The sequence below is a fragment of the Musca vetustissima genome, unplaced genomic scaffold (genome assembly GCF_032173495.1).
Source record: "Musca vetustissima isolate MV318-11 ecotype Yass unplaced genomic scaffold, APGP_CSIRO_Mvet_v1 utg15531, whole genome shotgun sequence".
Lineage (NCBI taxonomy): Eukaryota > Metazoa > Arthropoda > Insecta > Diptera > Muscidae > Musca > Musca vetustissima.
The window spans coordinates 151944-224032 of NW_026882214.1; the positions used below are offsets into that span (position 1 = coordinate 151944).

The following is a 72089-nucleotide window of genomic DNA, read 5'->3' on the forward strand; positions in this document are numbered from 1 at the left end:
TTGGAAAAAAATATTAAATAAATCCTCTAAATAACGATTATCTTATAAAAAACTAGTTTTGAGTGTTTTATATATTAGAAGACACGATTTTAATCTCAAATACTTTTAACCTCTGAAATGCCTTATTTAGCCATGCCGAGAATTGGATAACAGGTTCCCAATGTCGGCACCATGTTTTATAATTCTAATATTTTAATAAATAATATTATTTTATATAACTCTTTCAATACAACACTAATGGAAGCGTCCCATAGTAATAATTTATTATTGCAAATAGCAGAAAAATCAATTAAATATATAATTTTTATATAATAAAACAATATATTTTTTCGAGCTTGAGGTCTTTTTTATTTTTCACGATCAATATTTCGCAATTCTTTTAAATTGCATCTTCAGGATAATAAATAAACTAGTGTCAAGTTTACTTAAAACTATGATAGACTTCACTATCGTCGTCGGATGTAAATATTGCACTCAGTGCAAAAAATAAAAAAAGACCTCAAGCTCGAAAAAATATATTGTTTTATTATATAAGAATCAAAAGGTTGAACAAAACAACACAGAACAAAATATATAATTTTTGTTTAACTAAAATGTGACATGCCGACTATTGGAACATAACATGCCGACTATTGGAACATAACATGCCGACTATTGGAACATAACATGCCGACAATTGGAAAAATGTGCCGACTATTGGCACAAAGGCACTATTTTACATAATTATTAATTTAATCTACTTTAATACAAGTTAATTAAACAAATTTGTATTCCATCGAAATACAAAATTTCGAAAAATGGTGAAACGTTTAAAAAGCGAAAAAATTCTTAAAGTGCCGACTATTGGTGCACTTACCCTATATTTTACTCCAATTTTAGGTAAATAGTGCACCCAACTCCCTATATATCCTTCGATTTACACGAAATTAGGCACAACGGGCTGAATTACGTCTAGAACGATGTGTGTTAAACATCGTGAAAATCGGTTCTGATTTAGATATAGCTCCCATATATAACTTCGTCCGATTTAATGTAAATGGTGTACCAAAGTCCCTATATATCTTTCGACTTGCACGAAATTTTGCATGGGGTACTTTACTACTTTCCATACTGGTTTTAAATATGTTTAATGGAAGTAAGAGAGATTTCGGAAAATAGTGCTTATGTGTATGAGGAGTACTAAATCGCACTCTATAGTACAACAAATTTACAGTATTTACGATACCATATGTAATATTTTTTGTATTCCCTTCCCGCATACGAAGTAGCGGTCACTTTGCTAGTTATATTATATTTATACGAATTTGTTTTACAGTAGCTATGATGTAAGGTGGATTCTTTGTAATTATATATAAATTGGCCATTAAATTGTAATTTGGCTTCAATTACAAAGTAAATAAAGACAAATTAAATTAAATAATATCATAACTACAAATAGTTTTTAATAAATTTAAATTCTAATTTGTTCTCCTGTATTATGGCCTATAAATAAGATCACCCAGGTAGACCAGCTAGATATCTGATACCATATGAAATATTTTTTGTATTCCCTTTCCGCATACGAAGTAGCGGACACTTTGCTAGTTATATTATATTTATAAGAATTTATTTTACAGTAGCTATGATGTAAGGTGGATTCTTTGTAATTATATATAAATTGACCATTAAATTGTAATTTGGCTTCAATTACAAAGTAAATAAAGACAAATTAAATTAAATAATATCATAACTACAAATAGTTTTTAATAAATTTAAATTGTAATGTGTTCTCCTGTATTATGGCCTATAAATAAGGTCACCCAGGTAGACCAGCTAGATATCTGATACCATATGAAATATTTTTTGTATTCCCTTTCCGCATACGAACTAGCGGACACTTTGCTAGTTATATTATATTTATAAGAATTTGTTTTACAGTAGCTATGATGTAAGGTGGATTCTTTGTAATTATATATAAATTGGCCATTAAATTGTAATTTGGCTTCAATTACAAAGTAAATAAAAACAAACTAATTTAAATAATATCATAACTACAAATAGTTTTTAATAAATTTAAATTCTAATTTGTTCTCCTGTATTATGGCCTATAAATAAGGTCACCCAGGTAGACCAGCTAGATATCTGATGTCATATGAAATATTTTTTGTATTCCCTTTCCGCATACGAAGTAGCGGACACTTTGCTAGTTATATTATATTTATAAGAATTTATTTTACAGTGGCTATGATGTAAGGTGGATTCTTTGTAATTATATATAAATTGGCCATTAAATTGTAATTTGGCTTCAATTACAAAGTAAATAAAGACAAACTAATTTAAATAATATCATAACTACAAATAGTTTTTAATAAATTTAAATTGTAATGTGTTCTCCTGTATTATGGCCTATAAATAAGGTCACCCAGGTAGACCAGCTGGATATCTGCGCCACTCAAGTTTGCTGTCAAAATGCCTCCCATTATGAAAACGTAAACAAAGTCGAATTTTTTAACATTAGACTTGAGAAAAAAAAACAGTTGTTTTCCAATTTCGATTGCTACCTTGGTGACCTTGTTAATAGATCTTATCCTGTATGTTCTAAAGAAACATGAATTATCGCTAGTGTTGAAAAGTCATCATTGACAAAATACATTTTTATTAAGCTTGGAACAAGCTACCATAATCGGCTCATAAATGTCGATGTTACGAGCATATGAATTCCGATCAGAGAGACGAGATCTACCATTGGTAACAATTTTAGTAAAATCGGAGATAAGCCCCTAAACTCAACTTAAGCCAGATTCACTTACCCCGTTACTGATTTGACTGATTTGCATGTTGGCGAATTTGCTGATTTGACAGAACACATATAAAACAATATTATACTAAGTTTCATTTCGTTTAACTCAAAACTTCTGTGCGAAATCGTTTCGTGCTAAGAAAATAATTTTACTGTTTCTTTTCACTCAACAGAACCAGAGTATGCTAACGAAGGAGAGAGTGGAGAAAGGAAAGAAGAACTGAAAGTAGTATAACGAAGTATTTACGAATGAGGTGGGATGGAGACTGCATGAGAAGCGCATTGTTGTTTTTGTTTTTGGCAATTGTACCTATGTTGCCGTTACTCCATAAATTTGTAGGCGTTGCCATATCTGCACCATGGCATAATAGGCGTGTCTGCTTACTTTTCCAGTAATATTTACACATCATTTTCCAGAGAGCAATTCAAATATTCTCTTGTTTGCAAAAATACTATAAAAAGTTACCAGACAACATCCAGTATGATGCGGCAAATTTACTCGTAATTTCAATTAAAATGTTTGTTTGCATAAAAATAATAAAATTCATAAACGACCATGATGCGGTAAATATGGATGTCAATAGCATTAATGATTCTAATTACTCACATCTTGATGGTTTTTAGATGTACATACTTCTTTTACGTTCCGGTTTGTGAAAGAATCTGAGATATTTGAAGCCGATTACCTAAGATTCATTTCCATTCTACCGGCTTTTTCAATGGTCATGGAATATATTATTAAAACCCAAATGCTAGGGACGTGTTCGCAAACAATTAATGAATCGCAATAAGCTTTTCGACGGGGATTTAATACCAGTTACTTGCTATTTAAGCCAACTGACTCGATCAGAAATAACATAAATAATGGTATAAGTGTATTGGTATCTCTGGATTTCCCAAAAAAATTTAATTGTATTAATCATGGACATCTTATATGTAAACTAAATATGAGTACGATTTTTCCAAATCTGCATGTGATACAATATATTTTTATTTCAATGCAAGAAGCCAATTTGTGATTCTAAATGGTATTGAGCCTAATTCTCTCACCTATGTAAATGAAATTTTTATTCGCTAAATTCGTACACCAACATAGATGCCTGGGTATAATTCTCGATTCTGAACTGTCCTTCAAAAGTCACATTGATGTTTTAGCGGGGAAAGTTTACAGCACTTTGCGTAGAATTTATGCACCTAATTTATATTAGACGCAACGTGTTTTGCTAACACTGATAAATGCTCTGGCAATGTCACAGGCCTTATATGGACTCGAAGTGTATTCGGGATCCATTACTTTGCACGTTATTAGACTAAAGCGAATTGTTAACACCATAACACGCTTTATTTAAAATATATTACGTGACAGTCACCTGTTCACGTGTTCAGTGGCAATAATTAAACATTTTGTAATGTTTTCATTTATTTTTAAAAACGTTTTCACCCATTTACAATTGGCAGAGATGCAAATAAAATCCTTGCGTATTTGAGTAATACGGACGTCTAACAAACCATATAAAGGTAAGAAGGTGAGTATTTTTGTACGGAGCGCAATAAATTAGGTACGACCATAAAATCTTATTTTTTATTATAAAATTAGTAAATTAGGTACGACCATAAAATCTTATTTTTTTTTAAATTAATGGTAATCGGCTTGTTCACATAATGCTGGAATGTACTAGTTTTTACTACTATAACAAATTTTCCTTTATGATATCAAAGAAAATAGTCAAAATTAATAGATTCTTGCAATACGGGAACATCAACTCCATTTTTTTTTACCATATCGCTGACGAATCTACCCTATTCATTCTATCATCTGACAATTTGTTTTTATGGTGGAGCGCGATTCATTTTTGTCGCACCAGTGTAAAATGACAGCTAGAGCTGCTCATTTTTTATATATTTTTTTCTCCGTTGTTTGAGTCCAGAATTCAGAAATATTTATCGAGAAGAGTTAAAAATTAATTAATTGTGTTGCGATGCATTCACAGCCAATTTAAAATTATTTCATGTGCTTTGTGCCTTTCCCATTAAAATAATAAAAATTTCGACTAAACAAAGTATAGTTCTGGTTGAGGAAAAAACCAATGTAAGTAATTAGAAAACTAATTTATTTTGGCTAAACAGAAAAACTGTGGTCTTTGGAAGAGAACATAAGTATTTACTGATATCTTGCAGTTGTAAAAATATTGGCATACGCCCCAAAAAATGTAGAATTGGTGATAAAATGCTTGTGCATTTTAATATGACGGATATTTGTGGATTTCCAGAGACGCCACTAACTATTATATATGTATACATGTGTGGATATGTATGTATTTTTATCGCTATGGGTAAACGATAGCGAAATTGTAATCACAAAAAGGAATTAAATATTGTTTTTATTCCAATTACGTCATTGTGTGGAAAGATTTTCCGAGTCAGGTCTAATTCGAGACCTCAAATGAATTTTTATGTGCACAAAGCCTTCGTGTTCGTGTACATAGTATACCTTGGGTGATGATAATTAGCCTAATAAAACGACGGGTCGGCCCTGCCCTACCCCATTCGTGGACTATTAATTTATTTCAATTATAACATCTTATTATCATTGCAGTAAACCATAATGAACGATGATCGAAAATTATGATTGTGATATTAAAAAAATGCTTTTGGGCACATGTCGCTTTCTTTCGAACATTTACTCATTATGATGATATAGAATACCAACGTTTGTTTTTCTTTTACTAAAGGTAATTAGTGTTTGCTTGTTTTTCGGAAAATTTATATGTTAGATATTTTAGTGTTGAAGGATAACATTTGGACATGATTTAGTTTGATTGTGTTTTAAGTAATTCGAATATAAGAATATATGACCACAATTACTGTAGTAATTAATGGAAATAAGAATTTGCCATTGCCCTCCGACGTATTCAATAATACCACTTTGCCGAATTAGAATTGGGTTTGTAAATTTTGCTAAGCTCTTAATTTTTTTAGGAATTATGTTACTCTACATGCATTGGTTTATCAATGTCAATTGAATGGTTGTAGTGTGTCTAAATTATTATTTACTCTATTGCAACTAGATCAACACTTTCGGTCGTAGAAATAGAATTGCGTGTATTATATTCTTTTCCAAAGTTAAAAGCAGGTAATGTGGTGGTGGTGAGTAGTTAACTTTGGCTGAGAACATTAGCAGCAAACAATATTTCAAGTTAAACCAAAGCTGCCTCCACATTATCCTTTTTAAATGCTTTGTGTAATTAGTAAGCAAAGGCCATATCGATTTTTCAATTGCTGCCAGTGTATCGTTTTTTAACGAGTTCCAATTGACTACAATTACAGCAGAAAAGTGCACTCACTGCCGCTACTTTGCCCTGAAATAGATGTCTAAATCGACCAGAATGTAGTAAATTCAAAAAGTTGTTTTCTTTTCTTTCTTTTCACATCTGGAAATATTAGAATATTGAAATCAACATGTCATCAGAAACTCCCCTTGTGCCAGTTGCACTACCGGCTGGAACACCCCAGATGGACTGTGAAATGCAGCCTGAAAGTACTATTGTCTGGCAGGAAGCCAATAAAGGCAAAACATTAAATGAATTGAAACATTTCCGCATACAGCGAAAAAAGGAAACCGAAGAAAAAGCATCAGAAGTGGGACGTTTGAATGAACCTTCTATAAAAAATTGTAAATTTGAAGAGAACATTTTCGAACCTAAATCCATTATAGAAATTCATATTGATAACTTGGAGGTGACGAAGAAAAGTACTGTCTCAGAGCATGATGTTTTGAACAAGGAAATCGATGCTTCGACACTGGAAAATTTAGAAGGTGGGAAACAACGAGAAGTTGAATCGAAAGTTGATGAGCAAAAATTAAAACTGGAAGAAATAGAAAAAGATGGTCAACATAATCGGAATGGAATAGATATTTCTATTTTAAAGCAATCCATAGATGCGGATTTCAAGGATCCAAAAAAGAGGGGAAAACATAATATCGCCTTTAACAATGATGAGACCAGTAATAATTCTACGAACAATGACGACGTCTCTGAACAGTTGGATAAACTAACACCAGAAGAAGAACTTAAAGATGAGTTATATCGTAAAACATGCAAGCCATTCTTGCAACATCTACCATGCTTCAAGCTTCAAACGAAAAGCATTTCTGCCGCCACTATGTCGGAGGGGGAAGTTTCAAACAATAGTGGAGATTCCGGCGCGAAAATCTACAAATGCAGAGAATGTCGACGCAGAACTCCACAGCAAGGATCTAATGATGTTTATTGTCGATTTTATGAATTTAGGTGTCTTCGTTACACTGAAGAAGGGCAACTTTTGGTGGCAGGATTTCCAAATCCCTACACTGATCCTACACAAGAAGAAATTAATATATGGAAGCCAGATGAAAATACGGAACCAACCGCTGGCAATATGGATATTCAAGTGTGTCGCTACATTTTGCTGCATGTCGGTGATCAGTTTTGTTATCTTTGGCGTCAAGAAGCTGAAGCACTAAAGTTGCACGAAAATACGAATAAAACAATTGCGTGGAAGAAAGTTGTCCAAGGTATTCGAGAAATATGTGATGTATGCGATACCACCCTATTTAATTTCCATTGGACATGTGACAAGTGTGGTTTCGGGGTCTGCATAGATTGCTTCAAAGATCGAAAGGAAAACAGGACAGTAAGAAAAATCCGGCCTGGTGATAAACCACAGAAAGGCAGAGATGAATACCATTGGATGTTATGTTCTGGTGGGGTCACCCATAATATGGAAGAGTTGATGTTGACACAAATAATAGCCGGAGACGCTTTGAACGTCTTAGGCAGACTTCTGCATGATGTAAGGACTCTTTGGCAAATTCCTCAGCTATGTGGTTGTCTAATGAGTAAACAGCGACTGCCAAATGGGGAACTAAAGGCTATTATACAAGATATGATAAAAGAGTCACAGTTGAAACAGCAAACTAGTGATTCTTCGCTTGCTACCGAAGAAACACTGAGAAAGCAAGCGCGCTTAGAACAAATACACTCGAAAGCACTAGAGTTTGCCCGGTCCAACGGCATCGATTATGTTCCCGGCCGTACTTATAACAAGCAAACCCTTGGTAAAGATCCAATAACTAGCGCTTTTGACAATTTCAAACACATTAATTTTTTACGTAGTGGTTTGGCCGGTTTACGCAGATTTCTACCACCTCGAGCTATGATTTTAACTAATTCCAGTTTAATAGCTCCCGGTGTACCGCACGAGTGGCTTTGTGATGGAAAACTATTACGTCTTACTAATGCCAACCATCCCGACAACCGAATACTTTTTCAAGAAGTATGGAAATGTGGACAACCAGTTATGATATCGGAAGTGGCTAAATCTTTAAATCTCGACTTATGGCGACCAGAAGCTTTCTTAAAGGATTTTGGTGACAAACCTAATGATTTGATCAACTGTTTGAATGGAAATCTGGTACCAAATCAACCCATGCGACATTTTTGGGAAGGCTTTCAGTGTATGAAAAAGCGTTTATTAGATGCTAATGGAAAACCAATGCTTCTTAAATTGAAAGATTGGCCCCCAGGTGATGACTTTGCTGAAATACTACCGACGCGTTACAAGGACCTTATGAAAGGTTTGCCCATGCCAGAATATACATTACGCACAGGACACCTCAATATTGCAAGTTGTTTGCCCAAAATGTTTGTTCCTCCCGATTTGGGACCAAAGATGTACAATGCGTATGGCTCCGCTTTCCATCCGGATAAAGGAACGACAAATTTACACTTGGATATATCAGATGCTGTTAATATAATGGTATACGTTGGCATACCAGAGGACTCCGATTCTAAATCGCAAATATCAGCATCACACAAAGCCATAGCTATGGGAGGCTGCGAGTTCTTAACCCGGGCTAGGGTTCAAAATGTCAATGTGGTGGCCGGTGCTTTGTGGCACATATTTCCGGCCAGAGATGCTGACAAGATTAGAGATCTGCTGAACAGAGTTACATTGGAGAAAGGTTATCGCCTGGAACCAGATCATGATCCAATTCACGACCAAAATTGGTATTTGGACGACAAGCTAAGGGCTAGATTATTTAAAGAATATGGTGTTGAAGGATACCCAATAGTGCAGTGTTTGGGAGACGCTGTATTTATTCCCGCCGGAGCCCCACATCAAGTTCAAAATCTTCATAACTGTATAAAAGTAGCAGAAGACTTTGTATCTCCCGAAAACATAACACATTGTTATCATTTAACCCATGAATTTCGACGGCTCTCACACTCTCATACAAATCATGAAGATAAACTTCAAATTAAGAATATTATATACCACGCAATTAAAGATTGTTGTACAATTCTAACAAGGGCATTGGAACACCGCCTTGACGAAGAAATATCACATGCAGAAGAAATGAAGAAAACAATTCAGAAAATGTCCGACAGCTCCGTCGAATATATATGAAATTATTAATATCAACTCTCAGATTGTATTACAAATGTAACAACATGTTCAACATTGTGCAACATGTATTTTGCACCATTGTATACCAGGAATTAAACAACAAACATGTCAATGTTTTCCATAATATTATACAAATAAAATGAATACGATTCTAAACTAAACTAATGTTCTAATATTTAACGTTTTAAAGGGGAACTGATAAATTCTTCCAAATATAGTGTGTATAGTATTTTTAAAGTTGCTTAAGTAAACTGGTCTTAAATTTATTTTATTTTTTAGATATTTTTAAAACAACAACTCTCAGTCCCTAAACAAAAGGTCTTCTAATGTCGACAAGGTATAATTCCATATATTGAAATATAGCGTGAATAAACAAATAACAGCTTCATTAAGTTCGACCGAGCCGGACTTTTTATACCCTCCACCAGGGATGGAAAATGAAAAATGTGAAAAGGTACCAAAAGAGTACTTTTTTTAATAAAAGAGTACTTTTTTTAAGAAAATAAAAAAAGAAAAAGAGAATTCTTGCTTCTTTCGATTGCATTTGAGTATGTATTCTATTGACTAATTTTAATTCCATATATTGAAATATAGCGTGAATAAACAAATAACAGCTTCATTAAGTTCGATCGAGCCGGACTTTTTATACCCTCCACCAGGGATGGAAAATGAAAAATGTGAAAAGGTACCAAAAGAGTACTTTTTTTAATAAAAGAGTACTTTTTTTAAGAAAATAAAAAAAGAAAAAGAGAATTCTTGCTTCTTTCGATTGCATTTGAGTATGTATTCTATTGACTAATTTTAATTTCACTACCTCTTTCTCGAAAACCAATATACCCCAAACTAACATGAATTTCAGTTCCAAAATGCTCTTGAAATTATTGATGTAATCACGACGACTATGAATGTAATCAGGAGATAGCACAGAATATGCCAAATTTAGTATCTGACAAACATATCCGGTTAAAAAAAGATTGGAACTGATAAATTAATTTAATGTTTGTAATTTCAATCATAACTGAACAGTTAACAGTCGTACACCTATTCATTTTTTCAAGAGGAATATTGCAATCACATCAATATCTTTATCTGCAATACTTTTGTCGGTCAAATCCATAAAAAATTCTAATCTAAAAAATATATATCATGGTGTAATGAAGGATTGGAATGGCACTGAAATAGTCACGGAGGTACTACGGTACTTTTTTTGGGTAAAAAAGTACTATTGTACTGAATTTTCCATCCCTGCCCTCCACCATGAGGTGAACGGACATTCAAAATACAGGTCTATCAGAAGAACACAAAATACAAAACTACAGCCAATTCTGCATTAAATTAAATCATACCAAACAATATGAAAATAATATTTAAGTAAATCTGCTGTGCAAAGACAAGTACGAGTACACAGGCAGTCTGTCTGTGATATTTTGTAAAAATTTTTACTAAATGTTGTCTTTTTACGCAAAATTTCAGTAAAATAGTGTTAATTTAGAGAGCTATATTGCAATTTGTATTACTGAGTGTTGAAATAAGAAATCAAGTGTATGTGTAACAATTTGGAGTTGTTAAGAAACCAGATAAGTTTGCGTAGGGCATAACAGCCACAGCTATAACTAAAATATCAATACAAAAAGTGTGGTATTCTGAATTCTTATATCGCTAGGAAGTGCAACATCCAAACAGTGGGCCTGATGATTATTTATTGAGCTTACAAAATCTATAGAGGCACTACAGACATACAATTCGTACTCAAGAAATTGTATGTCGTTTGCATTTGCTGGTGATATGCCAATATTGTTTAAAGGAGTATATGAGTCCATATCAGTTTCCACCACAAAGGGGTCTACGATCCAAAACGGCCTGCGTCTTTCTCGGCCAACGTCTGTTGAAATCACGATAGAGCTCGCAATATTTTAGATTGAGATAAGATATCCACAATATCTTCGTAGAATATTTCGAAATTTTATTATTAAAAATTTCAAGCTTCAATTAACTTAAAATAATTAACCAATTTCATCTAATACATTTTAGCTTATTTTCATTAAAACAGTGTAACTTTAACTGATAAAATTTGTTTGCATTATTCGTGTAACCGCGGCAGCTGCCACAAATTACTGCGACCAAAAAAATTGGTTTATTATTCAAATAGATAAAAATTCATACAAAATTTTAAATATAAATTAAACTAATAATAAATTTGCTTTGCATTGTATCGTTTGTTGTACAACAACACTTGCTGTTACCTCATATTGTTATACCATGTTTAATACTATGGACATTTTAATAATTTAGGAAAAAAGTGTTTGAATTCAATTAACATAAATTATCATACGTCCTTATTCGCAGCTTAAATCAAAACTATATATGTGAAGCATAGAAGACTGATGACACAGTTGGAGTAGACATTTGTACTGCTATTGAACATGCCAAAGTGATGTCAATTTATACGTTTGCCCTACTATAGTAAGAGTAAGAATATTCAAAATGACGGTTGACTTTAACGATTATTTTTGGGTATGGTTACAATTAATGATCACTTATTTTGAGTGTTTGTTATTAACATATAAACATTTTAGGGTGAGAAAAATAATGGATTTGACGTCCTTTACCATAACATGAAATTTGGGCTACAAGCCAGCAAAGAACTTTCGGAGTTCTTCAGAGAGAAATCGAATATTGAAGAACAAAACTCAAAGTTAATGTCGAAATTGGCACATAAAGCTAGCACTGGAACATTGAACAGTACTTTTGCTCCAATATGGACAATATTAAGGACGTCGGCAGAAAAATTGTCTACTTTGCATATGCAAATGGTGCAGAAGCTAAGCGAACTAGTAAAAGATGTGGCAAAATATGCCGATGAACTGCATAAGAAACAGAGAGCAGTAAAAGAGGAAGAGGCCCAAACACTGGAATGCGTGAAGGCAATACAATTGTCGACGTCAGAGGTTCAAAAAGCGAAAGATATCTATAGTGGCAAAGTGCAGGAATTGGAAAAAATGCGCAAAGAGAATGCTTCGCAAAAAGATATTGACAAAATGGAGAATAAATTGCGAAAGCTGCAGGAGGAATATAAAGTATTATTGGATAAACATAATCCTATTAAAATCGAATTTGAACGTCGCATGACGCAGACATGTAAAGTAAGTGAATTGGCAATTAAATTGTTGCGATATTTATTAGCCAGATGGCTTTTTCGTGGCAATAAAATATATAAATAAATTGTGAATACACAATATTTTTTTTCATTTTAGCGTTTCCAAGAAATAGAGGAAGTACACTTGCGACAAATGAAAGAATTTCTGTCAACATACTTGGAATTGCTGCAAAACAATCACGACATGGTCGGGCAAGTAAGTTCCAAGTAATGTTCCGAATGAAATATTTTTTTAATTTTTGTTTCTAAGGTACACTCCGACTTTAAGCGCCAGTTTTTAGACATGACCGTCGACAAATTGCTGGAACAATTTGTTTTAAATAAATACACTGGATTGGAAAAACCTGGTTGGTAAAACCTATATGCATTATGCCAAATTAGGTTTAAGTAACAATTTTATTCTCCTTAGAAATGCCAGAACTTGAGTTCATTCCATTATCTATAAATCAACAGGCCCTAGCTTCCTCGAACGCCCGTCTTAATCAGTCATCAATAACTTCGAATTCCAATTCGGTCACGAGCATCAATCGTGGAGGAAATGTTGCGTCCGAACTACGCGGCGCAGAGGGAATATCAATAGGTAGCATAGCTAGTGGCAGTAGCGGTTTAGCTAATGCTGACGATTTAACGAATGAAGTGAAGAACACAAAGCCATCGTCTCGTCCCACATCGCCAGAATGTACATCGACAACTGCTGCAGGCGGCCTGAAAAGTAATTTTCGAAATTGGTTTTCTTCTAATAATACGAATAAACAACAGCAACAAAATGTTGGAATGCCTACATCTGTCACTAGTGGTAGTGGAAATTTCGGTACGGATAGTAATTGCATCACAAGTTCACTATCAGGCCATTTAACCACCAACAATACTACTTGTACCACCACCACTACTGGCACATCTACCACAATCATCAAATCAGAACTTCAGTCACAACAGGAAAATAATAATCAAGGTTCATTTTTGGCTAATGATTACACACTCAATCCCTAAAACAATATTTTGCTAAAAACTAATCCCTTGTATTACATCGCTCACTTTCCAAGACTTTATTTTCATAAAAATTTCTTAATCTATTTTCCATAGATGACCCCTTCGTGTCTATCCTTACCTATTTGTAATTTAGTAAAATATTGCTCAAAACACCAACTTTATTCTTCAGAAAAATAAAACAAACTAGGACATACATTTTAAGCTATAGAATTCACATGCACCCACTATTCACTAATACTATTGCTTTCATGGTAGACAAAATTCTATCTATATATATAAATTTTACTCACAATCTGACCTTGATTATAACTATATACCCCTCTCATGTATACATGCATAGTGGAACAACGAGATGCTTTAGTGACAGATCCTGCCGACGGCAAAAATGCAGAAGCTTTACTGACCAAATCTCAGCAGTGTTCTCCGTCACAGCAAAACATAGCAAATAAGACTTCTTCAGCAACCACGAACACTACTTCTACTCCGTCAACAGTGTTGGGTACCACAAATCAAAGACGAACAACATCCCTACTGAATATCTTCTCTTCCAATTCACAGGGTATGAGTATTTCACAGTTTAATACCAAAAGCCAGATATCTACGCATCGGAATCCAAAATGCTTTCTGACTTTTCTTATCAATTTGATTATATTTTATTATTGGTCTTTTCTTAGGCTTAATTTATTATGGAATTATCCAGTTTTAAGAGTTGGTGTTTGAGTTCAAGTGCACTTTATCTATTTTCTCACTAATTTTTAAAGCAAACTTTTCGTATTAGCATACATTTTACATTTAAGTGGAAATGTTAACAAAGAATGGCAGAAGCAACTGCATATTTCGTTGACATACATAATTCCTATGTATAGATATATTCTCTATATTGAGAGATGGTTGCATACAAGTACTCCATTTTCAATTACATGGAAATACGTCGAAAATTGTACATTAAAAAATATAATTTTTTGAAATTGAGATTAGGGATCCCCTTAAGTGAACAATGCCCCTTAAATAGATTTGATTAGTTTAGTGCGCAGATTATCAAAATTAATATAATTTATGAGTAATTCAATCTTAAGCACCAGACGATCGCAAACAAACTATTAATCTCATATTAACTTCTGTCGTATATAACCTAAAAATGCTTTTATGGCCCCGACATATTTTCATATAAATCTTTACCTTATGCAATATACAGATATAGCGAACATTTTTTATAAAGAACTATTTATTCGGTCCCAAAATTCAGGTATCTACAAAAATAATACTAAAAATAGGTAATACTGCACAATAGCAACTTAAATGTACATATTTCAAGTTATTATACAATGCATATTGCTTAATACCACCTAAATTATTCAGTAACAATTTGTACAAATTATTAGGTTATACAACTATGCCCATCTCTCTTGTTCAGACTACAAAATAGCGGCTGTAAAAATAGGCAATTGATATATTTTTTGTAAAATGTATGCTTCTACCGTTGTTATGTTGTACGTAGCATGATAAACATTAATAAATGTATAATATAATTAAACGACGTGATCAAAAATGTACTAACAATATATATTTTTGCACAGTGTCTGAGCTGCTAAGAAGTCGCCGAGATAAGACTAAAACTAAGAAGTCAAAGAAAAAGAAAGACAATGATATTGCCGACAATATCCAAGAGGAAAGGGTACATAGGTAAGCTGTTCTTCTACTTAGATCAATCTAAGCATCTGCTAAATAAACCCTTCTTCTGGCCACAGTCTAGAACCAAGCAATACTTTTGGCGAACATGATGATAGTAAAATGAAAAATCCAAACTCAAGTGGAAGTAGCACTGGCGGACAACCAATTTCATCTAATTCTGCATTTGGAAGTTTGGAGTCGACAGCAACGGGCGTTCCAGGGTCGGGGCTAACTATCGGTACTACAACTGTAGGATTAGCAAATGTGAACGAAATCGGAGATGTCAGTCATATAAAGAATAACAACAACGTGACACCATCGATGGGTCAATCTGCTGATGGCAATGACGTAGATGAAGACGGTTATAGCATTCAACCTCCAAAAGAAGTCGCATGGGAAGAACGTAATGAAAATGGTAAATATAGTCAAATTTACCAAGACTAATTTCAGTGTCAATACTTTTGAATTTCCTAAATTACTAGCAGGTAGCTTTTATTCCGACTCCGATTCTGATTCGGACAACGATAGACCCGAGAAGCGTATACACGTTAAGATTAAACCTCTCAATAATGGTCAAGCACCCATGTCAGCAAGTGTCGACGAGCTAAGAGCTACCGTAGAAAATATTTCCTTATCTCCAACTGGAATATTTACTGTAAGTGTTTCTTTCATACATAAATTAAATGTTTAACTAGTATGGTTTGGTTAACATATTAAGCAGCACAGTCAGCAGTTACAACAGCAGTCCAGATTGCCATCGCGGCAGCAATCTCCAGAGATTTCAAATGCTTCAACTCCTACCGCTGCTGTGCATCCGTATGCGCCTTTGCAAAGTCCAACTCTATCAATGACTACAAATTCAAGGTTGAATAATTATTGTAACATATTTGACTAGACTCATAACATATTCCCTTGTATGTAGGTATGCCGATTTGGGAGACATATTTTCCGAATTAGGGGACGTTAGTAATTCAGCACCAGCTTCAGCAAACCTTGCCAAGAGCCATGGTCGCCAAATTCCTACCCCAACATCGGTAACTAATAGCAGTATTGCCATTCCTCGACCACCATCTCGACGATCGGAAATGTCCATCGGTGCCCGCGGTCGTATCAGTCCTGCACCAATAAATGCAATGAATCGTGCCGACAGCATAGGTTCCCTGGAGTTTCGGACAGCTATTGGGGGCATCGGTTCCTCGAGAGGTCCTTCCCCGCTAACCATAGGCATTTCAGATACAGTGCCATTGGCTGTGGCCTTTCATGAGATAATTCATGCTTACTTCAGGTAGTATGCATATCATCCATAGAAATCTTAACACAAGTATCTATTTTGTTGGATTTAGAGGAAGTGACGAATCTCGTTGTCAAGTGAAGATATCTGGAGATATGATGCTGTCATTCCCAGCCGGAATTGCTGGTCTATTGGCTAACAATCCAAATCCTGCAAAACTAGGATTTCGAATTAAAAATGTTCAGAACTTGGACAATTTTATACCAAACAGTAAATTAATACATGTGTAAGTAGTGTTATGATTACATAATTCCCAATTATTACTTTTTAATTCTATATTTAGCGACAAGAATCAGTCAAATTCATTTAGCACAATGCTGGAATTTAATATGCCAGCGCTGACAGCATTGTTGCGCCGACAAGCCGAACATAACCCAACAGCATCTTATTTTAATGTAGACATTCTTAAGTATCAGGCCCGTACCAAACCGGGTGCCGGTTCATGTCCTTTCCAGATTGTTTCCTACTGGAAATGCGAGCCCACGTTCACCGCTTTAAAAATCGATTATAAATATAATAATCATGCTATGGCAGCTGCATGTCCATTGCTGAATGTTACACTTTCTGTTCCCGTGAATGGAGCAGTGCGAAATGTACAATCTAAACCACATTCGGCATGGTAAGTAGTTGATAAGTAATTTGGATGTGCTCTGAACGAATGATTGTTCAAATTGTGTGCCCGCACATTGAACCTTTACTGACTGACTGATCAATTTTCTGTTGATAGGTTGGGCGAGTCGAACCGGCTTGTATGGAACTTTACAGATATATCACAGAATTCGCCCGATGGAGGCGTCGGAACCCTAAGGGCACGTTTGGAATTAAACGATGGACCATCGACACCTGCTTTATTGAATACACAATTCAATTGTGAGGGTACAACACTTTCAGGCATTGAATTTGAACTCCAAGGACTTGGTTATAGAGTATCATTGGTAAAAAAAAGATTCGTTTCAGGTATGTTTATTTACAAGTTTTATATACAATACACTAATTTAAACCCAATTTGTAGGAAAATATGTTTGTGAAGGAGACGGTATTCGCAGTGCAGCAACACCTACCCCACCCTCTGTTGGTTCGTGTAGTCCATTTTCCGCAAAATCTAACTAGTTTAATTTGCTGTTTCCAGAACGGATGCCTCAATAGAATATATCGTTTTATACAGTCCATGTGTATATGCCTGATACAGAACATATATGAGTTAAATGAATCAAAGAAATATTTTATTTATACCTCCAAGTAAACCTGTTACAAAAAACCAACATCAATTTTGTATATGATCCACATTTATTCTTTTGATATGCTTAGAATAGAAATCAAAATCACATAATGTTTGTATTATTGTTAAACATTAAACATTACTATAATTAATTGTCTCATTATTTTGTTCTACGTTGCAAATGTTTCACCTTTTGCGGTCGGCAATTGTATACCATCATACCAATTCAGAACATAGTGTTGATTGAAATACTAACGCCACTTTCCCCAACAAAACATTTAACATTGAGTTTTAAGGTCTATCATAGATATATGTTTATTTTGTGTATAGATATGTTGTTCTGGTTTGAACAATGCATTGAATAATAAAAATATGTTTTATGATATTAATTTTTGCAGCCGTATTTTTTAAGCAAAACAAATGCATTACTACTTCCATGTGGGATCATAGGATTTTCGCTGGCGTCCGAGGTTAGTGCGAGTGTGAAATAATCATTTAGGGTCCGCATAATTTTCACAAATCTTCATCATATTTATTCCTTAAAGCATTTTTTCAACTTTAATGGTTGTGAATTTAGTTTCAAAAGTACATATATTTGCATGACAATTAAATTAGTTGGGTGTGAAACCCATCATACCAGGTACACGATAAAGAAATTCACCGTCGTCGTCGTAATAAGTATCATCAACCCGATAAGTGGCTCCTTTACGATATAATTTTCGGGGTATATGTATTTTAGGCTTTACTCTCGACATCTCAAATCTTTTCTTATCTGCGTCGCAAACTTCAACTTCGGTAGAAGTAAATTTATCAGCTAAGGACGGGGAATCAACGTTATTCATATCATTGGAGGTCTGAGATGAGTTTTTAGTTATGTCAAAATTGGAGGTACCCGGATTTGACAAAGTATTATGACCGTGCATGTCTTTGATATCATATACCCTGTTGTTCATATTAGTGGAGGTCTGAGACGTGTTTTTAGTCACGTCTTTGCCAAGATCTAAGGTATCTGGATTTGACAAAATCTCAACCCCGCGTATTTCTTTGATATCAGATGCCCTCATATGCTTTTTGATGGCAACTTTATCAAGTAGGAAAGTCTCATCATCGATTTCGTCAACGCATTGCCTTGTTCTATTTTTAACTGGTATAGATTTTGTACCTTTTCCCATTACAATTGACGAAAACTCCGTTGATGAAGGCGTTCGGACTTCCGTTCTTGTCACAAGCATGCTGCTCGATTCAGGCAAATGTGTTGATGTTATTAATTTTCTATTACAAAATTTCTTTAAATGATGTTCCAAATCGGCTGGTAGCTTGATTTCACCTTTTCTTAATTTCTCCCAATTACGGAATACAGCAGCATCGTGGGCCGAAACTGACCTTGGTTTCCAATCTGCCTTTAGTATCTTTTTAATTGCATCGCTATTTGCTGGGAAGCTTTCTGATAATACTTCAATAGACCATTGCTCGGGGTTCTTATTATGTAAAAGCCGAATGTTTTCCTTCTCGGCATATGTTAAGAAATTTGGATATTTCTGATCACGAAAATATTTGGATTTTACCACGTATTTTCTTACCATGTCCTTCTTTAATTTTTCTTCTTGCTCATATTCTTTGTGCAATTTGTGAACGTTAGATAAATCGGACTCCAAATCTCCAAATCCTTCAGGATTATTTTCAATATCCTTCATAACATCTTCGATGGCAGATATTTGATAGTTTAACCCCGGATTGGCCTTACGGGACAGTTGACGGGATAATATTTGTAAGATAGTCCGGCCACCCTTACCGAAATACACCCCACGAAATAACATTTTTTATTATACGGCTTTTACTTTAATAAACGCTTACCACACACCAACGCACGTATTGGTTTAAAGTATACTTTTAAAGCAATGCTTTTAATTTCCAAAATATGAACCAAATCCCTGTTTTTCTGTTTTGAGACCATTCATGATGCAATCAATAATAAGGTGATGTATCAAAACAAAAACATTTGTTTTTGTGCCGATCCATGGCACAATGTCTCGATTAACTGTCAAAGTGCGTCATTTTTACTTGAATTCGATGTGCAATGTTGCCAACCATGTGAAATATTATAAACAAAATTTTGACAGATGGTCGAGACCATGATGCAATAATAAGGTGATGTATACCATGGCACAATGAATAGGTAGTCCATTTAGAGCAGCTGATGTCTTGATTAACTTTCAAAGTGGTAAATTTTACTTGAATTCGATGTGCAATGCTGCCAAATTTTTGAAATATTATAAGGACAAATTTGACAGATAATCGGGACAAAAAAATGTTTTTGTTTTGATACACCACCTTATTATTGCATCATGATGTATCGCAACAAAAACATTCGTTTTTGTCTCGATTATCTGTCAATTTTTTCCATATAATTTTTCAAATGGTTGGCAACACTGCACATTGAATTCAAGTAGAAATTACCCACTTTGACAGTTAATCAAGACAACAGCTGCGCTAAATGGACTACCTATTCATTGTGCCATGCCATGGCCTATAAATAAGGTCACCAAGGGAGACCAGCTGATAATCGATACCTCTCAAGTTTGCTGTCAAAATGCATTATTGTGAATTGACTTCCATTATGAAAACGTAAACAAAGTCGAAATTTTTGACATTAGACTTGAGAAAAAACAGCTGTTTTCCGATTTCAATTGCTATCTTGGTGACTTTATTAATAGATCTTGGTCGATACCTCTCAAGTTTGCTGTCAAAATGCATTATTGTGAATTGACTTCCATTATGAAAACGTAAACAAAGTCAAAATATTTGACATTAGACTTGAGAAAAAACAGCTGTTTTCCGATTTCAATTGCTATCTTGGTGACTTTATTAATAGATCTTGGTCGAGACCATGATGCAATAATAAGGTGATGTATCAAAACAAAAACATTTGTTTTTGCCTCGATTATCTGTCAAATTTTTCCTTATAATATTTTAAATGGTTGACAACACTGCACATCGAATTCAAGCAGAAATTGCCCACTTTGACAGTTAATCGAGACATCAGCTGCGCTAAATGGACTACCTATTCATTGTGCCATGGTCTCGAATTCGATGTGCAATGTTACCAACCATGTGAAATATTATAAGGAAAAAATTGACAGATGATCGAGACAAAAACAACGGTTTTTGTTGTGATACATCACCTTATTATTGCATCATGGTAGAGACCATGCACAATGAATAGGTAGTCCATTTTTCGCAGCTGATGTCTCGATTAACTGTCAAAGTGAGTCATTTCTACTTGAATTCGATGTGCAGTGTTGCCAACCATGTGAAATATTATAAGGAAAAGTTTGACAGATGGTCGAGATAAAAACAAAGGTTTTGGTTTTGATACATCACCTTATTATTGCATCATGGTAGAGACCAAGGTATATTTAATAAGGTATCCGCATCGGCCCAGATGTTAACTGTCAAAGTATATTTAATAAGGTATCCGCATCGGCCCAGATGTTAACTGTCAAAGTGGGTAATTTCTACTTGAGTTCGATGTGCAGTGTTGCCAACCATGTGAAATATTATAAGGACAAGTTTGATAGATAAAAACAAAGGTTTTGATACATCACCTTATTATTGCATCATGGTAGAGACCAAGGTATATTTAATAAGGTATCCGCATCGGCCCAGATATTGGTGCAAATAAATGTCAAAATGTTGTTGTAATGTAGAACCCATGATGCAATAATAAGGTGATGTATCAAAATAAAAACATTTGTTTTGGTCTCGACCATCTGTTAAATCTTTCCATATAATATTTCACATTGTTGGCAACATTGCACATCGAATTCAAGTAGAAATTACGCACTTTGACAGTTAATCAAGTCATCAGCTGCGTAAATGGACTACCTGTTTATTGTGCCATGGTAGAACCAAAAAATTAAAAAACAAAACATGACATAAGTATGGAACATGGCACAATGAATATGTAGACCATTAAGCGCAGCTGATGTCTCGATTAACTGTCAAAATGGGTAATTTTACTTGAATTCGATGTGTAGTGTTACCAACCATTTCAAATATTATAAGGAAAAATTTGACAGATAATCGAGACAAAAACAAATGTTTTTGTTTTGATAGATCACCTTGTTATTGCATCATGGTATGGAAGGTAATCTCATTTAAGAAATGGACAATGGCATCTCTTTTTAATTTGTAACTCATCAATCAATTTCATTATAGGGTTTGTTAGACGTCCGTATTACCCAAATACACAAGGACTTTTTTTTGAATATGTGCCAATTGGAAACCGAGAAAATGGATGAAAATATTTTCTTAATTGATCGAAGAATGTTTACATGTATAGAAAAAGAAATTTTTCAATGACTGAAATTCTATTTCAAATAAAAAATCAAAATACGCAATGTCAATGTTGAAAATTTTCAACTTTATATTTTGATACGCAATGCGTATTTTCATTGTAATGAAATGAAATTTTATGCATTGCATAATTATACAAGGTAGTCTCATGCAGTCAAATGTTTCCAATTTTTTCATAAATTTGCCTTTGACAGTATTCAGCCTTCACAATGTAAATGAAAATGTAGGCACAACACGTGTTCAGTGGCAATAATTACAAAATGTTTAATATTTTGAAGTTCTCAGCCTCTAAGTATGTCTGTACACAGCACGTATATTTATATACAATTATGAATAGGATTGTCTAACTTGAAATACTCAATATCTTTAGAAAATTTGATTTTTTAAAAAAAATATGCAAATCAATATGGCATAGTTTCAAAAGGTAGTCTCTTTTGAGAAATTAATAATGGCAACCCTTTTTAAAAAATTCCATGAAAAATAATATCGGGTGTGGTAAATTTATTCAAATAACTCGAACATTCGCTTTTCCCTCAATTAAAATCTTCAACAATCCATGAATATTACATTTCAATTCTTCAAAGAATATTCGTTGAAAAAAAAAACAAATAAATATATTTTTGTTTATTGTTGTCAAAAACTAATTGTCAGAAAGACAATTAAGTTTCTATAACAACAATGCTGTTTTTGTAAAATGTTTACATGTGAAATTACCCACTTTGACAGTTAATCGGGACCATGTACCATGGCTGACAACAACAAACCATGATGCAATAATAAGGTGATGTATACCAACAAAAACCTTTGTTTTTGTCTCGATTATCTGTCAAATGTTTCCATATAATATTTCAAATGGTTGGCAACACTGCACATGGAATTCAAGTAGAAATGACCCACTTTGACAGTTAATCGAGACATCAGCTGCGCTAAATGGACTACCTATTCATTGTGCCATGCAACAAACCACTACATAAGCCCAAATTCGAACTATGTTACCCTAGTTAGTTGTCTTGTTCGTTGGCAAGTAATTGTTCATTCGCAGCAGTTTCAGTTCAGTGTTTTTGTAATAAAAAAGTATTAAAAATTGATGTGCAAAATTATATTTAAGTTATTACGTTTAGCGACTATGGAATAATAAATGTCGTGTGGTCCAGGTGGACATGTGTTTTATGTAGTGAGCCTAAACCAAACTAACCAAGTAAACCAAATATTGAGCATAGATTGCGGACCAATATACGCAAATATTCACATATTTCGCAGTTGATTCATTTTCGGGGAAAGATCAATAGAATTACTCGTATGTTTATGTATGCAGGTGAGATTGCTTCGAAAAATATACGATGATAAAATCGTGCTTTGCAAATGTTCGCTAACACTGTCGACAATATTTTTCATGGAGCTTTTGTCCATTTAGAATGTTGCTGTTCTTTCAATGATATCCCTGAAAATAATATGTACCTCTTAATCGTTTCGATGCTTGTGTTTATATTTTGGACGGCGCCTGCCCTTTTTCTTCGTCGCTTGTACATGTCAGAATACAATTCGCAATGATGGGGAGTAATGGCGAGTGGGACTATCGTGGTTGCAATTTGTTTTGTACTTCTCAATGGCGAGATTATCGATATTCTCGTTATTATTTACCTATGTATGCCTCTTTAGTGGCAATAGTGCACCACTTGCGGGGATGAAATTGAAATTTGTTTTAAGCTTAATTTAAAATAAGGTCAAGTTCTGTTCTTTGTGCGAACAAATTGCCATGCGAAAAAAAACTGTGTTATTTGCCGTATTTCTAAAGCTGTATATCATATACGTAATAGTTCTATTATGAACAGAGTAAGGATCAGCGTTGCCGAAGAGAGCAAATGTAAAATTTACGATTTTTGGCATTTTTTGTTTTCGGTACATCTATATATTTTTTTTAATATTTGTTTGTCCTACACATCTATGTTGTAAGGTATATTTATAGGCCGACGAGTTTGCAAAAGGGGGAAATTTTGCTACTAGACCCAACGATCTAGACAAGTTTGTCCCATCAAAATTATCATATTAATTTTTCACGGGAAAGGTGATTTGTTCAGGAAATAAGCACGGATGTTTTGATATATTTGGCGGTTCAAATGGACCAACACAATGTACTGCGAAAAACGTAGATCGGAGTGAAAAATGTTCATCATATGTCGTCCATTTTATTAATTTTTTCATGAATGGAAACCTAGCCACAAGGCCAAGATCGGTTCCAAAAACCACTATACCACTCCAAAATCGTAAACCTAACAATAGATTTATCTTAAAATTGAATCTTAAAAAACATTAATAAATAATTAATTTAAATTATTACATTAAATCACAGTGGGGTGCATGAAAAATAATTAAGTAAAATAAATAAGCAAAATATTTAAGTAAATCAGCTATGCAACAACAATATCAGGGCAATTAATACAAATGAAAATAAATCAAAATCCATGCAAATTAGCATATTCAAGTAGAGCTTTCTTATAACATTTAATGGAGGCACTGAAAGTCTGAGACCCTGTGGTAAACCATTGAACACTCGAGCCATTCTTACATGAAAGGATTTCTCCAACAGAGGGGTCAAACGAGTAACATGAATTTGTGTATTCCTTACAGGCCTACTAAGTGAGAACAATTGCAACACGGAGGGCGTGGTTTGGCTTTTACACGTTTTAAAGAAAAAAAAGCATATATCTAATGCACAAAAAATGATCAAATGAACTACCCAGAAATTGTTTAACATACGGAGAAACGTGATCACACAGTTTCAACACAAATACAACGAAAAACAATTTTTACAACTTTCTTCTTGCTTTCTACCAAATAAATATCTGCTTACACGCTGCTTAATGTAAAATTTATGCAGCTTACTTACTAACATTGAGTGATTGACTCTGTCAAATGCCTTTTCAAGGCCCAACTACAGCAACACACAACAAACATCCCCACCAACTGACTTCCTTATATTGTCAGTTAAACTAACAAGTAGGGACGTGATACTCCGATGATGCCTTAACCCATATTGACTATCATGGAATAATGATCGCTGGTTAACATACACAAGAATTTGCTCTTCCAAAGCATGGTCAACCATTTCGGAGAGCATTGGTATTATCTATATCCGCCTATACTCTCTTACATCTTTACTTTTACGAATAGGCAAAACTTTTGCTATCTTCCAAACCTCAGGAAAAACAGACACTGTTATCATTTACAACATGCCTCTCCAATAAATTCTCCAATTTTCTACATTTCTATTTTGCAAATATGCTTTATACGCCATATCTCTTAAAGACAGATGATAACATATATCTGGAGACTTAAACCAATCATTCCTATCACACACATCAAAGACATCACATAGCGCAACAGGATCAATTGAGCTATAATCCGCATATTCATAAAACTGCTTAACACAATGACAAGGCAAAGATAGAGACAAAAATATAAAGGAGTGGTCCGGAATACCAGGACACGAAAACTGTTTTGAGAAAGCAAACAAATCACTACACTACACCAATTAATACAACATTGTCATTCACAATCACCTCCAACACAGGGTCTAGAGAAGTTGGCAACGTATGAAATAAGACATTATATGTTCTTTGAACTCATTTCAATTATTTTCACGTATGTGGTCTGATACACAAAAAACTCATGTATGTTATTCTACAACACCGTAAATGTCTAGTGGTATTTGTGCAGGGTATCATATGGTCGGTCGCGCCCGACTAATCTGCTCCGATCACTGGTTATATTTAAAGTTATTCATATATGGGCAATATTGTCAATTTTGCAACATAGCTGAAGCCGAGGTGCACCCCTTTATAACTCAGGAATTATAAAAGTATATGAGGAAAATTGAATAGTTTTGGATTAAATGACCTACAAAGTCTGTTTGTATGGAAGCTGTGTCTACTTTATGGTAAAAAACGAGTAAGAACAGTGTGGCAGACCAGTATTTTATGATTTTTCTCGATTTGTCTTACCAACTATTTCACGGTCTACGTGCCAAAATAAAAGTAGAAGCCTTCAAAATAAGGATTACGTCTTTTCGAAAATTCTTTGCATATATGTACCTTAAAATTATGCTGTAGTTTTGAAGTTTTGTTTTTAAATGTTACTTATAGTTACGATGTACAATCTGGAATCTCCAAAAATCAATTATGGTATTGCTGTACCGCGAATTTTAGTAATTTGTGTATGTTATATGTACAGCTTCAAAGTAGTAGTGAGCATCCAAAGGTGAACATTTCGTTCTATCAAATTTATAAATATTACTTGCGGCAAGTCATTGTTTGCAGGAGAGACAGACGGGTATTTTGTTTGTGGTGTCCGTAACAAGGCCTATATAAGGTCGGCCAGTAAGCGAATTCATAGAGAAAACTTAAGTTTAACGTCAATTTTTTGCCAAGGCGAAAACTAATTGTTTCGCCTTTAAATGAAAAACACAACTCAATCTTTAATTTATAGAATCATTTTCTTTAAAAACTTATTTTAACTCTTGAAATAGTCTAAATGTGCTTCACAGAGGCAATATAAATTAAAATTGAATGTTAAAAATAATAATATTTTCGTTATTAATATTTCACCTGTGCTTACTGGCCGACCTTATATAGGCCTTAGTCAGTAATTTGAAATACCAATCGGAACATTTTCGAACAGTAAAAAAAATAGTTTTGAAACCGAATGGCCTTGTATAGATGCATGAAGCAAGTTCAAAAGAGAACGATAATAATTGCCGCAAGTAAACTCGCCTAATCTAAATCAGGACTAAATCCTTATTCCCATGTTCTGACAATTACGTACATGAATCAACCGTTCGGTACAACACTATTCTTAAGTCATACCGCCACCGTTTATTTTTTCAATTGTCAATTCTATTGTATACATGTCAAATAAAAAAATAAAAACTTCTAATGTAAATGTCGTTTTAGTCTTCTCTTGCTGTCACTTTTTAGTCGCAAAAAATATTTTTAAAAATAGAATATTTTTCGAATATGATAAAATTGTGCGCGTATATTTTTGTGCGGATTAAAATATTTGTTGTTTATTTATGGCCTGTTCCCTTACTGCAAGAATCTACTCGATTTTACTATTTTCTTCGATATCATAAAGGAAAATTCGTTATCGGAGTACCATTATTTTTAAAACAATTGGTCTGTTCCAGAACCTGCAAGAATGTACAATTTTTTACTACGATAACAGTTTTTCCTTTATGATATCGGATAAAATAGTAAAAATTAGTAGATTCTTGCAGTACGAGAACAGACCAAATGTGTTTTGGCAGTCAATGAAGACTATGACAGAACGTAGTTTTTTTTCCTCTATTGAAAATAGAAACAAAACATAAAGAAAATATGAAATTTGCAATAAGAATATGACATATTTGGACACGTATATATATATATATATATACATATATATCAGACGTATATAAAAGCTATTGGTATGAATTTGATTAAATTTTAAAAGATTTTTTGTTGAACTTTTTGACAATTAATCTCTCTATTGCAGATTTTGCAAATTGACGTGTCTAAATATGTAAAACTTATTTGGATCACAAATATGCAAGAAATGATAAATCTCTTCCCAACATTAGCCAGCGATATTTTACACGTTGATATCAAAGGGCTTTTCAAACAGAAGTGCCTATAAATGAATATTTTGTATGAAATGTGACCTTCAATAAGTCGATTTATATTACAAAACAACTTTCGATGTTGTGAATTAATCTTCGTTTTAGTTTTACGCTCATCATTAGGCGGCTTTTTCCAAACCACTTTACCAAGCATATTTCAAAAACTTTAAATTTGAATGGAGTTCGTACAAAAACCACTTAGACTAAGAAATATGAATTAGACAATAATGTTAAGATTCGACATAAGTACCTTGAATGACAAGGTCAACTGCTATGTTTTCCTATGTTGTATTTTAAATGAATCTACTGGAAAAAATCGTATGACTAAGCATTAAACATAGCTTAAATAATCTTCATTTGAAGAGTAACGAAGTGTATATTAATAAAATGACAATGTTCACCTAGGCGGAATAGGATGAATGTAATTTTGTACCGAGCCTTAAATCAAGGTCTTAATAAAATTTCGCACAATTAAGTTTAATTTTTTGACTTTTATACCGAATCATAATTAAAAATAATCCTTTACACCCAATATATGATTGTCTGGTGCGTATTTTCGAAGAAAGTATCTGATTTATGTCTGTGTATATCTAAAAATATGTCTTGATTTGGAATAAAAAAGTACACAACAGGCGTAAATTAGGTTGTCATTCAGGCACGAACAGATTTTTGTGACCGTAGAAACGTAGGGACGGCATTGTGGTATACAGACACATGTGTTAATGAGAAGTAGTATGCGGCAATGTGCTAATTGAATTGGTTCAGTTAGTTTTATCTCTGAGCTTCTAAACAAGTGCAGTCAACTCACCTTTTTTATTTGGATATAACGAAGAATTTGACATACAAAACCGATTAAAATAAGACATAAAGTGTTTTCATAAACAAAAACTGGCAATTTCCAAACTGGTAAAGGTAAAACCAAAAAGTTTTCGATCAATAGAATACTCTTTCAGACTCTGGAGCAAAACCATAATTTATAGAAATGTAATAGACAGGATATTCAAATTTTGTTATTCGTTTTATATAAGGTCTTCTTTTATCAAAGGGTTGGTCATGTATGTGGTGGTTTTTCTTTTTATATATTTGGTCTGCTCCTATTACCCATATTTCATTTAAAAAACATTTGCTATTTTCTTATTGGCGCAAACTAAACGGAAATTTATGATACAATTCAGTGTATGATTAGGGATAATATTTGCGTTGGCGAACGATTCCCAGCGTCATCACATCGCTAAAAAAACTTATAAACTGCAAGTACTTTGTGGATCCCAAGGTTCCGTTTTGGGCCAATTTTTGTTCACAAATGATCGACCTAAATATAATGTCAAGGTCATTTTAATAAAATTTTTCAATAAAAATAATATTTTTTTTTAATTTTGTTAAGTTCTCGCCATAGTGGAGAAGTTGAATATTTTTGTACGCCTCGTTGGAATTTAGCAACGCCTATATAAGGTCGGCCAGTAGGCGAATTCATGGAAAAATATCGCGGATTTATTTGCGTTTTCTGTTGATCATTTCCGTTCCTCCATTTCCTGATACGGATTTTGAAGTTTTGCGAATACAGGAAATTATTCGCGTTTTACGAGTTTTTGGGTACTTCAATGGAACATGAAGCACATCTTAGCCGTCAAATGAAATTTCACAAAATATACATGGATTGGAAGATAAACTTCAGCACTTCGTGGAAACCGCATGCGCATCATATGATTTTGAGGTTTCAAAGAAATACTGAAGTTTATCTTCCAATCCATGTATATTTTGCGAAATTTCATTTGACGGCTAAGATGTGCTTCATGTTCCATTGAAGTACCCAAAAACTCGTAAAACGCGAATAATTTCCGAAAACTCCATTTGTCATTGACGCGCATCCGATTTCGGTGTGCACCCTAAAAAAATACATCGATCTATACCGATTGTGCCAGTTCACACTATTTTTCAGATAAATTGGGTACATCTCTCTTTCGGCTGATGACTTTAATGCTCTCTTTTCTTAAAAAAAATCCCAGATTTTATTATTTTATTATAAAAATTTTCTATGCATTCATTGTGATATTTTTTCTACGAATTGCCATCTACCTGATGTTGTTAATGATAACAGTTTTTTAACCTCTTGTTTGAGCAATTTGGGCAATAATTTTAACATTGGTCATTTTAATTGTCAAAGCTTTGCAATTGGCAATACTTCTGGAAAAATTAATGAAATAAGAAGTATTTTAGAGGGTAATTATTTAGATGTGGTAGGTGTGAGCGACACTTGGCTTAAGCCACATATGGCTTACGATATTGCTAACATGCCAGGCTACTCGTGTTACAGGAATGATCGTTCAATAGGTAGAGTTGGGGCGTTGCTATATATGTAGCAAATCATGTTAAACACAAAATTGTTTGTGCTAGTGAAAATGAGGGTGTGGTGGAAGCTATTCTCGTTGAGATAGATTTGAATGGAAATAAATTGTTGGTTGGGGCTATTTATCTGCCTCATGGAGATTTCCTTCCTTTGAATGCGTTTTTTCAGACTTGGTTGTCCAGTATGAAAAAGTTATATTGATGGGAGATTTCAATAATAACTTATTTGATATTCGCAAAGTGCTTTGGAATTTTGTGATTTTTCTGAAATTTATGAAACAAGTGATGTGGACCAGCAGTTAGATGTATTGTATACTAATTTAAATGGTGTACATTGTTGTTTTCCTGTTCGTAGGCAGCGATGTAATAGTGGTCGAAAGGACGATTGGTTTAAAACCTCTGAGATTAAGTATTGGCTTTCTGTGCAAGATTTGTCTTGGAGGTCTTATCTTCATAATCCAAGTGAAGCTAACTGGAGGGTGTTCTGCAGAAATCGAAATAAGTGCAAACGTGTAATTCGGAGAATAAAAGCTTAATTTCATCATAAACTTTTTAATGGCAAAACATCTAAAGAAATTTGGGGGCTTTTAAACAGGCATGGCATTGGGAAGAATAAGGATGTTATTGAAGTTGATGTTGAAGAGATAAATAATTTATTTTCTTATTTTCAAAATGTTGGCAGTAACAATTCTGCTCTTCTCAACTCTTGTGGTAATTTCTCCTTTCGATCTGTTAGATTGTGTGAAATGTTGGAGTGTTCCTCTTTAATAAAATCAAATGATGTTGGTTCTGATGGTTTGACCCTAAAGTTCCTTAAAATCATATTACCATATATAGGGAATCACGTTTTACATATTAATACCATAATAATGACATCGTCATTTCCTTCCTTGTGATTCCTATTCGAAAGTCTGATGCGGCTAATGACTTTGGACACGTATATATATATATATATATATACATATATATCAGACGTATATAAAAGCTATTGGTATGAATTTGATTAAATTTTAAAAGATTTTTTGTTGAACTTTTTGACAATTAATCTCTCTATTGCAGATTTTGCAAATTGACGTGTCTAAATATGTAAAACTTATTTGGATCACAAATATGCAAGAAATGATAAATCTCTTCCCAACATTAGCCAGCGATATCTTACAAGTTGATATCAAAGGGCTTTTCAAACAGAAGTGCCTATAAATGAATATTTTGTATGAAATGTGACCTTCAATAAGTCGATTTATATTACAAAACAACTTTCGATGTTGTGAATTAATCTTCGTTTTAGTTTTACGCTCATCATTAGGCGGCTTTTTCCAAACCACTTTACCAAGCATATTTCAAAAACTTTAAATTTGAATGGAGTTCGTACAAAAACCACTTAGACTAAGAAATATGAATTAGACAATAATGTTAAGATTCGACATAAGTACCTTGAATGACAAGGTCAACTGCTATGTTTTCCTATGTTGTATTTTAAATGAATCTACTGGAAAAAATCGTATGACTAAGCATTAAACATAGCTTAAATAATCTTCATTTGAAGAGTAACGAAGCGTATATTAATAAAATGACAATGTTCACCTAGGCGGAATAGGATGAATGTAATTTTGTACCGAGCCTTAAATCAAGGTCTTAATAAAATTTCGCACAATTAAGTTTAATTTTTTGACTTTTATACCGAATCATAATTAAAAATAATCCTTTACACCCAATATATGATTGTCTGGTGCGTATTTTCGAAGAAAGTATCTGATTTATGTCTGTGTATATCTAAAAATATGTCTTGATTTGGAATAAAAAAGTACACAACAGGCGTAAATTAGGTTGTCATTCAGGCACGAACAGATTTTTGTGACCGTAGAAACGTAGGGACGGCATTGTGGTATACAGACACATGTGTTAATGAGAAGTAGTATGCGGCAATGTGCTAATTGAATTGGTTCAGTTAGTTTTATCTCTGAGCTTCTAAACAAGTGCAGTCAACTCACCTTTTTTATTTGGATATAACGAAGAATTTGACATACAAAACCGATTAAAATAAGACATAAAGTGTTTTCATAAACAACAACTGGCAATTTCCAAACTGGTAAAGGTAAAACCAAAAAGTTTTCGATCAATAGAATACTCTTTCAGACTCTGGAGCAAAACGATAATTTATAGAAATGTAATAGACAGGATATTCAAATTTTGTTATTCGTTTTATATAAGGTCTTCTTTTATCAAAGGGTTGGTCATGTATGTGGTGGTTTTTCTTTTTATATATTTGGTCTGCTCCTATTACCCATATTTCATTTAAAAAACATTTGCTATTTTCTTATTGGCGCAAACTAAACGGAAATTTATGATACAATTCAGTGTATGATTAGGGATAATATTTGCGTTGGCGAACGATTCCCAGCGTCATCACATCGCTAAAAAAACTTATAAACTGCAAGTACTTTGTGGATCCCAAGGTTCCGTTTTGGGCCAATTTTTGTTCACAAATGATCGACCTAAATATAATGTCAAGGTCATTTTAATAAAATTTTTCAATAAAAATAATATTTTTTTTTAATTTTGTTAAGTTCTCGCCATAGTGGAGAAGTTGAATATTTTTGTACGCCTCGTTGGAATTTAGCAACGCCTATATAAGGTCGGCCAGTAGGCGAATTCATGGAAAAATATCGCGGATTTATTTGCGTTTTCTGTTGATCATTTCCGTTCCTCCATTTCCTGATACGGATTTTGAAGTTTTGCGAATACAGGAAATTATTCGCGTTTTACGAGTTTTTGGGTACTTCAATGGAACATGAAGCACATCTTAGCCGTCAAATGAAATTTCACAAAATATACATGGATTGGAAGATAAACTTCAGCACTTCGTGGAAACCGCATGCGCATCATATGATTTTGAGGTTTCAAAGAAATACTGAAGTTTATCTTCCAATCCATGTATATTTTGCGAAATTTCATTTGACGGCTAAGATGTGCTTCATGTTCCATTGAAGTACCCAAAAACTCGTAAAACGCGAATAATTTCCGAAAACTCCATTTGTCATTGACGCGCATCCGATTTCGGTGTGCACCCTAAAAAAATACATCGATCTATACCGATTGTGCCAGTTCACACTATTTTTCAGATAAATTGGGTACATCTCTCTTTCGGCTGATGACTTTAATGCTCTCTTTTCTTAAAAAAAATCCCAGATTTTATTATTTTATTATAAAAATTTTCTATGCATTCATTGTGATATTTTTTCTACGAATTGCCATCTACCTGATGTTGTTAATGATAACAGTTTTTTAACCTCTTGTTTGAGCAATTTGGGCAATAATTTTAACATTGGTCATTTTAATTGTCAAAGCTTTGCAATTGGCAATACTTCTGGAAAAATTAATGAAATAAGAAGTATTTTAGAGGGTAATTATTTAGATGTGGTAGGTGTGAGCGACACTTGGCTTAAGCCACATATGGCTTACGATATTGCTAACATGCCAGGCTACTCGTGTTACAGGAATGATCGTTCAATAGGTAGAGTTGGGGCGTTGCTATATATGTAGCAAATCATGTTAAACACAAAATTGTTTGTGCTAGTGAAAATGAGGGTGTGGTGGAAGCTATTCTCGTTGAGATAGATTTGAATGGAAATAAATTGTTGGTTGGGGCTATTTATCTGCCTCATGGAGATTTCCTTCCTTTGAATGCGTTTTTTCAGACTTGGTTGTCCAGTATGAAAAAGTTATATTGATGGGAGATTTCAATAATAACTTATTTGATATTCGCAAAGTGCTTTGGAATTTTGTGATTTTTCTGAAATTTATGAAACAAGTGATGTGGACCAGCAGTTAGATGTATTGTATACTAATTTAAATGGTGTACATTGTTGTTTTCCTGTTCGTAGGCAGCGATGTAATAGTGGTCGAAAGGACGATTGGTTTAAAACCTCTGAGATTAAGTATTGGCTTTCTGTGCAAGATTTGTCTTGGAGGTCTTATCTTCATAATCCAAGTGAAGCTAACTGGAGGGTGTTCTGCAGAAATCGAAATAAGTGCAAACGTGTAATTCGGAGAATAAAAGCTTAATTTCATCATAAACTTTTTAATGGCAAAACATCTAAAGAAATTTGGGGGCTTTTAAACAGGCATGGCATTGGGAAGAATAAGGATGTTATTGAAGTTGATGTTGAAGAGATAAATAATTTATTTTCTTATTTTCAAAATGTTGGCAGTAACAATTCTGCTCTTCTCAACTCTTGTGGTAATTTCTCCTTTCGATCTGTTAGATTGTGTGAAATGTTGGAGTGTTCCTCTTTAATAAAATCAAATGATGTTGGTTCTGATGGTTTGACCCTAAAGTTCCTTAAAATCATATTACCATATATAGGGAATCACGTTTTACATATTAATACCATAATAATGACATCGTCATTTCCTTCCTTGTGATTCCTATTCGAAAGTCTGATGCGGCTAATGACTTTCGACCCATTTCGATAATGCCTATACTTTCAAAAATGGCGGAACATTTATTAAAGAAACAGATTTTAGACCACATATCCTTCCCATCTTTACTTCATGATTCGCAATCTGGGTTTAGGCATAATAGAAGCACAACGTCTCTACTTGTAAGACTTACTGACAAGATTCGTCATATTACAAGTGATCACGGTTGCTGTGTTCTTCTATTGATTTAGAGAAAGCTTTTGACAGGATTGATCACGAACTGCAAGTCTTTAAGCTTTGTAATTATTTTGGATTTTCTATTACATCATGTGCTTTTATTAAATCGTATCTTAGATATAGATATCAGTACGTTTTCGCTAGTGGAAATCGTTCGAGCTTGTTGCCCGTTATAAGTGACGTGCCTCAAGGATCCGTTCTTGGTCCGTTGTTGTTCTTTTTTTGTTTATAAATGATTTGTTGCAATAGCTTCTGATAATTGTCTTCCTTTTGCCTTTGCCGAATACGTTCAGTTGTTGATGAAGTGTGATGCTGCTTTCCCGGATGTGATGCAAAGTGTTGTAAATCATGTCTGTTTCACGGTGGCAGATTGGATGATGAAAAATAATGTAAATAAGACGAAAGCTATGTCTGTTGGCTTATGTGTTGCTTCTGGTATTGAGGTTAAATATAATAACGCACATTGAATTTGTTGATTGTATAAAGTGCCTTGGAGTTCTTGTGGATAGTGGACTTACTTTTGAGGCTCATATTAACTCATTAGTGTTAAAAGTTAACTTTATGTTAAGGAGACTTTATAGCATGTCGTAAAAGCTTTGATTTTGCGATAATCTTGTACTGTTTAGAAGTCTTTTCAGGAATATTTGGATATGTTCTTAAAAAGGTTCAAATTGTATTTAATAGAGTAAACCTTACTACCTTTATTCACTAAAAAGTTGGCAGCCTGTTACTCCTTTTGTTATTGATTTTTTGGGATGCAAATTTTATGATTTTATTAAACTGAGAATGTTCCTCTTTTTTACAAATGTTTCAAGAAACAGATACCACTGTTCTTTGTAAATCTATTTATTTTTACAAGATCGCAAAGAAATCCTCAAATTCGAATTACCTTACTAACTTCTTCTTTAGAACGATCGTTCCTTGTCGGAGTTGCTCGAGTATATAACATATTACCAGTACCCTTAATAGCATTCAATCATTCATTAGCATGGTTTAATGTTAGAGTATCTTATTTCCAATTACTCATGATTATATACAGTTAATCAATTTTTTTAAATTATTATTGCCCAATATTGCTCACTTATTTTATTTATTTTTTTATTCAATGAAGAATTTATAAATCATTACGTTGTATATATTTATAAATTGGAGTAGTTCAAATTCAATTCAATTTTTTGATATACATATGTATGTTTAATTTTTTTATATTTGTGATACAATTTATTTAGATAAAAATACAACTCATTTTTATATATAATAATTTCCTTTTGGTGTGGATTAACAACTATTCCATTCCTACTGGGAGTAGTCATAATCCAATTAATCAAATTTTTTAATCATAACCTATAATAATAATTAAAAACCTTTTTTTGTAATTTGATCGGTATAATATTCTTTAGTAGTCCAATATCCCTCCCTTTTACATTTAAGCCGCTTTTTTATTTAATTTTTATTTCAACTCATATACATTTCTTTCGTTATAATTGCCTCTGCGCCAAGTGGCATTAAAAGAGGCTAGTTGGCAATTTTACATAATTTCTGTATATAACATATTTACATATCAACATTTATTAATAAGCTCATATATATATATATATATATATATTTAAGACAACATTTCTTCGACATTCTGCGCTAAAAAAAGTTTCAAATGTCTCTTAAATACGGAAAGTGTAGAACTACTTTTAACATTTTGTGGCAAATGATTATATTCTCGACTTCCGGAATGTTGTATACGCTGTTTGGTGGTTTCAGTGCGACATAAAGCAACACGAAGTTGTGAATTGTTCCGAGTGTTGAACAAACTTTGATTTCGTATGAAATCTATAGTATGAAATCCTACGTTATTTATACATTTATATACATAAAGTAAAAGTTGATATCTATATTGGCCATGAATCGGTAAGATTGTCGTAAATTTTTCTTAAAATAAGCATTGTGTTGGATACAATACATGTAAATTAGCAACAAGTTTCAATGCTTTGTTTTGAAGACGTTGCAATGATTTAAGGCTTGTACTGTTCTTGAAAGCATATATTGATGCTAAATAATTTATATGACTTTGTATTAATGTTTGATAGATTAAATACTTAGTATTCTGATCGAATTTATACTTGAATTTATAAAGTAGATATATGATAGTATGATAACATTTATATTTAATTGTGAAATGTAGATTACGCCTTAAGGTCGAAAGACTGGGCAATATAAAATAAAATAAATAAAAAATTAAGTAAAAAATCCGTAACAGGACATCTATTGAAACGGAAATTATCCACAGAAAACGCTAATAAATCCGCGATATTTTCAAAAACATTTTTTGCCAAATTTCGTGTTTTTGGAAGGCCAGTTCCCGCCGTTTAGTAGATGGATTTTCACGAAGAAGATTTTATATCATCCGAAACGTAAAAAACCTTTTTGATCGCGGGTACCCATATCATTCAGTTGACAGATCTGAAAATTTGTCCCGAAAAATAGGTTTTTTAGAAATTTGATCGCACAAAATTTTCACCTTCGGATGAGTATTACCCTGACTACAATAATCTTATATTCGATTTTTAGAAATTCCTGTTCGTGTATTAAAGCTAGAAGTAAAATTAAAAAAAAAAACTAAAAACCGAGCTTCAAAATGTCAGCATCATTTAAAGGTAGATGCAGTTAAAATTTTGAACAACACAAGGGGCGTAGTACCCATTTTGTTGGCTTCTAGTTTTACTTTGACACGAAGACCGTGAAATGAGTGGCTTAATCACAAATCGATAGAGAACATAAAAAAACTGGTTCGCCTCAACCTGTTTTTACACATTTTTTTACATTAAAGTAGACACAGCTTCCACCAAAATAAAGTTTGGAGGTCAATATCATGAACAGTTTGCAACGACAGATCAATTAACCCAAAACTATTCACTTTTTTTCATATACTTAAGTAATTCCCGAGTTATGTTAAAAAATTGGCAATATTGCCCATATATAACTATATGGGAAATTACAAAAATCTTTTAAATTCCTTGAAACTGAGGCTGGCAAGGTTATAACTCGCGAAATATAGACATATTGCATATAATTTAAATTCATTTCAATAAAATGAAGTGTTCTTGTTCTTAAAATATTGGTAATAAATAATAACTTGGGTGGAAGCTGTGATGGTGGAAATGTAAAAAAATGGGTGAAAATGTGTTGGGGCCAAGGAGTTTTTTGTGTTCTTTCCTGATTTGTGGCTAAACTACACAAAGCACGCACATGTGATCAGTGACTAAGTTGCAGAATGCCCATGCACAATATGGTTCTAATTTTTCGATAAAATCACTGCATCCACCCAAAACGGGATGGTGACATTTTGAAGCCGGATTTTCGGTGTTTTTGAATTTTTCTTATAATCAGGACGCTCGTCCAGATAATGGACTAAACTTATTATAGGATTGTAGAACTAGTGATTTTGCTTCGTTTAGTGTATAATGTTGATCATTTTAATGTATTGTAAGTGCAATATATTTAGTAATTTTTAACGTCAAAACTGTTAACAGAGGAATCTGTTAACAGAGGAATAATTTAAAGCTATTCTGTTATTCCTATAACTTATTCAGGAAAAAAATTCTTCAACACTATTCCGAAAATCTGTTCTAACTTTTTTATATACATTATAAATCATTTATATGATTTTGCCTTACTTGATTTGCAAAAATTGATTATCATTTTAAAGCTACGTAACAACCACAATAGTATTCAATGTATTGTATTTATAAATTTATATTATTTAATATTTTACATTTGAGTAGCCATGATGTCACGAAGTTTTTTAAAATGCATCTGCATAATTACATTCATAATGTTTTATTAGCGTTAACATCATTTATTTATAATAACTTGTTTAAAAGTGGATATATTTGAGTAGTCATGATGTAATGCAGATTTAAACATGTTTAAAATATTTTTTATATTATATTTATAAGAATTTGTTTTAGAGTAGCTATGATATAAGGTGGATTCTTTGTAATTATACATAAATTGGCCATTAAATTGTAATTTGGCTTCAATTACAAAGTAAATAAAGATAAATTAATTTAAATTAAATCTACCGATATTTAACAATCATCTAAAAGAAATTGCAGAAGAAAGCGTCGTATATTTTAGAAGATTCGAAATTTCAAATAAACGTTTTGTCTTAAAAAAATAATTTATTTTATTTTCAGATATCTTCATGCTTCTATTTGTTTTTCGAGACTCTTATACCGTATTTCAATGTGATTTGACAAGTATGCAAAGAAAACAAATGTGTTTACCCATTTGTGAAGAAATTCGCTAATTACAACAAATAGGAATTCATTTAATTATATTTGAAATACAATATTTAAAACCGCTATAACTTTTGTGCATAGCATCCGAATTTGTGAACGCGAGCAGATTTCGAATCAGCATATTTTTCTTAACCTATGTACCAAAAATCATAAATGTGCTCGCAAAAAATGTTTTCAAATTTTTTTAATGGAATTTTAAAAGAATTTTGTAATTTCCCTTATATATGAAATTTTCAATTAAACAGATTTGACTGCCTATCACACGTTAGCAATGTTATAATTATGATATTGCTCTATTCTTCTCGTTTCAGAATTCGCCGTTAGGAAGAACTCAGTAACGCATTAAAGATTTTTATTTATTTGAAGTACACAAGAAAAGTTATTAATAACTTTTCTTACGGCAAACAATGAAAAACGACGTTGTTCGGTGGTCGTTGGAAACACGCAGGAAGACATGCGTCAATCTCAATGACAGCGAAGAACATTGGCGATTTCCAGCAAATTATGCTGGAGGGACATCACATAGTACAACATTTCCAATCTGCACATATCCGAATGGATCGTTAATTCAGTTCTTAAGATGTGATATTTTATACAAAAATAATACGAAATTAGCGGAAGATGTAAATAATTTTACAACATGTTCCGAGCAGCAAGTTCGACAACTAGAGTGGCATCATTACTTAAACGAGCATCGATATGAACTTCGAAAGCACAGTCCTCGCAGCTGGGTCATATATATGCTTCAAATTTGCATTGCCATTTTATTGTGTTCCTTTAAACCCGGTTTCGTTGCATGTGTGGATGTTGATAACAATTCCGCAATCGATGTAAACCTACTGCCGTATGAATTAGATTACGCGGATAGCGAAGGTAGTTTAGGAAATCATTACACACACACTTGGGCTGTTCACATACCGGATGGTGATATGAATAATAAAGCGAATGACGTAGCGCATGATCACGGATTTGTTAATATGGGCAAGGTAAGTGCGCAAAAGTCATTTTTTACATAAAGGCATGTTACATAAAGGCATGTTACAAAAGTGTCATTACCATCGTAAAAACATTATCAGCACGAATTCAACGAAAATCAAATAATGAAAAGCTATTTCACATGCCGTACATATTGCCGCATTTTCAAACTGAAATTCATTTTCATTTAAACAATTTTTTTGAATTTTTCGCGCATAAATATATTAATTTGAAATGTAAAATAGTACATAAATATCCTACCTACACTGATATTTACTGTTTTTAATTATTTACATTTTATTGCACCAATCTTTACGATTGCGTTTCATATATAAGATTAAAATGCAAAAAATAATAAAAACATTGCCTGCTTGAAATAAATATAATCATCTTACCATTTGAGAAGAAATTATTATATTCAGAATTTCGAATATATGCGCATGTTGGTAGGACTGAAAAGACAAAAAAATTAGGTGTTAGTGATGACAAGTTTTCGCTTAAATACTAATATCTTATAAATATATTTGAAAGGAAATTCAGAGCAGGTAAATATACGTACTCTTCATAAGCCAGGATATACCTTTATAAGATATAGTCATTTAAATTTATATGGAGTAGTAGACTTGTAATTTAATTAAAATCGGCCGTTGAGGTTTCAAATTGCATTTTTTGAAATAAATAAATTCGAATATTTCTAAATGGGCCTTGCAAGAACTCATACTATAAGTTAACATTCCAAAATATAGGTTAATACAAAAGCAAAACTACCACTGATACAATGTGCAAAGAGATTAACATTCTCAATGAAATTGTTAACCTTAGATTGAATTTACATGGGCATCATACGCCAAATCAATATCAAGTATAATCACTAAACCATAGAGGAGAATGTACACCAAAATTGCGCAAAACTCACAATATTTTGTTTCATTATATATTCCGAAGATTCCCCTACTCTAATTTTCCCTACTTATTCATTGAACTGTAATGCATCATTCTAAATCATAAAATTTGGTATAAGCTTGCGCTAATATGAAAAAATCATAAGCTAATCGGATGATATTAAAATAGGATGTATTAAAACCTGGACCAATTTTATGCTGTATGCCAATTTTTATATTACGGGTTATATTCATCTTTTACTATACATTTCCCCTATGCTTGACGTTAAATTTCCAAAATAAATAGCTTTGGTTTTCCTTCTACCACAATACTACCTATACCACAATACTACCTATAAAATCAATTGTATTTTGAAGAACATGGTAGAATCTGTAAACGCAGAAGACAAAAAATTTTTACAGCTAACACCTTTAGCTAATCTTTTTGCAATTTAATTGAAATCGGAATTAATAAATTCGAATCGAATTGTTTCTTTTTTTTGAAAATGAAAAATAAACCATTAATCATTTTCAAGGAATCTCAGATCTCACATTGCAATAAGTGATATGTTATTTAGCGGGGACAGAACTTCTTGTACGACTGTTTCTATAGTAACTCAATTTTGCTTAATTCTACGTTAACATATGTTAATCGTCGGTTTTATCTTTTAGATATTTGATGATCATTATCTTTTCGCTCACCACAAGGTCGCTAAACGCTCGCTCGAACCGTCCGAACATCACCAAGCCAGACTTGATGAGGACGAGCGTGTAGATTGGGCTAAGCAACAAATTGCTAAATCCCGTCGAAAACGAGACTTCATACGAATGAGACCTTCACGAACTTCATCAAGATCGGCATTATCAAGGGTAAAGGCTATGCCCTTTACGGACCCTAAGTGGGAGCACATGTGGTATTTGGTGAGTACATATAAAAAATATATGTAATTGCAGTGAATAAGCATTTCTTCCAGAATCGAGGTGGTGACCTGGACATGAATGTGATTCCTGCTTGGAAAGAAGGTATAACGGGGAAAGGAATTGTGGTGACTATATTGGACGATGGCCTTGAGTCCGACCATCCTGATATAATACACAATTATGTAAGTTAGTTAATGTGTTTGAGCGCAGCAGATACAATAAATACATTGACATATTATAGGACCCGAAAGCTTCGTACGATGTAAATAGCCACGACGAAGACCCTATGCCGCACTACGATTTGGCAGATTCGAATCGACATGGCACAAGATGTGCCGGCGAAGTTGCTGCTACCGCTAATAATTCAATATGTGCGGTTGGCATTGCATTTGGTGCCAGTGTTGGCGGTGTCCGAATGTTAGATGGAGATGTTACAGATGCAGTCGAAGCTAGATCATTATCCTTGAATCCCCAGCACATTGACATATACAGTGCCTCTTGGGGTCCAGATGACGATGGAAAAACAGTTGACGGGCCAGGGGAACTAGCTTCTCGCGCTTTTATTGAAGGCGTCACTAAAGGAAGGTCCGGAAAGGGTAGCATTTTTATTTGGGCTTCAGGAAATGGAGGCCGGGAAATGGATAATTGTAACTGTGATGGCTATACAAATTCCATTTGGACACTGTCAATTTCTAGCGCCACCGAAGATGGCTTTGTGCCTTGGTATTCGGAGAAATGTAGCTCTACTTTAGCAACAACATACAGCAGTGGAAGCCAAACTGAAAAACAGGTTGTTACAACGGATTTACATCATTCTTGCACAGTTTCACACACAGGGACATCTGCGTCTGCCCCATTAGCGGCCGGTATCGCTGCATTGGTGCTTGAATCTAACAACAACCTAACGTGGCGCGACATGCAGCATATTGTAGTTAGGACAGCAAAGCCAGCAAATTTAATAGATCCAACTTGGTCAAAGAATGGTGTCGGAAGAAGGGTAAGTCATTCATTCGGTTACGGATTAATGGATGCCGCAGCCATGGTTAAGCTGGCGCGTCAGTGGAAAACAGTGCCCGAACAGCAGCGATGCGAAATTAATGCACCACATGTCGATAAGTAAGTGCGCGTTTATTTAGATTTTCTAAATAACTGGTATCTAAATATTTATTTCAGAGTTATTCCGCCCAAAAGTCACATAACATTGCAACTATCCGTTAAAAACTGTTTGAACATTAACTTTTTGGAACACGTTCAAGCTAAAATAACCTTAACATCACAACGAAGAGGTGACATTCAATTGAATCTAATTTCCCCAGCTGGTACCAAAGTAACGTTACTAACTCCTAGGTAAGTTCTCAAGCAATACAAATATGTATTGTGTTGCTTAATAAAAACGCTATAAAAAGACAAAAGTATGTACACCACTTTAATTAATAATTTAGAACATGCCTTAATAGTATAGAACAAGATACAACAAAATGTATGTTCCTTTGAGAGGTAGTGGCGCCCTTAACCCTTAGTTAAATAATTTGGTGTAATAAAGTGTTTTGGTCTTGTATGGTAACCTTAGCGGAATTCACGAATGGATGTGAATATACAGCCCTTGAGCCTGAGAGTATTGTAACCCAACAAATATAATTGTTTTTTGTGTTGTGTTCCCCCGCCAATTTGAAATGGTATGCAAAGAATTTTTGCTATGTTGCTGAAACATATTAAAACATATAAATTCAAGTTATTTAATGTCATGTTAAAGTTAGTCAGCCTCTGCAGATTTCTACCAAATCTCTGTTTCGATGTAAGCAATTGATTTACCTCAAAATGGTGATGCCTTAATATAATCTAACAATATCTTGACCTCATCGTGACTTTAACTGTTGTTTTCATTCATATTTTTCAGTCGTGTTGGCGGTTTATTTGGGATACCATTTGTATTTTATTTTTGCAAAATAGTCAGGCTGAATCCCGGTTTTTGTTTTTATAAAATTTTTTTTCTAAAAAAAAATTAAACTCACAAGAAAGTGGCGGCAAAACAAACCTTTTTGGGGTTAACTGAACTTTCATGTTCTAGGCCTTCAATACTAATTTGCAAGCATTCATGAATTCCGCTAGTATAGTTCACCAAGCCAGTGGCAACGTATAATTATCTTGTAAACGATTAATTCATATACAAAATTCTTGTCACATATAGAGTCCACGATACTTCGCATTCTGGCTTTAATCAATGGCCCTTCATGTCTGTTCACACTTGGGGCGAATCTCCACATGGCAATTGGCAATTAGAAATTCACAACGAAGGACGATATATGGGTAAGTAGAAATTTTATGATCGTTCATGTTGTGCCCAGTTTCGAATATTTTCAATCGAAAGGAGGTATACTATACACATGCTGTTTGTACCATATTCTAATAAATATATATTTTATAAGGCTGATATTAATGTACTTCTTTATTATACTTAATGCTGCTTCCATGGATATTTAATCAAAATTAAATGTTGATATGTTAAAATTAAAAATGTTTCTATTTGCATCGTTTTTGGATATGTTCACAAATTAAGGACATGCTCTTCTAAGGGAGTGGTCGTTAATATTTTACGGTACCACACAATCGATAGACCCAAACGATCCCGTTTCAACACCTCGCACCAACATTGATATAACTACCCCGAATTCTAGTTCTACAACTACCAGCTTGTATCAAATTTATTCGGCACAATATCCGCGCATACCAGCAAACAATTTCGTTTCCTCTAAATTGGGATCGGGTGGGAAATTTTCCTCCAATAAACTAACAGTAAATCCTTCGAATATAGTTAACAATTTTGTAGTGTCCAATGCAACATTAAACAACGTTGTCGGCAATAAAAAAATTCCAGCAAAGCAGGGATCAGCGGCGTCTCCCAATAACAAAAATTCAAAACAAAACAAGAACTATAAATCGAGACCTCACGAGAATCTGAAATCGAATAAAAATATCAATAATAGTAAAGCAAAATTAAAAGAAGGCAGTACAACATCAACACAGACGCCAAAGAACAAATTTTATCGCATTTCCCAGCAAGGAAAAATAGCATCATCATCACCTGAAAATATAAAATCCAAAACTGCAAAAAATCAGCAATCAGCGGAACGATTACAAGCTTCGTTTGATATTAAGTCAAATAGGAAAGTAATTGGAGATTTGCCAATCACCACGTCTAAGAAGACAGTGACGCCCGCTTCGATAGAAACCAATGCAAAGTTGCATTTTAAAGCCACAAAGCAAGTAAAAAATTTGCTTTCGACAAAAATTCCTACGTCAACCACTGAAGTACCATTGACTAATCGGATAAGACCTGCATCCGTATCGTCCAACCAACGCATAACAAAACTCTTTGAGCGTTATGAAAAAATACAGTCGATCTTCCCAGAGTTTCAGCCCTATCAGCCACTGCCTAAAGATAGAAGTGAGAACATTAGCAAAATTGAATTCGATGAGTCTATAAAGCCGAACCAGACAATTCCATCTTCATCTAATGTGTCCACAAACCCAACCGGAAGTTACACGAAACCATCGCGCGAAAACACACGTAAATTATCATCAAGTTTTGTCCCCGACCAAACCATCATACAGAAACAGAAACTCCTAATGGCTGCAGCAGGAGTTAGTGATGGAAGTCAAAGACCACTCAGCGGGACAGTAACATCATCGCAGAGGAAAATATTTAATGGTACAACAGTTGTAAATGTTGCCTTGAGATCTGAAATTATTTTCTAACAATAATATCATTTCAAAGATGATGTTACGCATGACTATATCGTTTGTATTGAAAACTCAATTGTATTTATTTTTTGTTATCAAGATGAAACAAGCATATTTTATTAAATTTACACACTAGAAAAATGTTTCAAGAAGTAAATGTTTAATTTCGTTAATATATTCCCTTTTATTTTTTAGCAATAAAACAATTACTTTAAAGATATTTGTTGTATGTGGGAATAAACTTCCGGCAAATTTGGAAGTTTAGTTAAAATTAATTTTTTTAACGCAATATTTATATATTTAGCACTTTAGAGTTTTAATATGTTTCTTCACAATTAAAATAATTGTTTTTTAATTTTAATTTTAAGTGATTATTTATAACTCTTTCGAGTCGAGCTTGATGATCTAAGTTTTGCAATGAAAAGGAAAGCCAGGAGAAAAAGCCACATAGCCCAATATACCTGATGAGCCGCTTAACCAACGGCGAAACGCGTCGCATAGTGGTGGGTACGTAGGTTCTTCTCCTGGCTTTCCTTTTCATTGCAAAACTTAGATCATCAAGCTCGACTGAAAAGAGTTATAAATAATCACTTAAAATTACTGTCAAAGATCACTGCCCTTACAAGGCAAAATTCAAATAAAAAATAATTTTAATTTCAAAGCTTGTGGTAAACTCCCGAACTGACTGAACCTTTCTGTACTCCCACATACGGTCAAGTATTTACGGCACTCACTCGATAGAAGTATTATTTTGAAATTATAGTATGTGCGTATGCTATGTATACGAATTATACGTATACGTTTGTATACCGCTACCGTTAGATACAATGCATGTTATTATTATTAATGTTTAATAATTCAATTTAAATTCTTTAACGGTGAATGTTTTATTTCAGCTCAAATTACTCAATGGGATTTAATTTTCTATGGCACTGAAGGACCAGCTCAGCCTGAGGATCCCGTTCCTATAAGCACAAATAAATTTAATTCCTTTTCTGCTGAATCTGAGCATAACAATGTTGAATATGACCCAAGCAGCCAGTGGCGTGATATGCAAAAGGCACGTATTTTCCTCATGCAAAAATAACATGTAAATACATAAGAAACGCAATTGTGAAGAATATGAGACCCCTCGACAGCTAAAAAATTTGCACTCACTCCTACTAGTAACTCCCCCAACAAAACGTTAACATTATACGATGAGATGTTCAGTGCACGTTTCGATTAATTCCAGTTTTTGAAAAATCTTACATTTTAGTGTCAAAGAACTTGGTATGGTTACATTTTAGTGTCAAAGAACTTGGTATGGTTAAATATTTCTTCATTTATAATATCTTTCCTAAATAACCAAGCGCAGTTATGCACTCTTAATTATCAAGTTGAATTCACATTATAATGTGATTTTAAAAACAACGTACTTTCATAGCTTTTCTTAACTTTTTGTTTTAGGGATTTAATCGACTGTAACTCCTTTCAAAATGCATCGTTCGCACAGACCATACTATCCTATCACACATTGGAGTATACATATTAATAATTGGAAATTTGTCTAGAATTGATTTAGCTTTAAATTTCGTTTTGTTTATGTAGCAAAAAGTTAAAAACTTGTTGTCACATTTCAAAAATTTAAGTTGTAATTTAGAGAAGAGTCCTGCTTCCCATTAAATATGGTCCAAACTTCTCTTCTGGCAGTTCGATCAAACTTTTTTCTTCCTATAAAAAGACCAAGAGGTCTTAGATTCTTTATATGTTTATAAACAAGAAATCATAGACATAGTTATTTTTATATAAATACATTCACGGACCCAGTTTTGAAATATACACAACAGACTAATATGTACAATTTTAAATTAAAGTTAAAATATAATAATGATATTTAATAAATTTTGCTTAATTTTTTTCAGCTCAGTGAATACGGAATGTCGAATCATGATCGCACAAACACAAGCTGCCTGAAGGCTACAATAAATCTCCAATGTTTAGGTTTGTCCTTATTAACAATTTTATATTCCTACACACATTTTAACAAGAATTTCAATAGAAAGAGATAATTATTTTTATCAATGCCTCTAACTGTAAGCTTAATGGGAAATGTTAGCCATTATATACCTTGTACAGAGTAAACAATAATTTAGTTATAACTTAGCCAACAAATTATATACATACATATAGATTTAAGTAAAAAATATTATATAGAATCAAATTTTAGAACCGACAGAAACAAGTTTTTTTAATATCGTCACCAACAGGTGACTTGGAGACGAGTACATAATACTACTGCAGAATTAATGGTTGTTTACTGTATGTGCATCAATATTTACACATCTTAATTTTGCTTAAGACGTCGGAATCTTCCACCATAATTGATATAGGACATATATGAATACGGCGGACGATTCGTAAAAAGAAACAGAATATGCAGCCTTATTCTGGACACATATTCCCCGTGAAATTGTTCGTTCTTCCCTTTAAAGTTATTCTGAACCAAAAATCTCAAAAAATTTTTTTTCGCATTCTCGCTTTTTCTTATACTGAGTGAAAGTTCGATCCGCTATGAGGAAAATTAGCTATTCTGAATTACAGAGAGTGGGAGAATATAATGAAATTTTGTGCAAAATATTCGCTAGTAAATTAAAAGGGAGCTGACTATAATAACATAATTTTTATGAAAAATATTTTTACAATAGTTATTGTTGACAATTATAAATATTATGGTTTCACGTATATTTTTAATTCAAAGGCAATACTGAAGATTTAAACCGAGTTTGATGAAATAGCGGAATTAAGACATATTGTGTCACGATGTGATACTCAAAAAACAAACAAATTTAGAAAATAATTTTTTTTCAGCAATGGAGCAACTTAAAATGAAGAAAGTAGGGAATAAAGTATAAAATAATTGCTCACTTTAACAATTAGAGAAGATAAAATATCGAAATGAAAAAGAACACAATTATGTAGTGAATTATTAAACTGTGAATTAATTGAATCCAATCTCGCAGATTTCTTCCCATTATTCGTAAAAAAATGTTGTCTTATTCGTAATCTCGTTGTAATTACATCAACAGAGAAGCTGTTTCGAATGCAGTACATGTTACCGCATTTTCAAAGTTCTTTATTTTATTTTAATTACAAAGCAGTTTTACGGTGGATTCTCTTCATTTGAAATTTATATTGTTAGAAATTTTAATAACAACAAAATAAGTAAAAGTTGTTGTTAGAAAAAAAATCAATAAATAAAAAAATTGTGAAATTAGATTACAATGGCATAGCTTAAATTATAATGTGCCAACACGAATGCTTTTTTCAACCACCATTAGAAAATTCGTCACTGTTCACACAAAATAAGGGGAGCGAGCGAAAGCGGGAAAATTTTCGCTTGTGAATTACTCCCCGGCGAATGTCCAGAATAAGGCTGATAATTATCTTAAAAGTTATTTCCAAGTCATGATCAAATTCAATTATGTACTAATATATCCAACTTAAAAGTGTTAAAATATTAAATTCGGACGGAAAACCAGAAATACTGTCAACCCCACATAAAATCTTAGAAAATCGTGATCGTTGCATATTAAACGCATAATTAAAACGCTATTTTAAAAATTGTGATTAAAATAAGTAAGTATTCATGGTACTAACAACTATGTAAATCTTGAATACTGGCTGAACTATTTACATATATGGAATCGGTTATAGAGGACTGAGAGATTTTCTAAGCATTTCAAATTCACTCATCCACCATATTTACAATTTTGTTTATTTGTGAGCGAAGTTAACTGCTAAAAGTACTCATTTAGTACTGTTGAATGACTCCTTTGCTTATTTGTTATGTGTTAAAAAGTCGATTTTCAGCAAACTCTTGTTTACCATGCTTATTTGTCGACGCAATTACATTTGCCTGGATTTTGGGGTTAGGGAAGATTAGTAGTCAGTAACTAAATCACTCGACTTATAAAATAACATTTCTAATTAGGCCGTAGATAGATATTGGGAAAATTATAGTTCAGTCCAGTTGAAACTATGTTAAATTTGATTTCAACAAATTTAGCTTTTCCAACCTTCTATTATAAACCAATAGTTCCCACATTGCAGAGAAGAGAAATTATGCTCCTGATTCTTTTCTCCGTATTTACAGATGGAATAAACATATCCAGTTGTATTATAGGACAAATATAATTTTACTAAATCAAATGAGGATGTATAATTGCGTGCAATAAAATATATTAAGTTTACTTTATTTTTTTAGATAATTGATGTTACAGTGCAATTTCAATAGTTTTTTATGTAATTAACACGACTATAAACCACATATCTCTGTTATAAACTATAGCAATATATACATGTATGTTTGTTCAATCGTTAATTTTGTTTATTTTTTTTCTTTGTTGTCGAGATATAGTCGCAATAAAGCTCTCATAGTATAACAGTGTATACAAATAGTGTTATTTGTGCGCCGTGCGCATTGATTGAGTACTGTTCGTCTTACCTATCTATATGTGAGATATGTTCAGCTCAAATAAGTATCCCAATACAAACACAGTCTGTGCGTGAGAATTACCTTCTCTAAAATAATATTTATTTTCAACATTCCATGTTGCATTTTGTTATACTCGTATTGTTCGCTTAGCAAGATCATTACACGTGGAAGTCATTGCTCCGGAATACGACATGGCTATGGGGGAAGGTATCCAACAATGGGGGGTAAAATTTACGCATGTTGATACGTCGTAACACAAATTGAGTCTAGATCACTAAAGGAAGGAAGATGATTATTTTTTTACAACTTAGTGTACTTAAATGCCAAATTGTTTAACACGAAGTAAACTAGGGAATATACTACGTATTATAAACAAAACTATTCCGGTGTATGCATACCGACTTAACAATTAGACACCAACATATTAATAATAATAAATATAAATATATATGAATATGTATTTTAATAAAGAAACCAATTTGTATAGTAAATAAATTGTAAGTTTGCAATAATAAACGCCAACAGTTTCATTTGAAACAAATATGTACATAAAAACTTGTCAAATCACATTTTAAACTATTGAAATAAAGAGGAACTTAAACGAAAACCAGATAGCTATTTCACATTGTATGTCTAAGGTAAGCGAAAATGTGCTTAGCGCCGCGAACTATCTCGGCGGAAAATGCAAATACTGCAAGAGTCTTTGGGAGAACCAGTTCTTAAAGAAAAATAAAAGCAACTTATAGCGAATTGGAGGTGAGTGAGAGTCGCATTTTTTGTTTTTCTTTACCTTTTGAAATTATCTGTTTATTTTTGTTTCTTTGCGCTATCTTACATTTTTGAGCGAAAATTCGCGTTGGTACTTATGTGGATCATCATGCATTAGAGCTCTCAGTAAAACTGCATAACACACATTTCCTGAATGTCATCACTGCTCCACCTACCCACATAAGTGCTTTTATTTTTGTTTGTCGGTGACTGGTAAAAATATTGCTTTTTATTTTTATGTTCTCCTCATGATTAGAAGCATGTTTTCGCTATTTTTTCGTTTTTTTTATTATTTTATCAAGTTGATGTGAGTAATGGAATTTAACAAGAAATAGAAAAGTTGCCTATGGTTCGACCACTACACCTTTCCAATACTCGGCAATATTGGGCACTAAGCAAAACAGTTTCGACCAAAATAATTAATGCCATTTACTTATGCCTGGCACGTTTAATTTCCAATACTCAACATACACTGTACAGTGAGCAAAATATGTTAAAAAAAATCCAAATGTTCTAACGAATTTTAAGTCTTTATGTATTCAAAAATGCATTACGCCATAATTCAAAAACTTGACCAATGGCGAATTTGTCCATCTGAGTTCTTAAAACACTCGGCAAGGTCTTTCATGCCTGGCACGTTTAATTTCCAATACTCAACATACACTGTACAGTGAGCAAAATATGTTAAAAAAAATCCAAATGTTCTAACGAATTTTAAGTCTTTATGTATTCAAAAATGCATTACGCCATAATTCAAAAACTTGACCAATGGCGAATTTGTCCATCTGAGTTCTTAAAACACTCGGCAAGGTCTTTCATTCCCATCAGGAATTTTACACCTCAGAACTTGAGCTCGATTTTGTTTTATAGTGTTATATAAAAAGTCTATCGCCAGTTGTTGTTGTAGCTACAACTATTTACAGTAGTGGCGATCAACTGCTAAATAGTGAAAATGAAGGATTTGAACCAAATTTTTGCCCACTGTATAATTTAGTATTTGTACTAATTTTATCAAGTTGATGTGAGTAATGGAAAGAAATAGAAAAGTGGCCTATGGTTCGACCACTACACCTTTCCAATACTGGACAATATTGGGCACTAAGCAAAACAGTTTCGATCAAAATAATTAATGCCATTTACTTAGTCCTGGCACGTTTAATTTCCAATACTCAACATACACTGTACAGTGAGCAATTTTTTGCCGAACCAAATTTTTGCCCACCGTATAATTTAGTATTTGTTCTAATTTTTATTTATGTTTATATGTATTATTTAATTATCATAAATACTTTATGGAAAGATTCTATTTTCGATAAACATGAATTAACTATTGTTTTTTCTTTTATTAAAATAGTGTGTGCCCCACCTACATTTCTCTTTAAGGGACGTTGCTACGATATTTGCCCCAGTCACACATACATTGCTGCGGGTAGGATACACAGCGAAATGCCGTACAATAATCTGGATGGAAATGAGCATGACTATGAGGAACTGCTGGCCAATGATCGTAAGAAACGCAGAAGAAACGTGAAAATAGATCATATTGAAGATTATAGCCCCTCTTCTAACAGCGACGTTAGCTTGAGTTGTGAACCGTGTGATAAAAGTTGCTACAACTGCTTTGGTCCATTAAGTTCCGAATGTGAAACATGCTTTAGCGGTAGTCAATTGAAGAGAATGCCGAACACGAACGAGTCATATTGCATTAACTTCTCTGAACGAAGTTCGGGAAATGCAATTGCATATGAGTCCAGCCGCAACTACCATTCTGTAATACTTTTCATATTTGTTGTACCTTCTGTGATAATTCTAATATTAGTAATCATTCTGACAAAATCTGAGAAAAAGTTCAATATTTGTAAATGCCAGCGCAAAGACGGCAATGAATCTTCCGTTGACTATAGCTATGATCGCGTTGCTTTAATTACTGACGAGGAGGCCCAAGAGGAATTTGATTGAAATGTTACAAATCACCGCAACTCAATTGGAACTAAAAATGTTGTGAATAAATACGTATTGATGTAAATAACTTAATCGGAAATAATATTAAATGATTGTTCATTAGTACCACATAAAAATTTGAACGCAGATAAGGCCAGAGATCTTTTGAAAACTGTTTATTTAATATTGGAAAATACTTTATTAATAATTTTGTTAATACTATAATGTATTACCATATAGCTACGAGAGTATTTAAAAAGATACAACAATAACAAAAATAATATAATTATAGTAATTCATAATGGTTGTTTTTAAAATTTATGTTGTCGTTTATTGATATTTCAAAAGGGTGGTAGAATGAATTGAGTGAATTTCTTAAGGAAAACAATATATATATATATATATATACAGTGACGAGCAAAAGTGTACAAATATTGGCAAATTCCTCCCTTCAACCCTTACAAAATCCTTAATGATTGGGATCCCAATATAAATGTTTCAGGCTTTGTTAATTATTTACTCCACAATCTTTGCTCTTTTTTATACATCGAATGTGCTTTGGCATACTCTCCACTATTTTTTTTAAATTTCACCTAGGATTTTGTTACATTCCTCTTGTGCTCTTTGCCAGAGTTCATCCATGTTCGTTAGTGCTCTGTCATAACTGCCAGGTTCCTATTCAAAAGTGTTCACACACTTTCAATATGTCGAGCATCTGCGCCAGTAAACAATCTTGAGCGACCAGATGTGATACATTTCTAAGATATTTATTTATTTACACAATTTTAAAATATAGAAAAGGCGCCGAGTAACTAAGACATTGTGCGCACGAAAATTAACAATATAGATAGAATAGATATACAAGTATATATTTACAGGACTTATGATAATATGTTATGTATGTTTAGATATTTATATAATGGTTCTGAATTAGATGTCATTCACATTATGAGTATTAAATGCCAGACGTATTGATGCAAGAATACTTTTGTTTAACAATCCTGTATTTTTTCATTTTTTAAATTATTAAAAGATAATTGGCATTCTATTAAAATGTGACAAACGGATGAAGTATCACCGCAAAAAGAGCTGCAAGGGGGCATTGTATTTTCGTAATAGTGGTGAGTGTTGAATAGGCATTTACCAACCCTGAGTCGAGCTGGGAAAACGCAATCGGGTCTGCTCAAGTCAGGATTATAGCGAATCCTAGGAATTGCTGGGTTAACTTGTCTTAGGAATGTTGAGGAAGATTGCCACATAATCCTATGTTTATCTCATTGTTTTACTTTGTAGACATTAGTTAGGGCAAATGAAAAACAGGGCATTTGTGATATGTGAGGAACGACCAATGCGCCATTTGTCATATTGTCTGCGAAACCATTTATAACAGGATGGTATCCATAAAATTATAGAAAGCAACCAAACTCCAGTTGCGAGTTCAACTGACAACGCAACTGAAATAAAACTTAACATTATTACTTTTTTAATTAAAGCTAGTAAAAGAGAAACATTTCAAAATCGCTCTCAGAGTACAAAATAATTTAAAAAAGTTCAGGAACGAAAATCTAGTAAATATGCCAAAATTAGATGGCAATACTTCAAAATCAACACAACAGCCAATCAGAAGTAGGTTTTCCTGCTTACCATTTTTACTCGGCCAAATTTCTCGGGTAAAAAGTTTACAAAGAGAACGCCATTTTGTATTGTGCTCTCTTAAATGTAATTGAATGTTTTACCAGTTTTGTGGGTTCAGGAAAGCTTTTCGAGTAAAAAGTTTCAAAACTTGTAAAATGAGTAGATTCTTTTAGGTTCTGGAACGGAACTTATGAATATCAACTTTTCTCAGTTGCTGTCGATAATACTGTTTTGACATTTCTAAAACTAGAAATATTGTAAACAAACAAATGAATAAAATATTTCTGAATAACTAATTATATGTGATGATAAGCTTAGTGGAACTATTTTTCATGATGAAAATTATGTTCAAGGTGTGTCATTTATTAGAAGGCATTTAAGAGATAAATCTATTAGAACTACCATCAGTTCTGTGAGTAGATGCTGACGTTTAGAGAAATGTTCAATCAACTGCTCATATTAGCTTGAAGGCGTATTTTCGACTACCAAAAGATGCCGTTGTGTACATAGATGAAGCCTTAAACCCTGATTTCCGAAAAGCCTGGCGGTCAACAGCAATTCCTCCTCTCTTAAAAATGTATGCAGCTCTGATGTTCAAAAAGTCCCATAGCAATGACTTCAACCTTTGCATGGCTCAACCGACAATGTCGATGGTTTTCGCCGAAGTTATCCGGCTAATAGACGAAAAACTGTGTAAAATTTGGATTGTATCCAAATTAACGGAGGAGGAAAAAGGGAAGAATAAAATTTTTTATTCGAAAACAAAGTTTCAGGGTGTTGTCGGATGTATTGATGATACACACGTACATATCATGGACCCAAAAGAAGATTTTCGCCACTTTCTGCCATTCATTTGGAATGCGTGTTGGTGGGCCATCCTATGTTTAGCTCATTGTTTTACTTTGTAGACATTAGTTAGGGCAAATGAAAAACAGGGCATTTGTGATATGTGAGGAACGACCAATGCGCCATTTGTCATATTGTCTGCGAAACCATTTATAACAGGATGGTATCCATAAAATTATAGAAAGCAACCAAACTCCAGTTGCGAGTTCAACTGACAACGCAACTGAAATAAAACTTAACATTATTGGTCTGTTCCAGTACTTTTTTAATTAAAGCTAGTAAAAGAGAAACATTTCAAAATCGCTCTCAGAGTACAAAATAATTTAAAAAAGTTCAGGAACGAAAATCTAGTAAATATGCCAAAATTAGATGGCAATACTTCAAAATCAACACAACAGCCAATCAGAAGTAGGTTTTCCTGCTTACCATTTTTACTCGGCCAAATTTCTCGGGTAAAAAGTTTACAAAGAGAACGCCATTTTGTATTGTGCTCTCTTAAATGTAATTGAATGTTTTACCAGTTTTGTGGGTTCAGGAAAGCTTTTCGAGTAAAAAGTTTCAAAACTTGTAAAATGAGTAGATTCTTTTAGGTTCTGGAACGGAACTTATGAATATCAACTTTTCTCAGTTGCTGTCGATAATACTGTTTTGACATTTCTAAAACTAGAAATATTGTAAACAAACAAATGAATAAAATATTTCTGAATAACTAATTATATGTGATGATAAGCTTAGTGGAACTATTTTTCATGATGAAAATTATGTTCAAGGTGTGTCATTTATTAGAAGGCATTTAAGAGATAAATCTATTAGAACTACCATCAGTTCTGTGAGTAGATGCTGACGTTTAGAGAAATGTTCAATCAGCTGCTCATATTAGCTTGAAGGCGTATTTTCGACTACCAAAAGATGCCGTTGTGTACATAGATGAAGCCTTAAACCCTGATTTCCGAAAAGCCTGGCGGTCAACAGCAATTCCTCCTCTCTTAAAAATGTATGCAGCTCTGATGTTCAAAAAGTCCCATAGCAATGACTTCAACCTTTGCATGGCTCAACCGACAATGTCGATGGTTTTCGCCGAAGTTATCCGGCTAATAGACGAAAAACTGTGTAAAATTTGGATTGTATCCAAATTAACGGAGGAGGAAAAAGATAAGAATAAAATTTTTTATTCGAAAACAAAGTTTCAGGGTGTTGTCGGATGTATTGATGATACACACGTACATGTTGTCGGATGTATTGATGATACACACGTACATTAGAAGGCATTTAAGAGATAAATCTATTAGAACTACCATCAGTTCTGTGAGTAGATGCTGACGTTTAGAGAAATGTTCAATCAACTGCTCATATTAGCTTGGAGGCGTATTTTCGACTACCAAAAGATGCTGTTGTGTACATAGATGAAGCCTTAAACCCTGATTTCCGAAAACCCTGGCGGTCAACAGCAATTCCTCCTCTCTTAAAAATGTGTGCAGCTCTGATGTTCAAAAAGTCCCATAGCAATGACTTCAACCTTTGCATGGCTCAACCGACAATGTCGATGGTTTTCGCCGAAGTTATCCGACTAATAGAGGAAAAACTGTGTAAAATTTGGATTGTATCCAAATTAACGGAGGAGGAAAAAGGGAAGAATAAAATTTTTTATTCGAAAACAAAGTTTCAGGGTGTTGTCGGATGTATTGATGATACACACGTACATATCATGGACCCAAAAGAAGATTTTCGCCACTTTCTGCCATTCATTTGGAATGCGTGTTGGTGGGCCATAGCAGTTAAGGTCTTCTGAAATGGCCTTCCACACATCATCGATAGTGGCTTTGGCTTGATCAAAAGTCCGCACACCGCGTGCTACAATTGGGTGAGCTTCCATCCGCCCAATAAGGACCTCAAATTGTTCTTTTGTAGTAATATTAGCCATTATGGGTAGCCTACAAAGTTCAGTTATTATAAACAGCAACCAGAAATAAATGGTTGCCGAAAATTTCTATTTGAAGCAACTGAAGTTGACAACAATTGCCATCCATAATGTAAATTTGGCAACTGGCAACGCAACTAAACTATAGTTGCCATCCGTAATGGACCCATTAGATTGACAATTTTAATTATTTTATGAAAAAATGTGGCAATTTGTTTATTAACCCACTAAGTGCGACATTTTTTTTTATAGAAAAAACTTAAATTTGTTATGAAAATTACTATTTTGAAGCTTTTTAAACATTTTTTAATAAGCAACATTTTTTGTTATAACTAATAGTACTCCTAAAATGAGAGCTTCTTTTAACAATACCGAAACATTTGGGGGGTAAAAAGTGGGTTAAGGGCAAACACTATTGTTATTATATGTATCTTTATTATTGTTAATATTATATATCGTTAGCTAAAATGCAAAAAGGCGTAATTAACAAAAACATAATTGTGTAGGAGAAGCAAAAAACTGTTTTGAATGAAAACTATAAACATGTCATGTGAAATGAAAAAGTATGTCCGGCAGGGTTATATTGCATATGATGAATAATAGACTATAATTTTTTTTAACAAATTTAGTTATTTAGTTTAATGGCAGTCATAACAATTAAGTAAAAACGTGAATTTGTTGTTAGTTACGCCTTTTTGCATTTATCAAATAAACCCACTTGTAGTTACGTCTTTTTGTTTTTTGTTAATAGAAGGTCCTTTTTTGACCGCAGACGTGTAATACTTTGTTAACACATGTAGTTTATTGACATTCACAATATTCATTCAAAAAGTCAATTTTCATTTTTTTGTTAGTTACGCCTTTTTGCATTTAGCCGACGATATCTAAAACATTAAACTACATATATCTTATAAAATTTAGGCATTACTTATTAAATACTAATTACATTCAGAATCCGAGTTTTGATCTGGATTAGTTGGTAGCATTGGATCCTGCAGTAGTTTAAGGACTACTTCAGATAGTGGCTCACTATATCGATGGTTAAGAGATGTACTACAAGACAAACTTGATATTTTTGGATCAGAAGAAAATAGGAAACTATTGAAAAGATCCTTCATTGTTTCCTCAGGACTCATTTGTACATTTGTATTTGGTGTACAGATCCTTGTAGTTCCGAAAGTCCTTATTTCTGCACATTTAATTATACCAGCTCTATGCAGGTAACTGTTCAACAAATCCCTTTAGCGTTTGCATAATCGGTAGCATTGACTCCAAGTCTATCTAATATGTATTCTTTTACATCAGAACATTTTAGGATTTTAGCTAAACTTCAAAGAGCTCTCTGTACAAAATTGACAATTTTCCACTTCACTTGTTTAAGTGACAAAAATAAATCGCTATTCACTTTTTTTATAAATTGTGTAATCCGTTCTTTGAAACCTATTGAATGAGAAAAATCTATGAATGAACATTCATTAAATGCGGTAAAACCATAAATGTATGTTGTTCATAAAAATATGAACATGATATTTGGTTGTATTAGTTTAGGATGTTTTAGACATTTACATATGTCATGAATAGTAGATAAACAGTCCTAAAATCTATTTGTGTGTGCATGTATGCACATAAGGGATGATAACACTCCACGCTGCTGAAGACGCATAGCTAATAAAGGATATCTCCATAAACATGCGCTCAGCGGGTGAGTAAATAGAGATCACTTCAGTGTGGTTTTATGAGTGGGTGAGCTGAAGAATTAATACCCGCTAGTTCGACAAAACATCAATTGACGGGTTTTCTATAGTAATTTCGTCGATTACTTCCTCCACTACTTACTTATGTATCCACTAGTATAATACGAATGATACTATTGATACTATTCATAGCATACACCATTAATGATTTTGATTTAAGGGTATGTACTTATTTCAGTATCCCAAAGTAAATGAACGGTTCGTCGATTGTATCAACTGCGCCTTACCATGGGATACTTAAGTAAGTTCACATATTCTTTTGTTTCTCTTTGTTCGATTCCGTTATTTTCTGAAATTTGCGTGATGCAAAAAAATATTGATGGTTGAAAATTTTCATTATTTGTCTGGCAAATGAAAAGAAAGGTTATAAATTGTGTGTGTTCCTAGTGAAATTTAAGTATTTTGTGTGATTAAAGGTGAGGTAATTACCTTAAAAAAATAAATAAAACACGTGACTTAAACACCATATTTTGATAGTAAGTATTTCTTTAAATTTGTATTTAATGAATTATTTCTAATTATAAGTGATTCTAATTTCAGACATACCTATTTCAAACTCTAGCATGAGTGAGGCTATACAAAAATTGATGACGTCAAAAAAGACACGAACTGCTTATAAAAATAATTTAACGTTCTTTAAGGTAAATTTTTATAGAGAAATTTTGCAACTTCTAAATTTTTCCATTTTCAGCCACAAGGTCCAAAACTACTAATACTGGTCCTAGATGAGCATTTCCGAAAAACAAGACAATTATTATCTGAATATGATCTAATTTTTATTTGGACCGAAGTAAGTGCTTCATTTAATTCATTAAATATAAAATTATTTATTATTACACAAATAAAAATTAGATCATATTCAGATAATAATTGTCTTGTTTTTCGGAAATGCTCATCTAGGACCAGTATTAGTAGTTTTGGACCTTGTGGCTGAAAATGGAAAAATTTAGAAGTTGCAAAATTTCTCTATAAAAATTTACCTTAAAGAACGTTAAATTATTTTTATAAGCAGTTCGTGTCTTTTTTGACGTCATCAATTTTTGTATAGCCTCACTCATGCTAGAGTTTGAAATAGGTATGTCTGAAATTAGAATCACTTATAATTAGAAATAATTCATTAAATACAAATTTAAAGAAATACTTACTATCAAAATATGGTGTTTAAGTCACGTGTTTTATTTATTTTTTTAAGGTAATTACCTCACCTTTAAACACACAAAATACTTAAATTTCACTAGGAACACACACAATTTATAACTTTTCTTTTCATTTGCCAGACAAATAATGAAAATTTTCAACCATCAATATTTTTTTGCATCACGCAAATTTCAGAAAATAACGGAATCGAACAAAGAGAAACAAAAGAATATGTGAACTTACTTAAGTATCCCATGGTAAGGCGCAGTTGATACAATCGACGAACCGTTCATTTACTTTGGGATACTGAAATAAGTACATACCCTTAAATCAAAATCATTAATGGTGTATGCTATGAATAGTATCAATAGTATCATTCGTATTATACTAGTGGATACATAAGTAAGTATTGGAGGAAGTAATCGACGAAATTACTATAGAAAACCCGTCAATTGATGTTTTGTCGAACTAGCGGGAGTGTCAATATGAATTTGAAAAATTATGTTTTTAAAAATCACCCAACAGGAAAATGGGAACGCATACAATTTGTAATTGTTCTTTATTAAATGTGCTCCCGTATTCAATTTAGTCAATCTGCCTGCTGGGAAAGTTTGAGGAAGCAAATCTTTCTTCAAGGAATAATTCGTTATTCCTAGCATTTTCATATGTGTTACACATATATATGGCAATGGCTCAATTATAGGAACGATGTGGAAGCGATGGAAATATAATTTTGATAGATTTTCATTCATGTTTTTCAATTTTTATTTTGAGGATTCGAAAATATTTCATTTTCAAAATAAAAATAATTTGATGATAATTTGTTTGTTTGTTTACATTTTCTGTCAAATGAGTTGACACTAGTAGAACTTACAACAACAAATTTCCATGTGGTTGTTGTATCGTTTTTTGTACAACAACACTTGCTGTTACCTTTTATTATTATACCATGGGAACAATGTTATCTCTTATGTGTATTAGGCTAAGTTATATTAGGTTAGGTAGTTCTTAAGGAATAATATTAAATAATAAAATTAGAATTGAAATGACATTCGACATTAAAAGTCCTCTTTACTTTCCTTTCTCCCGCTCCTCTACGTTTGGTCCTTCGAGCTGGATTCAAATATTTCGATATAGTTGATCCTTCAAGAGAAACTAAAAAAGAACCAGCGGTAAAAATAAGAATATTTAAATTGTTCAAAAAAAAACTTGTTATTAAAGACCCATGCGGCAAATTAAAAAAGACCCTAGCGGCAAAAATAAAGACCTAAGAGGCAAAATTAAAAAAGACACCAGCGGCAAAAATAAAGACCCAAGAGGCAAAATAAAGACCCAAGAGGCAAAGTAAAGACCCCAGCGGCAAATTTAAAGACCCAAGAGGCAAAATTAAAAAAGACCCCAGAGGCAAATTAAAGACCCAAGAGGCAAATTAAAAAAGACCCGAGAGGCAAAACTAAGAAAATAAAAAAAATAATATTTGTAGAAAAGACCCTTTGGGCAACATAAAATAAAAAAATATAATAATATTATTGGAAAAGACCCTTTGGGCAAAAAACGAAGAGTGTCGCATAAAGAAGGATGGCAATGCAACAACAAATGAAGCAACAAGAAAGAGCACTCATATCCCGATTCAGGAAAAAGGCGTCCAAACTCGCCGATGCCCTTGAAAGTGAATTCTTTGGAAAACCTAGAAAGGTTTTGGAGTATTGGAAGGTATCGTGGGAGAGACAGAGGGATGTCTTAGAGAAACTATATTTCGAACTCCCAACCGTGCATTTAATGGAAGAGGTAGAGGAGGAATTTGAAGAAGTTGATGCCAAGTTTGACACCAAAATCCTGGAGTTAGTAAGCATTATAGGTATAGTAATAGAATTCGAATGGCTGAATGACTACGGGCACTTCATGGGCAACATAAAATAAAAAAATATAATAATATTATTGGAAAAGACCCTTTGGGCAAAAAACGAAGAGTGTCGCATAAAGAAGGATGGCAATGCAGCAACAAATGAAGCAACAAGAAAGAGCACTCATATCCCGATTCAGGAAAAAGGCGTCCAAACTCGCCGATGCCCTTGAAAGTGAATTCTTTGGAAAACCTAGAAAGGTTTTGGAGTATTGGAAGGTATCGTGGGAGAGACAGAGGGATGTCTTAGAGAAACTATATTTCGAACTCCCAACCGTGCATTTAATGGAAGAGGTAGAGGAGGAATTTGAAGAAGTTGATGCCAAGTTTGACACCAAAATCCTGGAGTTAGTAAGCATTATAGGTATAGTAATAGAATTCGAATGGCTGAATGACTACGGGCACTTCATGGGCAACATAAAATAAAAATATATAATAATATTATTGGAAAAGACCCTTTGGGCAAAAAACGAAGAGTGTCGCATAAAGAAGGATGGCAATGCAGCAACAAATGAAGCAACAAGAAAGAGCACTCATATCCCGATTCAGGAAAAAGGCGTCCAAACTCGCCGATGCCCTTGAAAGTGAATTCTTTGGAAAACCTAGAAAGGTTTTGGAGTATTGGAAGGTATCGTGGGAGAGAAAGAGGGATGTCTTAGAGAAACTATATTTCGAACTCCCAACCGTGCATTTAATGGAAGAGGTAGAGGAGGAATTTGAAAAAGTTGATGCCAAGTTTGACACCAAAATCCTGGAGTTAGTAAGCATTATAGGTATAGTAATAGAATTCGAATGGCTGAATGACTACGGGCACTTCATCCCGCCGGAAGCTCCTCACATTGGAGGAATAGGAAAAGCGGCAAGTAATGAAATTAGAATTTCGAAGGACAATAATCAACAGCAGCAGCCACTACAGGAGCTTGTTTCCACGACAAAAGGGTCTACGATCCAAGACGACCCAAAAGCAATAGGGCTGCTACAACAACAACAGGAGGTTGTTTCCACGACAGAGAGGTTTACGATCCGTAGCGATCTGAAGTGCACTCGATCGTCATTATCACAGCCTCCAGAAAATGGTTTCAAAGGTCTTAATGGACGACCCAAAAGCAATAGGGCTGCTACAACAACAACAGGAGGTTGTTTCCACGACAGAGAGGTTTACGATCCGTAGCGATCTGAAGTGCACTCGAGCGTCATTATCACAGCCTCCAGAAAATGGTTTCAAAGGTCTTGGCCGACAAAATGGAAAATGTGAAGCATGAAAACAAGCATGGAGCATCATACACAAACATCACAAACGAAAAAGAAAAATTCAAACAATTTAGGAGCTTCCAAAAATAAATGCAAGCCATGCAGGAACAAATTCATCAATTTCAAAAAATACTAAAAGAGAAAAGGCTACAGGAACATTACGAAATGAATGTACTTTTGATGTATCGCAAACAAGTTCATGTGAGTATTCCATGTCACAGTTCAAAGAGGACGAACCGGCATTTGTGGCCAAAGAAGAGGAACAATATGCATCAGAGGAACAAAACTATGATGATGACAATAATGAGGATGACGAAGATGATGAAGATATGTCATTGACAGCACGTAAATCCAAACAACACCACCACCAACATCATCAAGAAAACAATGACGAGGAACAAAACTATGATGATGACAATAATGAAGATGATGAAGATATGCCATTGGCAGCACGTAAATCCAAACAACACCACCACCAACATCATCAAGAAAACAACGACGAGCATGAAGAAGATGACGGAGAAGAAATACCGCTAGCCAAACGTAAAATCAGAGCCAAATAAGATAATGAAGAAGGTGAACGCAGTGCGATTCTGGAACGTGAGAAAGACTTACGAGAACGTGAATATCTTGGACGACGCGGAGAAATGAGCCCATCGGAATATCCCATTTCCAGCGTTAGTCGCATGCGTGCCGATCCCCCAGACATTTATGCCGAAGATGAGGTTTCTCCCGATCAGGTGAATATAATATAGGCTACCATTACAGGTCTTGGAAACATGCAAACGGTACCTGCAGATATATGGGATAAGTACTCCTAAAATCAATTTGTGTGTGCATGTGTGCACATAAGGGATGATAACACTCCACGCTGCTGAAGACGCATAGCTAATAAAGGATATCTCCATAAACATGCGCTCAGCGGGTGAGTAAATAGAGATCACTTCAGTGTGAAGAAGGTGAACGCAGTGCGATTCTGGAACGTGAGAAAGACTTACGAGAACGTGAATATCTTGGACGACGCGGAGAAATGAGCCCATCGGAATATCCCATTTCCAGCGTTAGTCGCATGCGTGCCGATCCCCCAGACATTTATGCCGAAGATGAGGTTTCTCCCGATCAGGTGAATATAATATAGGCTACCATTACAGGTCTTGGAAACATGCAAACGGTACCTGCAGATATATGGGATAAGTACTCCTAAAATCAATTTGTGTGTGCATGTGTGCACATAAGGGATGATAACACTCCACGCTGCTGAAGACGCATAGCTAATAAAGGATATCTCCATAAACATGCGCTCAGCGGGTGAGTAAATAGAGATCACTTCAGTGTGGTTTTATGAGTGGGTGAGCTGAAGAATTAATAGCAGCCCACACACAAAGGTATTGGTGTGCTCATTTGGTAATGCAAACAAATGAGCACACTTATCTATAGGAACAATGTTATCCCTTATGTGTATTAGGCTAAGTTATATTAGGTTAGCTAGTTCTTAAGGAATAATATTAAATAATAAAATTAGAATTGAAATGACATTCGACCTTAAAAGTCCTCTGTACTTTCCTTTCTCCCGGTCCTCTACATAGGTAATATCGTGTATATATGAATGTTACACCAATGATATTTTTCAGGGTTCATAAAGTAGACCCTTTACCTCCGGTATTTGAGAAGACTCCTACAACCGATTTCGTAGTAATTTCAATTTTCATTTAGAAAGACATTTGGAATAAATGTATATTCAGTGCATGAGTTTAAAATCACAGTTTGGAGCAGCGTACTTAAATATCCTCATTTTCATACTCACACCCATTTTTCTGGAACCTTAGGACAGACATTTTGAACTTGTTTTTTCTTGCTGTGATCTATTCCAAGTCATATTTGATCAATTATATCAACAAAATTCACAAATTTTTAATTTTATTTGAACAAAACTTTAAAAAAGCATCCCACACCAAATTGGCATTTTTCAAAAAATTGCCATAAATCTGAGTGTCGCAGGAAAAAATTTAGTATGATGTTCTAGACAGACACACAAAAAATAAAAAAAAAAATCAACGCTGAACTCATCTGCATTCCATACGAAACCCCTATTTTAATTGAAAGAATTTAATAAAACGGACCATACATATATTTAGCCCGAAACACCTAAATTAAAATAACTTATGGGTTATATAACTATTCCATTTAATTAAATACCAATACTATATATCAAAAAGGGACAAAATTCTATAATAATATATTCAAGAATACACACGACCATCACAATTTTATAGCTAGAAATACCATTTTTAACATTGGAAAAAATATATATTTTAAATGTACCGTTATTCCGTTTTAACTTATTAATTCGGATTATTTTATACGCACTTAAGTACCCTCAACACTCTACTTTAAAACTGCATTATTGTTTTAAAGTTTTCTTCAAGTTCATTTTTTTTTATTTTCTGCGGGCTAGATCGGTATTTTTCCCACCGTGTAGCGGTTTCGACACCACACAATTCCGCCGTGAATATGACTGTGTTGTCTGGCAATAATGCAAGAGCAGCAAGGGGGCATTGCATTTTCGTAAAAGTGGTGAGTGTTGAATATGTATTTACCAACCCTGAGTCGGGCTGGGAAAACGCAATCGGTCAAGTCAGGATTATAGCGAATCCTAAGAATTGTTGGGATAACTTGTCTTAGGAATGTTGAGGAAGATTGCCACATAATCCTATGTTTAGCTCATTGTTTTGCTTTGTAGACATTAGTTAGGGCAAATGAAAAGCAGGGCATTTGTGATATGTGAGGAACGACCAATGCGACATTTGCCATATTGTCTGCGAAATCATTTATAACAGGATGGTATCCAAAAAATTATAACTTCACAGTGTTCTGGGATTTGCATTGTATCATTGAAAATACCTCTTTATTTTTTTGTAGAGCTTTGACTACGCTCAGATTGTGTACGCAAATTAATGTCTTCACTTTTTGTTTGGCGAAATCAATAGTGGTTTTGACACCACACAATTCCGCCGTGAATATGGCTGTGTTGTCTGGCAATATGCCTGTATTGGTTTTGGATGGTTACTTACTTAGCTGGGTTGTTACAGAACGGTTGTTCCATAAGCCGAGCTTAAAAAAGATTTCCAAGCGCGTCGGTCTTGTACGCAAGTCCACCAATTTGGAAGACCACGTTCCAATATGTTGCTTTCTACTTGGTCTTTCCATCTAATTCGTGGCCTTCCCCTTCTACGGGAACCATCAGTAGGCTCATTTTTATATGCCTTTTGAGCTGGGGCATCTTCGTTCATCCGCACAACATGGCCTAGCCACCGTAGTCGCTGCAGCTCAATACGACTGACTATGTCGATGTCCGCGTATAAATTGTAGAGCTCGTGGTTCATTCGACGCCGATTTTCACCGTCGACGCAGATCGGCCCGTAGATCTTTCGGAGAATTTTTCTCTCAAACACCCCAAGCGCTGCCTCATCTGCTTGCGCAAGTACCCATGCTTCTGATCCATATAATAGCACGGGTAGTATCAGCGTCCTGTAAAGTGTGAGTTTGGTCTGGCGAGAGGTGGCTTTGTTTCTAAACTGCTTACTTAGACCATAGTAGCATCTGTTGGCCATCACAATCCTTCTCCGAATTTCAAAACTGATATTATTCGTTTTATTTATGGCGGTACCAAGGTATATAAAATCTTTAACTACCTCGAAGCTGTAGTTCTCAAGTTCCACAGTTGGTCCGAGTCTACTGGACGTCTTGCGCGTTGATACCATCAGCTTGGTCTTCTCGCCGTTTACTGCCAGACCCACTTTGGCAGACTCCTTTTCAATTTGTTCAAAGGTGGCTGTTACCGCTCGCAATGTTCCGCTCGCAATGTTCGACCCATTATATCGATGTCATCGGCGTAGGCCAGTAACTGATGTTGTTTGGTGTACAGAGTGCCATTTCTGCGTCTAGTATGACCTTTTCCAGTAGGATGTTAAAAAGATCACACGACAAACTGTCACCGTGTCTGAATCCTCGTTCGGTATTGAAAGGCTCCGATAGGTCCTTTCCTACTTTAACGGCTGACCGTGTGCCACTTAAAGTTATCCTGCATAGCCGTATTAATTTTGCAGGAATGCCGAACGCAGACATGGCTTTAAACACCTCTGAACGGATAGGGCTGTCGAATGCGGCTTTATAGTCGACAAATAGGTGGTATGTGTCGATTTGTTTTTCGTGGGTCTTTTCCAGGATTTGGCGCAGAGTGAAAATCTGGTCAATGGTGGATTTGCCAGGTCTGAAGCCGCATTGGTATGGTCCGATGATGTCATTGACCATTGGCTTCAATCGTTCACACAGCACACTGGATAGCACTTTATATGCGATGGGAAGGAGACTTATTCCTCTATAGTTGGCACATATCGTCTTGTCTCATTTTTTGTGCACGGGACACGGGATCGGCGTAGGCGAGTAACTGATGTTGTTTGGTGTACAGAGTGCCATTTCTGCGTCTCGTATGACCTTTTCCAGTAGGATGTTAAAAAGATCACACGACAAACTGTCACCGTGTCTGAATCCTCGTTCGGTATTGAAGGGCTCCGATAGGTCCTTTCCTACTTTAACGGCTGACCGTGTGCCACTTAAAGTTATCCTGCATAGCCGTATTAATTTTGCAGGAATGCCGAACGCAGATATGGATTTAAACACCTCTGAACGGATAGGGCTGTCGAATGCGGCTTTATAGTCGACAAATAGGTGGTATGTGTCGATTTGTTTTTCGTGGGTCTTTTCCAGGATTTGGCGCAGAGTGAAAATCTGGTCAATGGTGGATTTGCCATTTGTCTGAAGCCGCATTGGTATGGTCCGATGATGTCATTGACCATTGGCTTCAATCGTTCACACAGCACACTGGATAGCACTTTATATGCGATGGGAAGGAGACTTATTCCTCTATAGTTGGCACATATCGTCTTGTCTCATTTTTTGTGCACGGGACACAGGATCGGCGTAGGCGAGTAACTGATGTTGTTTGGTGTACAGAGTGCCATTTCTGCGTCTCGTATGACCTTTTCCAGTAGGATGTTAAAAAGATCACACGACAAACTGTCACCGTGTCTGAATCCCCGTTCGGTATTGAAGGGATCCGATAGGTCCTTTCCTACTTTAACGGCTGACCGTGTGCCACTTAAAGTTATCCTGCATAGCCGTATTAATTTTGCAGGAATTCCGAACGCAGACATGGCTTTGAACACCTCTGAACGGATAGGGCTGTCGAATGCGGCTTTATAGTCGACAAATAGGTGGTATGTGTCGATTTGTTTTTCGTGGGTCTTTTCCAGGATTTGGCGCAGAGTGAAAATCTGGTCAATGGTGGATTTGCCAGGTCTGAAGCCGCATTGGTATGGTCCGATGATGTCATTGACCATTGGCTTCAATCGTTCACACAGCACACTGGATAGCACTTTATATGCGATGGGAAGGAGACTTATTCCTCTATAGTTGGCACATATCGTCTTGTCTCATTTTTTGTGCACGGGACACAGGATGCTGAGGTTCTAATCATTGGGCATGCATTCATCTAGCCAAATTGTGTTAATCAGCTGGTGCATGCTCCTGACCAGCATCCGATTAATTGCTTTTATTACCTCATCTTGGCTAGGTGGTATACACTCTATACCATCATCTCTTATTGGTTCTGGGGTATCTTCTTTATCGCCACTATTTGATACTAGTAGCTTTTCGAAATGCTCCTTCCAGATCCTCAACACGCTGTCTGTATCTGTCACCAGGTTTCCTTCTTCATCTCTACAGGAGGATGTGCCTGCACCAAAGCCTTCGGTTTGGTGTTTTACTCTTTGGTAAAATTTCCGGACTTCATTCTGACTCCTGTACATCTCGATTTGCTCACGCTCACGTTTTTCTTGTTCTTTCTTCTTTTTTCTGAAAACACGTTTCTCCTCTCTCCTTTTCTCCCGATAATTCACCATCACGTTACGTGTTGCTACTGTCTGCAGGGTTGCCCTATACGCTGCGTTTTTCACATCAGTAGCATTACGACACTCCTGATCGTACCGTGGGTTTCTTGGTGGTGGTTTTTTGTACCCAATTGTTCTTTTTGCTGCAGTTTGTAGGGAGTGGTCAATTCTTTGCCATTGTGCTTCTATACTATTATCGGGACAAGAAGTGCTTTCTTCAAGCAGATGGGTAAGTTGAGCAGAGTAGGCCTCGGCTACCTGTTGTGTTTGCAGCTTCTCGACGTCGAGTTTCCGTGTTGTATTAGATCGCTGCAACATTAAGACGGGTGCGTACCTTGGCTGCCACAAGGTAATGGTCCGAATCGATATTCGCTCCTCGGATCGATCGGACGTCTAAAACACTGGATGAATGCCTTCCGTCTATCACAACATGATCAATTTGATTTCTCGTTACTAGATCAGGAGAACTCCAGGTGGCCTTGTGTATATCGAGATGCTTGAATCTGGTGATGCTAACTACCATGTTTTTTGCTGCCGCGAATGGTTATCATTGCTAAATCGGACCAATTTAGTATTTCTAAGATTGTTTACCTTTTTCATGTGGGAAGACCCCATTGCATATAATGGTGCTGTGTAACTTACATATCCTCCTCTTACCAAAATTGGGGCATTGCGTATCATTGGATGCGTTAATTTATCCAAAGATGGTGTGGAACCTTTAAGTGTATTGAGAGTATCATTGAGTTCTATAAGGTCGACTTTATCGGAGAGAAACGTGTTATTTATGTTCAGAGTATTTGGGTTATTAAGAGAAAAGGATTGTTTTTCTGCGCTAATAGAGGGATCAAAAGTCGAATCAGAACATAAAGAACTCCAAAAGGAGTCAAAAGCATTGGCAAGCATTGGTTTTGTACGGTTATCATTGTTAAATCGATTAAATTTAGGATTTCTAAGATTGTTTACCTTTTTCCATAGATGACGAACATCCATAAAAGGGTCATAGGAGATAAGAAATCTGTTCCATGAAAGTCGTTTGGCTCTTTTACATTCACGCTTGATTAAAGCGCACATTTTCCGGTAATAGAGACAATTTTCTTTGCTTCTTACTTTTCAGAATGTTCTTAAGTCATTATTAAACCATATTGGTCTAATTTTTTGTATCCAGAAAACGTATTTTTAGGGCGAACTCTTCCCAGATTTCAAATGAGGCCTATAGAGTGTTATTCCGGATTTAGAATAGTTGTAGCTCTTATTGTGGTGGTATACTTTGCAACCCGGAAGAAATAAAAGGTGTTTGTTTTGTTCCGTTTATGCATTTCTGTTATTATCTCTAGGGCATACTTATGGCAAGTAAAGCCTTGAATATTCCATTGCAGAATGTTGATGTTCGAATTCAGATCCATTTAATAACAATTAAAAGAACAACAGGTAAACTTTGTTGATGTTATATGATCACGATCATGACATTAGAATGTCATCAATATCTTCAATTTCGGCTATTCTAGAAATAATGTTGGCTGGCATACTTGGTGTATTAGAAATTTCAGGTACTGAGTTTTTGGAAGGTTACAAAAAGCTTACTGAATTTTGTTTATCGTTTTCTTTTAATGTATTTATTGTTGAGTAAGACTTGTACAATGTTTTTTCTGGATTAGGTATCCGGATCACTTTTGAACAATTTCCAAGGGTCTCGATTTGTACATCTTTGTCAAATTTGCCAGAAAATATGGGCAACTTTTATTAACTGATTGTCAATATTGCAGTTTATACAAAATATTTTTTTTAATTTTCTTATATTGAATTCCTCCAAATCTTTCACAATTGCTTTGGCTGGCATACTTGGTGTATTTGTAGAAATTTCAGGTACTGAGTTTTTGGAAGGTTACAAAAAGCTTACTGAATTTTGTTTATCGTTTTCTTTTAATTTATTTATTGTTGAGTAAGACTTGTACAATGTTTTTTCTGGATTAGGTATCCGGATCACTTTTGAACAATTTCCAAGGGTCTCGATTTGTACATCTTTGTCAAATTTGCCAGAAAATATGGGCAACTTTTATTAACTGATTGTCAATATTGCAGTTTATACAAAATATTTTTTTTAATTTTCTTATATTGAATTCCTCCAAATCTTTCACAATTGCTTCTTCGGGTATTTTTTATTTTTTCTGGGAAGATTAAGCGTTGAGAGTAGTTCAGTGTAGGATGTGGCACTATTTTGACTGGACCAATATCAATCACCCCTATTCCATATGTCGTCGTCGACATTTATCGAGAACTATTGAAACATTTTTGGTTTTCCATAACAACGTTTGACGATGTCGATGATTTCTTCGTCATTAATTTTTGATGACGACTGAAGTGCTTGAAATTTTTTTAAAACAATTTAAAAAAATGGCCGTTAGTGTACATGATACGTCATTCTAGTCTCTATTCAATACGTTATGTAAAATTTTGTGTAAAAAGATCAAACGAAAAATATATTGGACCTATATATAGAGTAAATGCACCTAATTCCGGCATGTACCAATAGTCGGCATCTGTTTTATATAACTTTAAATAACTAAAAAATCCTAGAACTAAATATGAAAAATACGCTGAATAATCTTCTATAACATTGCAATCTATCTCTGTATAAAATTTCATCGAGCTAAGTACGTTTATTCAGTCAAAATTTGGCATTTGTCAACACTAGCGATAATTCAAGTTTCTTAAGAACAAATTAGTGGGCATGTCGATTTCAAAAGACTTGTAACTATATTAAAATTATATATTTTTCACAAGGATATTCTTCATAATGTAAAGATAATAGAGAAGAATACTTTAGAATTTAAAAACATTAAAAAATATTTCTAATTATAATATTTTTATCGATGCCGCCATTAGGAACAACAATTTTTAAGGTTTTCTTATAGTCGGCATATGGGTGAATAATAAACACCTTTTCGATAATGTTGGTTCAAAATTGGAAAAAAAATGTTAAAAAAAGTGTTCTAAATACCGATTCATTTACAAAAAATCAGTTTAGAATGGTTTTACATAATAGAATACATGGTTTTAATCTTAAAATCCTTTAACCCCTGAAATGCGTAGTTTAGCCAAGCCGAGAATTTGATAAAAGCTTCCCGAA

General features: G+C 34.0%; 4 protein-coding genes across 4 annotated transcripts; 3 read left to right on the plus strand and 1 right to left on the minus strand.

Moving 5' to 3' along the window:
• The first annotated feature begins 6238 nt into the window (after positions 1–6238).
• On the plus strand, positions 6239–9229 carry LOC133328435 (lysine-specific demethylase 3B). Its single transcript, XM_061537002.1, has one exon. The coding sequence runs from the start codon at positions 6239–6241 to the stop codon at positions 9227–9229; it is 2991 nt and encodes a 996-aa protein (XP_061392986.1).
• Positions 9230–11805: 2576 nt separating this feature from the next.
• LOC133328436 (F-BAR domain only protein 2) lies at positions 11806–17462 on the plus strand. Its single transcript, XM_061537004.1, has 13 exons — positions 11806–12372; positions 12484–12582; positions 12637–12733; positions 12796–13338; positions 14954–15059; positions 15125–15462; positions 15530–15702; positions 15766–15911; positions 15970–16332; positions 16391–16564; positions 16622–16957; positions 17066–17295; positions 17351–17462. Exons 1-13 carry the CDS (start codon positions 11845–11847, stop codon positions 17446–17448), a joined length of 3231 nt encoding a protein of 1076 aa, XP_061392988.1. The 5' UTR covers positions 11806–11844; the 3' UTR covers positions 17449–17462.
• A 706-nt stretch (positions 17463–18168) lies between these two features.
• Positions 18169–19374, minus strand: LOC133328437 (uncharacterized). The gene has a single exon (XM_061537005.1). The coding sequence runs from the start codon at positions 19372–19374 to the stop codon at positions 18169–18171; it is 1206 nt and encodes a 401-aa protein (XP_061392989.1).
• A 20232-nt stretch (positions 19375–39606) lies between these two features.
• Positions 39607–52588, plus strand: LOC133328438 (furin-like protease 1). The gene is made up of 9 exons (XM_061537006.1): positions 39607–39852; positions 41395–41643; positions 41697–41825; positions 41885–42759; positions 42817–42990; positions 43832–43950; positions 46281–46444; positions 47289–47367; positions 51984–52588. Exons 1-9 carry the CDS (start codon positions 39607–39609, stop codon positions 52586–52588), a joined length of 2640 nt encoding a protein of 879 aa, XP_061392990.1.
• Positions 52589–72089: the final 19501 nt, after the last annotated feature.

Coding starts and splice junctions, on each gene's coding strand:
- LOC133328435 (XM_061537002.1), top strand. CDS start 6,239: ATGTCATCAGAAACTCCCCTTGTGCCAGTTGCACTACCGGCTGGAACA.
- LOC133328436 (XM_061537004.1), top strand. CDS start 11,845: ATGAAATTTGGGCTACAAGCCAGCAAAGAACTTTCGGAGTTCTTCAGA. Junction 16,565..16,621: donor AACAGTAAATTAATACATGT/GTAAGTAGTGTT, acceptor TTCTATATTTAG/CGACAAGAATCAGTCAAATT. Junction 17,296..17,350: donor AAAAAAAAGATTCGTTTCAG/GTATGTTTATTT, acceptor CCCAATTTGTAG/GAAAATATGTTTGTGAAGGA.
- LOC133328437 (XM_061537005.1), bottom strand. CDS start 19,374: ATGTTATTTCGTGGGGTGTATTTCGGTAAGGGTGGCCGGACTATCTTA.
- LOC133328438 (XM_061537006.1), top strand. CDS start 39,607: ATGCTTCAAATTTGCATTGCCATTTTATTGTGTTCCTTTAAACCCGGT. Junction 43,951..46,280: donor CAACGAAGGACGATATATGG/GTAAGTAGAAAT, acceptor GTTTTATTTCAG/CTCAAATTACTCAATGGGAT. Junction 47,368..51,983: donor AATAAATCTCCAATGTTTAG/GTTTGTCCTTAT, acceptor TTATTAAAATAG/TGTGTGCCCCACCTACATTT.